General features: G+C 43.6%; 1 pseudogene; it reads left to right on the forward strand.

Moving 5' to 3' along the window:
• The first annotated feature begins 14,662 nt into the window (after window positions 1–14,662).
• LOC145394430 (alpha-L-fucosidase-like) lies at window positions 14,663–59,282 on the forward strand (annotated as a pseudogene).
• The last annotated feature ends 12,807 nt before the right edge of the window (window positions 59,283–72,089 follow it).

Genomic DNA, 72,089 nt, shown 5'->3' on the forward strand with positions numbered 1-72,089 from the left:
CATAATGCTGTTTTCCTCAAATCCTACACAAACTTTATTACTGTAAATGATAGGTTATATTAGATATGAATAGAAATATTAAACAATAGCAGTGGACATTACTAATTTACAATAATGCATACCGGTATTTTTGTATTATAGTGTCTGTTATACTGTAGTGTCTCATGTCAAAAGAATGAAGATTGGGTACCTTTGAATTCGTAGCCCAGACGCTTGGTGCAGAAGCCTGAGATCACAAGATATATATGAAGCACTATGATACCATTAAACACTTACAAATTACATGATTCGGTAAAGCTAAGAAATTATCTGATTTAATTCTTCATCTTTCCGTAGACTAACTATAGGGGCACCTCTCCGACGAGGGCAACGTAATTCCCAGATCACTCTTCATAACGGGTTAGGTTTTCTCATCACTGATTAGGGTTTCGCAAAATGTGTTCTGCGGATCCAGAATCTGTAATGCGATCCGGATCGGTCCTCAAAGTTCATCTATTGTTCCCTGGGACATGGGCATCTACGCACCACATTTGTTCCAAATCTCTCTTTTAACTTTTGAGTAATCCTGCTAACAGACAGACAAACAAACAAACAGGGGTGCAAACATACTCTCCTTGTTGGGAGAACTAAAGTCTTGTAAACACGTAGTAAATCACCAACGTGAGAATAATTCATAATCCAGTAATGCCTTGAAGTCAGGGTGAAGCATCAGATTGCTGGGAACCATTTACCAGCTGTACGTGACAGCCTGACAGGCGGCATGAGTGAAGGGCAGAGAATAACGTTAAATATGTATGACTAGGATACATAATTATCACATCCAATATAATGTTATTATCCAACATAAACTGTTTGAGTCTTGTTTTATAACAGAAATTATCATGCAAACCTTTAATAATCAACGAACGACGATTGTTGTGGCTGGAGCGACATGATGTTACAAAACAACAAGGAGCTTCACTGATAGCAGACAAATAATCGATTGCGACCATACATCTCAGAACATTTTTTTTTTAGTATTTAGTTAGAAGTGGAAACACTAAAAGGTGATAGACATTATATAGTGTAGTCTACACACACACACACACACAAAAGTGGTAGGCATTATATAGTGTAGTCAACACACACACACACACACACACACACACACACACACACACACACACACACACACACACACACACACACACACCTCGAGAAAGAGGTTGAATCTGTCTATATTACAAGCAGTTCATTTAGCTCCCGGACTACGGGGGTTTCACATGGGGAATCAAATCCCTTGGCATTAACCAGAGTAAAGTTGTTCCGCGACATTGATAGATTGTGTCCTGTAAAATCCTGTGGCGTTAATTCATTACTGTATGCTTATAATTATTAGTAACTGAGGTGATTATATCGCTAAGAAGAAGCTTGAAACAATAGTCACGAACCTCAGTATTATTATGCTTACTGATGCTTTCCTTCTACTGTCACACAATTTCATCAGTTTATTGTAAATCCTTGTATATAAAAAAGAGAAAATAAAGAAAAAGGCTGATAACATTCTTCATTACCATTCAGATGTGTTTACGTTGTTGCTGGGTGAAATAATCAGTATAAAGGAAATTTGGATTGGAACTGGTTGCAGAGAATATATATAATGTATTTTTTGAGGAAGTGGTCCCCTAAATTTATTATCATATTATTATTATTATTATTATTATTATTATTATGATGATGATGATGATGCGATTCTCTTACACTAATAGATTTGGATCCCTGTTCAACCTAACATTAAGTAGATTTAAGTCACTAATAACAAAACACATGTATATCAGGGGTGTTGTAACCACTGCCCTCCCCCACCCCCTGAGACTCCCACTGCCATACTCCACGTGTCCTGCAGCACTGATTACATGCATGCAGTGTGAGGGGAGTGTGACTGCACCTTGGCCCTCCCTGTAGTGTGAATAGAGCCTAATACCGCCGTGCAAGTGTGTGTGTGTGTGTGTGTGTGTGTGTGTGTGTGTGTGTGTGTGTGTGTGTGTGTGTGTGTGTGTGTGTGTGTGTGTGTGTGTGTATCCGCATCTTTAGGTGTTTTTGCCAGTGTTTTGAAGAGAGGAGATTGATAACCCATGGCAGGGCAAGTTATTTCACAAACTCTCTAGATATATCCTCCTCCTCCTCCTCATGCTCATCACCTTCATCATATCAGCAAAAGCATCGTGGTGGGAGCGTATCAGAAACAGGATAAGGATATAACGATGCCATGAAACCACTGACAAACTGCCCTTTAACTGGACCATCCACCTGTCCACCCCTAACCACCTACTTTCCCCCTTGGACCTCTCTAACCCCATGGACCTAATTTCCTCATGGACCTAATTTTTCTGGTGGAGATATTTCCCCTGTTGATGTTGTTTCCTATGGACCTATTTCTCCATGGAATTATTATTTTTTTCCATCGGGCCATATTCCCACCTGGACCTCTATATTCAGCAGACAGATTTTGACCATACATCTACGAGTATTTCTACCATATGGATCTATTCTTACCATGGAGTTATTCGCCCTATATTTGTCCTTCAACCCTCCAACCCCGTCCACTCTGCCTGCCCACCCATCCACCTCACCTCACTCTCTGCACACCCAACTATCCCCAACAACCTGCCTTACCCCCCCACCCATCCCCCCATCCCACCTGCCCACCCTAACACCTTATCTTAACCGATTTGTTTTGTTTATTATACCTTACTGTCCTGTTCTGTGCGACTTAAATCCTTCCAACTTCGCCATACACGTACTCTGCATAAATAAAGTACACAGGGATATTAACCAGCTATATCCAAGAATAAATCGCTAAGGAAAGGGTGTTAGGGAGCTTTCATAACAGCCGAGAATACGAGCCCTGGCCACTGAGGACGATGCTAAGCTGTGTTAAGGGTCAGCATGAGAGACTTGGCTGTGAAGGCGGGTTGAACAGCATGCGTTAGTGAAAGGAATCTCACAGGACAACAGCTGGGCCAATTTCCTTCCCTCCTTCCTTCCTTTCTTCTTTCCTTCCTTTCTACCTTTCCTTCCTTCCTTCCTTCCTACCTTTCCTTTTCCTTCCTTCCTTTCTTTCCTTCTTTCTTCCTCTGTCAATTTTCTGTCTTATTTTCTTTCTTTATCTGTCAATTTTCTTTCTTTCTCTGTGTCAATTACTTTCTCTCTCTCTCTTCCAATTTCCTTTTTTTTTTTTTTTTTAATACTTTCTCTGTGTCAGTTCTCAATCTTTCTCTGTGCCAATCCGTTCTTTCTTTCTCCTTTCTTCTTTCTCTGCATCTCAGCCAATTTTCTTTCTTCCTTTTTCTGTGCCAGTTTTTCTTTCTTCTGCATTTTCTTTCTTTCTTTCTACTTTCTTTTTCGTTTTTTGGGTGGCAGGGAAAGAACGCTCACCTCCCCCTCCCATCCAACAACACTCTGTCCACTGTGGCTTGGCACAGAATGGCCATCCCTCCATCCTGGATGCTTTGAAATTAACAATGAAATATTGTGCGAGTCACGAGGAAGTGCTATGCAAGGGATATGGAGCCACAGTATAGTCTTATGAGCTATGGAAAATCAGCCGCAGAAGGACGAAAATCTCCTTGGTTACTATTTTTATTTAGATTTTTTTTTTAAACCATACAGTACAAGCCTCAACTCTCTAGGGAATATTGTCGCTGAAGGCTTCATGGCACGACGCAGGTCACACGGTCTACGTATAGTTATTAGCAAATGTTAGCTGACACTTCTCCTTTGACGCTGACAGTGAGAGTTGTTATAAGAACTATTTCCACAAGAGAGTATGAACAAAAAGGGTACTCTTTGTCGCTGGTGGAGTGAGAAACATGGAAGATAGGACACAATGCCGGTAGAGGACTGTCGAGCTTTTGCACATGACTGTAGGTGCATAATTCCTGGGGTGTAGGTGGGGGTTTGAATGTTAAGTGAAGTTACGTGCCTTCAAGATGCTGTTGGAAATTTATGAGAAGTATGCTAATAGTCAAAGAATTAAGTTGTAATGTTTGCTAGACACTGTAAATTTCTGAAATGTGAGTGTGTGTGTATGTGTTGAAGTGAGACAGTGGTGTATGTGATTCTCTCTCTCTCTCTCTCTCTGTTTTGCATTTGTATGGACATCAATTAATATTTCACGCAGCTCAGTGGCAGAGAAGACAATACTGCAGCTCTACATCTTTTTCATAGCACTTCATCGTGACAGGCATCATATTCAAGTGTTCAGGTATTGTCACAGCTCAGCGTTTAGGATGGAGAGAGGGCAAGTTTAGGCCAAGTTAGAGTAAAGAAAAAGGAATAGTAAATGATATATGACTCCGGACAACTGTTGCGAGGAAGAACCGACCTTTTTTTTTTTTTTTTGGTTATGAGTATGTGCGTGTGTGTGTCTGCTCAGTGGATGGGAGCAGAGGCACGTGAGAGGACCGGCCGGCATGCAACAGCTCCAGTTCTGCTCAGGATGACACGCTCCTCACTGCTCATCTCTTGCCTCCTCGGTTAGTGTGTTACCCGTAGAGTCAGAGCAGGAGTTCCTTAGGTGTCTCCAGGATTAATAAAGCTCTCTAGCCTTGCTGCTTTTTGGGCAAGTGTAAATCCAAGCGGGAGGGGACGGAAAATCAATACGCCTAGGACCCCTCGACCCTCCGTTTTCTTCTTTAATGTTGAGAGGTACATCGCTAACTCAGACTATTTCCTTTTCTGTTTCCTCGGTCTGTCTAACACGTGTTTCATGTGTCGTTGTCATTATATCGCCGTGTTATTGGTCAGTGTATTGGTCATCGGTCTGACTGATATTTAACGAGGCTTCTTAGTCACACAGTCTATTGGTAAATGTAAATAAAAGTGGGAGATGACGAGAATAAATTAGATAAGGTGGCTCTGACTTTTCCATAGACGCCTTTTCGTGCCGCCTTTTTGGCCGGTCATCATTGGTCAAGATATTTCTCATCAGTCACGTCCCAGGAAACCGCAGGCTCCGACCGCTTGTGACCGCTCAAAAGGTGACACGTAAATATAAGATTACATTTCATAGTCGGCTTGTTACTGTCAACTCGACCGCACTTACCTATGTTCAGTTCTTAGTCTAATTCCTTCAGTATCTTACCGGTGTGTGTGTCATTATGTCGTTACGCTGTTTGTTATTGTTAGTTCCTTAGTTTATATAATGCTTCACGAGATAAATGGAAATGAAAATGAGGAATTGCGTTAAGTTTCGGTGCCTAGGAACTGCTGTCATTTACACTGCGTTAGTTCATTGATTTACAGTGTTCTTCAGTTTCCCCGTGTTTAGCGAGGCCTCATACGTTCATAGGTAAGTGTTAAGTGGAATATCAGGAAAGCTTACGGTGGTGGATCTCTCATACAAATCTGTCTGTCCACCTAGATCCCTCCATCTCTGCACTGAAAAATCTGATGTTATTTACTTTATAAAGTGTACCGCCTTCTCTCTCTGCTTACATTTACTGTCTGCTTATGTATCCACTTATATATCTGTATTTATCGGGCTGTCTATCAGTATTAGTATTTGTTTATCCGTCTGTATTTCTTTCTTGGCCGAAGCCGCATCCTGTGAGGAGCGGCATCGACAGAGAACCCAAGGTAATTCGTCTTTACTTTTTAACAAATTTTCTTCCATCACACCAGCCTTCCTCATAGACTCTCCCGCCTAATCTCTTCAGTTTGTTCCCTGCTTTGCTTTCCTCCCTTGACCTTACAACTCAGTAGGGTAATATTTTCTCGTGTATTATACTTGGGCAAAATTATGACCCCCTTTCTTTCATTCTTTCTACCTCCATGCGAGTTTATTCAGAAATCTTTACAAATTATCCAATAGCTCTTTCAGTATCACGACATTATTTTACTTCTGCTGCGGCCCGACGCGTTATTTTAGTTACGGTTTAAAAATATTCATGATCCCTATCAATGGAATGACTGTATCTCCTCAATTTCTTTTCGTCTCGCTTCCATTTTTCCATTCAAGTGTCATTCCTTAATTTCTTCACCAGTTCACTTCAACCTTGGCACCATTGTTCCTTTGGACAAATACCTTCCAAGCCTTTCTCCTTTTCTTGGATTCAGTTCCTTTTAAATGGCTTTATAAAGTCGAAGGCCAGACCATACAAACACACACATTTTGGGATCCTATGTTCTTGTATGTTTTTTAATCATTACGGGAATTTGCACAGGAGTTTGTCAGTGATTATAATTGTGTGAAGACCGGCTTGCATTCCCTTGTCGATGTTAATAATCCTTAATACTTTTTACCACTTGAATAACCTGCCTACCGACCTTTCATCCACCCATCCCTCCTTCTTTCCCTCCCTCCATCCATCCATCCACCCAACCATGCAACCAGTCAGCCAGCCAACCATTTACCTATCCCATCTATCTATCAATTTACCAGCACATTAATTTACCCTTCTGGTTATTTGCTCATCCACTCATTCATCCATCCATCTATCCAGCCAATAATAAATCATCCGTCCTCATAACCATCCATCTAACTTATTACCCAACACTCCAGTCAACCAGCCTATCAACCTGCCTGGCTGCCTACCTACCTATATCTACCTATCTGTCATACTCTGTCCATCAACTTATTTACCTACCAACCTACTTACTTACCTATCTACCTACTGTACTATCCATCCAGCCATCAAACGACCTACCTACCTACCTACTTACCAACCTACCTTGTGAATATCCATAAATACTGTGCTTTCTCCATCCCTAAGTTCACACGCACACTATCTTCCATTTATTCTGACTTGGCCAAAAATCTCCATCTTTCCATCTTGAATACTGAGATGTAACAAGAAATTAACGACTTGGTATGCTACTAGTCACGAAGAAGTGATACTAAAAGGATGTAGACCCAGAGTATTGTCTTATCCTGCAGCTGAACAATGAAAGAAGCTGCAGAGATAAAAATAATCAGGCTGAGTTAGCGTCAAAAGGATTATACAGAAGAATCGAGGCAGTATAAAGATAACTAAAGATTGAAGGAGGCTATATGCACCTTAACTGACTATTCTATACGAGGAATGGCTATATTGTGAGCATAAGAAGAGGATAACAGAGAAGAAATACGAGATCAACAAGAAGAGGTGGAGGAAATTTTGAAAACGAAGAAGGAAAAGGGGATGAAGAGGCTGGGAAAGTGGGAAAGTAGCGGAAGGAGAAGAAAGGTAACAAGATGAAGAAGCAGAAGAAAGAGGAGAAGGATTAAGAAGATTCTGCCATATTTTCCCCGACAAACCCATCATCCGAAACTGGCAGGGGAGATGAACGAGACGATTTAGGAAATAATTCTGTCTGGGAAATTTTATAGGAATGGCCGAAAAGGAGGTGAAAAAAAACACGCAGAAAATAACACTGACAGGAAATCTATACAGGAACTGGAGAAGGAAGATGAGAAATACTGACAAGGAAAGTCTGAAGGAATGAACGAAAGGAAAACACACGCCTCTCACCTGAAACCCCCCCCCAAAAAAAAAAATAATAGTTTGTTTATTTAGTGACTGGGATGAACGTAGAGAATGAAAGTGCTTGTGTACTGAGTGTGTGTGCGTGTGGGGCGGATGTGGGGAGGGGAGGGGGGGTATCAGTGTCAAGCTATCAGATACAGGGCAAGCAGCATACAACTACCACACTAGCAACTAGGTGGTACTCATTGGTGACCATCATCCACTCACTTGATATAGTGTTGTGTACTTCTTCCTCTACCGTTTTTATTGTGTGTGTGTGTGTGTGTGTGTGTGTGTGTGTGTGTGTGTGTGTGTGTGTGTGTGTGTGTGTGTGTGTGTGTATAAGCGTGTTCCCTCCTTTCTCCCTACTTCTCCCATCCTTCCTGTCACCTTTCCTTGCTATTCTTTTCACTTCACGTGGTTCTCCAGTGAGCGACAAAGTGATTTCCTGTACGGTACCTCATGAAACTATTACAACGCTGGGTGGTAACCATATAACCACATAACGGGATGGTGTGGAAACTACTATGTTGCCCCTGACAACTGTGTGGAGAAATATAAATGCTGCGTCCGGCCAGGAACCAAACCTTCAAATACTTCCCCGCACCTCGCTGTTGTGAGGCGCTGTCTACCGCAAAGTAACATCGATTCACTGCACGGAACGGCCATGCAGGGGTGGTTTCTTGCCTGCGGTAGATAGGTCTGCTCGGCCAGACAGACAGACGTCATTCAACAGCACCAAACACACTACCTCCAATCCACCACCGCCACCAGCGCCACCACCACCACAACCACAACCACAACCAACCTAACCCACCGCAATATCATGTAACCTTGATCAAAATGGCGACGCACACTACAGTCTACATCCACTACCACACACTGCTTTATCACACCGGTACCACTGCATCACCACCTTCCTTGACTACACTTACCACCACCACTACTACCACAGCAACACCACACTACTGCCATTACTACCACAACACCAAAGTCACACCACACTACCACCACTACCACACCACACAACATACCACACAAACACCAGTACCACACACCACTACCACACAACGCTAGCACACCACACCACCACCACCACTGCAACATCACACCACACCACACTACCAAAGCTCCCAACCACCACTGCCACAACACACCACACAACCAAACCAGCACATCCCCAAACCACGCTACTATTACTACAACACACAACCACACCACAGTACTCAACTATCGCACCCCACACTACATCAGCATCACTACAACACCACACAACCACCAAACCTCACTATCATCGTCCCACTCTACCACAACTACCACACAACCATCTAACACTACCATTATAGAACACAGCACTACCACCACTACCACTCTACCAACACTACCACACCCCACTACCAACACTACCACACCACACTACCAACACTACCACACCATGCTATCAGTAATACCACACCACACTACCAACACTACCACACCATGCTATCAGTAATACCACACCACACTACCAACACTACCAACACCATGCTATCAGTAATACCACACCACACTACCAACACTACCACACCATGCTATCAGTAATACCACACCACACTACCAACACTACCAACACCATGCTATCAGTAATACCACACCACACTACCAACACTACCAACACCATGCTATCAGTAATACCACACCACACTACCAACACTACCAACACCATGCTATCAGTAATACCACACCACACTACCAACACTACCACACCATGCTATCAGTAATACCACACCACACTACCAACACTACCAACACCATGCTATCAGTAATACCACACCACACTACCAACACTACCACACCATGCTATCAGTAATACCACACCACACTACCAACACTACCACACCATGCTATCAGTAATACCACACCACACTACCAACACTACCACACCATGCTATCAGTAATACCACACCACACTACCAACACTACCAACACCATGCTATCAGTAATACCACACCACACTACCAACACTACCACACCATGCTATCAGTAATACCACACCACACTACCAACACTACCACACCATGCTATCAGTAATACCACACCACACTACCACACCATACTATTAGTAATACCACACCACATTGCCAACATAACCAACCCACACCACCAACACTACCACGCCATGCTACCAGCACTACCACACCATACTACCAACACTACCACACCACACTACCAACACTACCACACCATACTATTAGTAATACCACACCACATTGCCAACATAACCAACCCACATCACCAATACTACCACACCATGCTACCAGCACTACCACGCCATACTACCAAGACTACCACTGCACACTGCCAACACCATCACACCACACTACCAACACTACCACACCATATTTTTTTTTATGCAACGAATAAGGAACCTAAGGTCAGAAGCCCACAAGATCGTTCTTTCCAAGAAAAAAATAAAAGCCAAACAACAGAGGCCAATTTCATGATCCGTTCATTTCGAGATGCTTGGACACACTGTCTTCAAAAGACTGGAGATCATAGGCAGTAGGAACGACAGAGGAAGACAATGCCAGAGTCGACCTGTCGCATACATGAAGGACTGGTAGTAGCGGTTAATTCTTGCATTAGAGAGTTGGACAGAAAAGGGACGAGAGTTTACCGTTAGAAGGATGCTACGCACCCTCCATTGTGGTGGAGGGATTCAAGCAGGCAGTTCAGAGGAGCAGTGACCACTGAAGTAGCGATAGAAAACAGATAAAGGTGCAACAGTGCAGCGAAGAGACAGAGGTTGATGGGGGCCAGTAACAGGAGAGTTTATGAGACGAGAAGCCTTTGACTCAACCTTGTTGAGGAGAACTGTATGTACGGAGCCTCCCCACATGAGAGCTGTACTCTACACAGGGGTGAAAAAAAAAAAAACACTGCAGAGTCAACAACTGTGTAAGAGCAAAGAAGACATGGAGTCGGCTTAACATACCTAATTTCCTGCAGGCAGAGTTTACAAGAGATATAATACGATCTTTCCAAGACAAATCCTGAGAGAATAAAACCAAGCAAGTTCAGTGATAACGCAAGACTGAGTTGGAAGTTGTTAAAAATTAAAGGATACTCCTACGGGAGATTGTGATGGGTCAAAAGATGTAAGAATCGAGTTTCCGATGCATTAAAAACAACCAGATTACTTTTACCCCTATCAAAGATATGACCCGAATCAGACATTAGGTGTGTCCCTTTTTTGTTGATGTAACTGCTGAGATGGACGCTGCGGGAAGCAAATGGAAAGTGAAGGATGGAGTCATCAGTGTTTGAGTGGATAGGGTTAGATTTGCAGCTTAGAAGGTAATTGATAAATAGAAGGAAGAGAGTTGGTGATAGGACAGAACCCTTAGGAACACCACTACTGATAGCTCTAGGAGGAGATCAGTAACCGTCTACAACAGTAGCAATAGAACGACCCGAGAGGAAACTAGAAACCAAGGCACAGATGGGATAGAAACTGCAAGAGGGCAGTTTGGAAATTAATGATTAATGCCTCATTCAATCGAAAGCCTCCGAGATGTCAAGTGCAGTGGCAAAGCTTTCCCCAGAGTCCCGAAAGGAGGATGACCAGAGATCTGAAAGATAAGTGAGAAGTCGGCAGTGAAACGTTCCTGGTGGAACCCAAATATCTTGGCTATCGGAAAGAAGGCCATGAAAGGAAAGGTGTTTATTTCTTTTTATTAAGAAAAATTTTTAACCTTTAGAAATACAAGATGTTAAAGCAATTGGGCGATAGTTAGAGAGATGGAAATAGTCACCCTTCTTTGGGACAGGATGAATGAGAGCAAACTTCCAACAAGAAGGAAAAGTACAAGTTGAGAGACACAGGCGAAAGAGTTTACCTAGGCAGGGTGTAAACACAGAAACACAGTTCTTGAGGACAACAGGAGGGACTCCATCAGGCCCATATGCCTTGTTAGTATTGAGGCCAGTGATGGCGGAAAGTACATTGACTGAAGAAATTTTAATGCCAGTCATGAAAAGTCAGAGGCGGGGCAGTGATGGAGGAACAACGGAGGAGAAAGTCTGAGCAAAGAGTTCTGTTTTTCTTCAGTAGAAGAAACAACTACAGGGTCATATAGAGCGGAAAAGAGAAGGGAAGGGTGATGAAGCAAAGTTGTTGGAGACGTTTTTGGCAAGGTACCAGAAGGAGTGGGAAAAATTTAAGTAAGAGAGTTCAGAGCATTTAGTACGAATGAAATTCTTAGCAGAGAGAAGAACTGACTTAGCACGGTTCCGAGCAGAGACATAAAGGAGATGAGAGTCAGGGGTGAGATGGCTCTGGTACTTTTTGTTGGCCCTCTCCTTGTTGTGGAGAGCATTAGAACATGCATGTTTAAACCTTTTTTTTTTTTTTCATTAGTCACAGGATAAGAGGAAGGAATGTATGCATCTATGCCTGAGTGAATAACCTCCGTAATGCGCGAGGCACACTTAGATGGCTTCCGGGCATGGAAGCAATAATCATTCCAGGATAAATAAAAGAAGTACTGCCTGAGGGCCTCCCAATCCGCAGCTTCAAAGTGCCACAACCGCAGCTTCTTGGGAGGGTCCATAGGCCTTACTGTAGTGATACGACAGGTTAAGGTGATCAGGTTGGGATCGGAGGACAATCTTCAGCTTTTATAATTCAAAAACCCCCCAAAAGATCAAAAGGATTATCCTGTCTTGTTGGACAGTAGCTAATATAGTCTCTGCCTCATAAGGCCATTTGTTATCGTTAGTGTTTAAACATCGACTCACATCGCCCACTCCTACTTCATCTAAAGTTTTCAAACGCCTTTTGTCAACATGATTTCTTGAGTTCCTAGAGCGCAATTACTCTCATAAAACAAAAATCCTCAACTCTCAGCTCATTTGATGACCAAGTGTAGTCAGAGAGAAAACTCAGCTAATAACCAAGGAGTCTCTTCCTTACCTCACAACTAAGCCTCATCAAATTTAACGTAACCACGGCGTAGGCCCTTATTCTCCTAACACGTTTTTGTAAGTGATTAATTTTGCTTATTACACCTTACTGTCCTTTGTGTTATATAAATCCTTCCAATATCGCCATACTCTAGAAGAAACTTAGAAAAGGATATTAACCAGCCATATCCAAAAATAAATATGTAAGGGAGAGGCGTTTCGAAGCTTCCATAACCGAGGAGAATACGGATCCAGTATTTAACTTGTGAAAACGGACCAGTTCCCTTAAATGAAAACAAACCGACTATACAACAAGCTGATATACTGCCATCCACTCAGTCTGCCTTAATGGCGTCAATACCACTGTGTGTTTCTTGTGCCCTCTCATGGCCTCCAGACTGCACCGGCTCTAGGATGGGAGGCCAAGGCAAAGTAGTTCATCTGGGCTTTTCTGTAGCCTTTGATTCTGTAAATCATGATGGATTACTACACATCCCCTCTGCTGTAGGTGTAAGAAATCCGGTATACTCAATTATGTCATTTTGTGAGAGGTCGAAAATATCGTGTTTTTGTAGATGATTGTTAGAGCAGGTCCTTCAACGTTCACTCAGACATACCCCAAGGCAGTGCTTTGGGACCACCACTATCTATCATTTATTCAATGGATTTGTTCCGGGTTACTTGTATGCCGCTGATGTAGCTTTGGTTTCTAACGTTCTTCCTCCTACTTTCAAAAGTGGACGGCTATAACTCTGAGCTACAATTTCAACATTTTGCGACACCGTGAAATCCGGACACATTAAACCATACTGCATAAATGCTATTCAAGAGATTAGGCTATGCATGAGTGATACATGTAGCACCGGCCTTCACCTAAAACCTTATATTCGTGAAAGTAATGAGTGAGTTAGCTTGTAACACATTACTGACTAAAATTTCCAAAGAAAGGACTGTGCAGGGTTAATAAATAGAGTCACCCCCTTAGCCTACCAGCTCACAGCAGTGAAGCTTATACTGCGAGTCAATGAGAACGCACCACCTAATTCAGTTGCAATAAACTCGTGTGCCGCTGACTGTTTCCAACACTGATCTGATTTGCTATGATCATGTACTCATACAGTACCCATCTGAACAAAAAGATTCGTTTTTTTTTTTTTTTTTTGTGTGTGTGTCCGACTCTGGGCATAGGCTTCACAGCCTGCTCCCAAGACCCAGCAGTCCTCCTACATACCATACACTTCTACATGTCACCACTTCGGCGCTAACACCCACCGTCCATATTGAATACATGCTAGGGCTGTCTCATACAGGACTGGTGTATTGGTATTAGCGGGGGTATTTTTACGACATGTCGGCGGATCTTCTGGTAGATCAGTAAAGTCTACTTTTATTAAATTCAAATCCTTAAACTGTACCCTGCCCCGCCGGGGATTTGAACCTGGGTCCGGTAGGACTGCAAGCCACCTCTCTACCGACTAAGCTACCGCCTCGCCCTTTGTTCACGAAGCAGCGTCTCAGAGACAAGATTAATCTACTCAACCCATTCCACTCGCTGCCTACTGGTGGAAATGGAACACGTGGTTGTTTTACGTCTAGGACGAAGGTTAGGGTGTGTGTACAGTAAGTGGAAAACTGTCTGCCAGTTTTTGAAAAACTGCCCCCATGCCACGTTCGTCATGCCTTGAACGTCATCATGCCTTAGGGATGCAGGAGGGTGGCATGATGCAACGTGAGGCAGCCCGTAGAATGGAGTGTCATCATTCAGTGATTGTCAGGCTCATCCAGAGGCATCATGAAACAAACTCAGTTGACGACCGACAGCTTCCTGGAAAAGTACATGTCACAACAGGAGATCAAGATGACCCCATCCAGATGCTGCATCTCCGGGACAGATTCCGGTCGGCAGCACAAACGGCATGTGAGACTTCTGGTCGACATAATCGTCGGAAGAGCAAGTCCACCGTATAGCAGCGACTGCAGTCGTTTGGCCTAATCACACTTAGACACGTAAGGGTTTGGATCTCTCACTCGCCCGTCGTCGGGACTGACTACAGTGGATTAGCCAACATGAATGCTGGACCAGAAGACAGTGGAAAGCTGTTCTCTTCACTGATGAATGTCGCTTCTGTTTGGATCACTCTGACGGACGTCTGCGTGTTTGGAGACGATGTAATGAACGTTATGCAAACTGTTGTGTGAGACAAGGTAATCGCTGGGATGGACCCGGCATCATGGCATGGGCAGGCACTGCAGCCGAGTACAAAACACCTCTAGTGATCATTGAAGGCAACTGGACGGCTCGAAGATACGTTGATAATATTCTCAGGCCCCATGCGATCCCGTTTCTACGCTACCATCCAGGTGTAACAACGTTGCAACAAGATAACGCTCGTCTACATGCTGCGAGTTTCTACAGGCTGAGAATGTCAGCACATTGCCATGGCCTGCCTTCTCACCCGAACCACCTGAACATGTGTGGAATTATCTTAAGAGGCGCCTTTCGTCGTGAGACTCCAAACCACAAAACAGACGACATCTGATCCAGGCAATGCAAGAAGAGTGGGAGAGGCTTCCACAGTACACACTACTTGATCTAGTGTCCAGTATGAGGCACAGGATTACATCTTGCATGGCTGCAAATGGTGGTTACTCCCCGTACTGACTGACACATGTGTGGAATTGTCTGTCCAGGGGTCAAGTCACAAATTCACTGATGACTGTTTATGTAATGAATTTCTTGCTCTCATTCTGTGGTAAACTTGTAGGAGATATTGATGGACTCATAATGTGAACTACATTAAGATATGTCGAACTTTACATACAATAAACCACAGGTAAACTAATGATGCATTTTCACTGACTCAGAGTAGAGCTCCAAAGCTTCTCTTAAAATGGCACATAACCCAGAATGATAAGGACTAATGTATAAAGTGAGTACACATTATAGCCTTTTATTTCATCCTCAGTGTGTGTTGTGAGAGCCGAGTATCAACCGAACTGGGGGTCACTGGATTCCCGCCCTCTGCCCAGCTGGTATGACGAGGCAAAAGTCGGCATCTTCCTCCACTGGAGCGTGTTCTCCGTCCCGTCCTTCGGCTCAGCGTGGTTCTGGAAGTTCTGGCGAGGTGACGAGTTTATGGTTTTGTGTACAGTAAAGAGTGAGGGAAATGAGAGTTTTGGAACCTTATTCAAACACACACACACACACACACACACACACACACACACACATACAGAGAGAGAGAGAGAGAGAGAGAGAGAGAGAATACTTAAACCTCTACAGACACTCCTTCTTCACGTTAGTCAGCATCGGTTATTACATTAAAAGTAATACGAAGTTTACCCATTGGTCATCCTAAAAGTCAAGCCTCTAAACTTAAGCTGTCAGAAATAAGTCAATCCTTTTGGTGTACGTTAATTTTTCACAATGTCCAAAAACACCTTAGTCATACCTCCACGGACGTACGATCTAAAATCCAGTCCTAAGAAGTCAGCTTGTTATTTTATCCTACCATTCCACAGATGACAAGAACCAGGCGTACGTGAATTTCATGAAGAACAACTATCGGCCTGATTTCATGTACCAAGACTTCGCCCGGGATTTCACTGCTGAGTTTTATGATCCTGAGGAGTGGGCCCGGATTCTGGATGCGTCTGGTGCGCGTTATGTTGTGCTGACCAGTAAACACCACGAAGGGTTTACTCTCTGGCCTTCTGAAGGATCATGGGGCTGGAACGCTATGGATGTTGGGCCGAAGAGGGACCTTGTGGGTGAGTATACGGCCTTTTCTCCTTTTCCGCATTCTTACTTCCTCCCTTCTCTCTTTCGTCCCTCCCCCTCACGGGCTCCCTTCTTCCTCCTTTCCAGATGGATTAGAATGATGGATTTGTCAGGATCATGAAAGGGTTAAGTGACGATAACTATTGCTTCAGGCTAATATGGCTGAATCTCAGTTGGATATAACCTCCTTCATTGTAAATCCTTCATAGGCTCACCACACCATACCTTATTGTAAAGTGATGGTCTCCTACGATCAACAGAATCGTCTGGCATTATCAAGAAAAGAATAAAATTGATAATATCCCTTCATACAAACAGTGATCCCCAACCCTGAATGCATTTGGGGCGTGTTGTGTGGTGCTCACCAGTTAACACCATGAAGACGATATCTTCTGGCCCCCAAGACCATATAATTCTCAACCTACGGGGCAGGCCCACCTTCGGGTGTGTGTGAGCAGTTTCCAAGGGGGGTGCGAGGACTTAGAGGAAAATCAGAGATATGAACAAGTGTGTGTGTGCGCTTGTGTGTGTGTGTGCGTGTGTGTGTGTGTGTGTGTGTGTGTGTGTGTGTGTGTGTGTGTGTGTGTGTGTGTGTAACGAAGAACCAATGATTAATTTTCAATATTCGTATTCTCGCTCTTCCCCATCTTTCAAAGCACATTTTTCTTTGTACCCGTGAAATAGGATTTTCTTTTCTTTTCTGCCTGTCGCCTGGTCAATTTCCCGTATTTTTCTTCTCCTTTTGTTACCTGGTCGTTTCGAGGGAAAGCTAAAGGCCAAAAATAGCTTTATACTGGATAATGGACCGCACGCCAGTTAAAATACAAACTCCTCTCAAATTCCCCTTCCTGATATCTCCTATAAAGAGGGGTAGTGAACTGCAGGAACGGGGCTAGTTCAGTGTGTATTCACCTGGGCTAACGTTCACCTGAATCTGGGGGAACAATGATAACTCAGGAATAACATTTTAGACTCAAATGATGGCAGGGAGAGAAGGGAAGGGGGCGTGGATATGAGGATCAGGGCTAAGAGAGGGTCTATCTCTCTATAGCCCGACGCCCTAATCCAGCAAAGGGTGGCCGCAGACAAAACGCCTCCAAGTCGCTCTGTCTAAGGGAGGGTGCGGACAAAAATAAGCTGAGAATCACTGTTCTAGACCCTACAGGACTCCTTTAGGGAACCGTGTGGATGTCGGGCCGATAAGGGACGTTGTGGGTGAGTGCTCTCTCTCTCTCTCTCTCTCTCTCTCTCTCTCTCCATAACTCATCCACGACAGACACATCACACATTAATCTATCCTTGTAGGACAGATGAGGCATTTACTTTCGTCTGATTCAGGTGACTTGGATTTTACCACTCATCCCCAGACTCACCACATCTAAATAATAGTAACAACTTTATAATGGTCCTCTATTTCAGGTGATCTTGCCATTGCTCTCCATTTCCAAGCTCCACACATCTGCGTCAGGCTGTAACACTCATGACCTGAATCAAATCACTTAATGTCAAGAGTATAATGAAAAAGATGACCTAGGGAGCAAACACTGACTATGATCTCTTGCTTCAGGTGATATTGGCGGCTGCTAACTATTGCCAGACTCACTCTATCTAAAACAGTGAACACCAGTGATCTTCAACATCTGCTATCTTTCGCTAGACTCTCTTATGTAAACAAGTAAGACATATGTAAAAGAGTAAAAACACTTCCTTATGAGGTTCTGTTTCAGGTGATCTCGCGGTTACTGTCCTTTGCTAGATTGCGTATATCGAAGAGTAAGCACTGTATTATGGTGTTCTGTTTTGTGTGTTTTGGCTTTCCCTATCCATTCCCAATCTCTATCCCATTCCCTGTCCCATTCCCAGACACTCTCCTTTATTTACTCTTATGGTTCCTTATTGTCTTCTGTTGAAGGTGATCTTACTGCTGCTCTTCAATACCAAGCTCCACGCATGTAAAAGAGCAAGAACACTTCCTTATTGTCTTCTGTTTCAGGTGAAGTGTAAAAACACTTCCTTATTGTCTTCTGTTTCAAGTGAAGAGTAAAAACTCTTCCTTATTTTCTTCTGTTTCAGGTGAAGAGTAAAAACACTTCCTTTATTGTCTTCTGTTTCAGGTGATCTCGCTGCTGCTGTCAGGTCCCAGGCTCCACACATCCACTTCGGGCTGTACCACTCCCTGTACGAATGGTTCAACCCCTTCTTCCTCCAGGATAAAGACAACAACTTCCACACAAACGATTTCGTGACCAGGAAAACCATGCCGGAGTTGTATGAGCTGGTAGGTTAGGTATACTCACTTTGAATCTTCTCATGGTGGAGACAATTCTTGTATACCAGACGAGTTGATTCAGCTGGGAGTTTGATACTGTTATTACTGTCACCCTTAACCCTCCCCCTAGGAAGCGCAGAGAGCGGCTCTGATAGAATAGGGAAGACCCGAAAGGGGCAGTGGCGGGGCCTCCTACGTCGCCCTTTAGAGGGCGGGGAGCATAGGTTGCCCGTCACTGTAGGGACTTGGCCGTGTTTTTTTTTTTTTTTTTTTTTTTTTTTTTTTTGGAGTGATTGTGTGTGTGTGTGTGTGTGTTAGTGTGTGTGTAGTCTGTTTCTTGGGGAGTTTGCTTGCCTCAGTGCTATGGAGGCACCTCTTAGTACCCGATCTTCGGGTCCCTCACGCATCCCACGACCTCAGCCCCAGCGCTCAGGTTTATCTAGGCCTTCCAGTGCTAAGGGGAGTAAGAGGGAGAGACGCTCCTCCACGTCCAGCTCACAGTCCTCTGCTCCCATAGATCCCTGTCCCTCCCTAGCTACTGCCTTGGCTCCTGCCTCGGGCCCATTGCCTCGTCCTGCCACCTGTGCTTCCCCTTCTACAACTCGACCAGCTAAATCAGCTCGCCACCATGAGCAGATGACCGTGGATGCTGCCCTTCCTGCTGCCTCATTTGCTCCTTCTGATGCTGATCCTGCCCGTACTGATGACGACGGTTTCTCGCTGGTCAGTAGTAAAAGATCTAGACGGCGAGAGCAGGGAAACTACGCCACTCCGGCACCACGCTCTGGGGCTCCTCGCAAGCCTCCTCTTACCGCTCGACCTTCAGTAATGGTGGCGGTGCCCCCTCCACCTCGCTCATCATTCCCGGCCTTTCGTGTTACTCGCCAGGACGGGCACGAAACAAGCTACGATGCAGTCGCAGCTTTGGAACACCGCCTGCCGGAACTGAGGACCACCAACATTATCGGCAAAGACGGGAGCTCCGTCCTAGTCCCGAAAGACGAGGTCTCTTACAACCTTCTCAAGGCAGCAGCCCAGGACGTGGCCAACCCCATCAAGCTCGTGGAGCTCACTCCAGGGCTGAGATCGACCAAGGCTATTGTCATGGGGTATCCCATGAGAATGCCGGTCGATCTCCTTTGCGTCACCCACAGGTGGAAGAAGCCACGCGTTGTCAGAGGCAGCGTACCAGGGAGGAGACTCGCCAGGTCCTCATCACTTTACGAGGTCCTCTACTACCCTCTCTCGATCTTGGGAACTGGGGGACTTACTATCTGCGCCCATATACCCCGGAGCCTCTCCGTTGCTATCGGTGTCAGAGGTATGGACACCACAGAGCCACATGCAACAGGCCTGTCGTTTGCGGGATCTGCAGCGGCCCACACGATACGGAGCGCTGCCTGGCAAGATTCAAGGCCAAGGAGGCAATCACCTCCTGCTGCCCCAACTGCTCTGGCCCACACCATGCGTGGCACCCCAACTGCCCCATCAGAGCTGCACATGTCTTGCAGGGCCGGGAACGCCAGGTAGCCTGGGTTCAGCAGCAGCAAGCCACCAGCTCCACGCCTGCACCTCCAGGGACCTTTGTCTGGGGCCAACAGCGTCAAATAATAGCTGTGCCTTCTCCTCCTCCTCTCGATGCCAGCGCCTTTCCCCCTCTGCAGTCTGCTCCCCTCGTCAGACTGTGGCAGTGGAGGTTCACCACCCACCTCCTACCACACTCCCACCACCGTTCGATGCATCTCTCCCCGTACCACCTCATGCTCCGAGCTCTCCCCAGATTCTCTTCACCATACAGGACCTGCAATTAATTGGGAAAGAGATTGCTCTAAGCTTTGCTCAGTTACTGGAATCGATGCTCGGCAAGAAAGTCGATACTGCTCCCCTCGTGGCTACTATCGACAAAATCGTCGAGGATGTGGTGGAGGCAAAGCGTCAGCTTCGTCCCTCTCCACCTACACGTCAGATGTCGTCTCCGACCTGTCGGCAACACCCCAGCCACCTCATGTCCCTACACGCCGTCGTCGACATCGCGGCCCATCCACCCGCTCGCCTGGACCAACTGCAGCCTCAGCAGTGCCCAAGGCCAGATGCCGCCTCTCGCAGCCCAATTACCACCTCACCAGGGCCACCACAAACCTCAGCAAGGGTAGGGGCAGAATGCCGACCTCGCGGCCCAGCCTCCAACTCTCTGGCACCGACTCCAGCCTCAGCAGTGGTAGAGGCAGATCACCTGCCCGGCAACCTGCCCATCAATCCATCAGGGCCTGTTCCAGCCTCAGTAGCAGTAGAGGCAGAGGGAGAAACTCTCGGACTTCTGCGAGAGACTGCTTACCCTCCACGGTCCCAGACAACGCTGATTGCCTCCGAGTCCTGCAGTGGAACTGCATAGGAGCTTGGAGTAAGCTCCCTCACCTCCAGGAGGTGGCTTTCCGGGAGAATATTCATGTCTTCCTTCTGCAAGAGACACTCCTACCCCACGGCTTCCCTTTTCGGCTCCGAGGATACAATGGCTTCTTCCTCCCTAGGGTCCCTGGTAATTCGCAGGGGTGTGCCATCCTGGTTCGGGATCACATCCCTTGCAAAGAATGTAGCCCTCCTATTCACTGCGGTGAGGGTGTTGAGGTTCAAGGAGTCATCTTGCAGCTCGCCACGACCTCCTTAACCGTCTATAACATTTATAAGAGCCATGCTGGGACTCTAGACATTGGCGAGCTCCTCCATCAGGCTGCAGCTGAGTCCACCTCATTGGGGGGGACTTCAATGCCCACCATCCTGTCCTATACTCACCCCACCCGGCGAATGAGGCTGGGCGACATGTTGCCATTGCCCTCGAGGAAACTGCGGGGGTCTCCTTACTCAATGACTTGTCCAAGTCTACCCATGTCCGTGGTGGGAGGCTTGACCTCTCCCTAGTCTCTGCACCTCTTGCCGATGTGTCTACGTGGTCCTTGCACCCAATCCTCACCAGTGATCATTTCGCTGTGGTGATGGAATTGCCTGCGGCTCCTCTTCCACCCCCACCACCACCTCCGCCTCGCTGGGACTTATGACGTGCACATTGGCCTGAGTATGCACAGACAGTTGACATTGCCTTGGACAAGGCTGTTCCCCCGCATTCCCTAGAGGACCACGCGGAGCAGGTTGCCCGTGCCTTACGTCATGCTGCTGCTGCCTGTATTCCCCTCACCAAGCGCCCCACGGTCTTTCTTAAGGACTTCTGGTTTTATGACGAGCGGGTTCAGGAGCTGAACCATCGGCTAAACTCCGCTCGTAAGGCCCACCGTCGGCGACCTTCCCTCTCCAACTAGGAGATATCTGGCTGCAGTGGTACGACATGTTTCGCAGGAAAAGCGCCGCATCCGGGACGAGGCTTGGATGAGGTGGTGTAGGTCGCTTGATTCACGTTCCACACTTGGGGAGATGTGGGCGAGAATCAAGTTGGTCTCTTCTCCCCGACCAGCTAGGCCACCATCACATCCTGACCCTGCAGGTGAGGCAGATCGCCTTGCTGCCCATTTCGCTGCTCGTACTGCCACAACGAACCTCCCACAGTCTGTCAGTGACCTACAAGCTCGCCTTGCAGGACCCCGCAGGGACGCTGTTAATGCTGCTTGCTCTTGTCCTGATGCTGCAGACCACCCCTTTACTGTGGAAGAGCTAGAGCGAGTGTTGTGCAGCAGAAAGGATACGGCTCCGGGCCCTGATGGCCTTGTATACTCCCTCCTGGCTCGCACAAGCCAGGGAGGGAAGGCGCATGTCCTGGACCTGTTCAATCGCTCATGGCTTGAAAAGCGTCTCCCTGGATTGTGGAAGACAGCCATTATTCACCCCATCCCCAAACCACGAGACCCGACTACCATGAGGCCGATCTCCCTCCTCAGTTGCATTGCCAAGACCGCTGAGAGGCTTGTCCTCTCTCGACTTGTCTGGAGGTTGGGGCCGCTCCATCCCCGGCTATTTGCTTACCTCCCTGGCAGGAGCGCTCAACATTGCCTAGCCTCCTTTCTTGGTGAGCTGAGGAGTGGTCGTGGCATGGCTGTCTTCCTCGATCTTGAGAAGGCATTCGAACTTGCCAACCCAGACGCAGTACTTGTGGCGCTCGCAGCGAAGGGCTTGGGTGGTTGCCTCCTCTCCTGGGTGAGGGACTTCTTCCACGGCCGTGCTGCTTGTGTTCGATTTCAGGGCAGAGTATCCCCTTCCTACTCGCATGTCAATGGCACACCCCAGGGCAGTGTGCTGAGTCCTCTTTTATTTAATGTCTTAGTTGAGGACCTGCTTACAGTCGACTATGGCCAAGGGGTTACTCTGTTCTGCTATGCAGATGACTTGGCACTGGTTTTCTCTAGACGGGACTGCTACACTCAGGCACCAACTGCACTTTCCCGTCTACATGCCAAATGCTGTGAGCTTGGCCTTAAAATCAATTTCCAAAAAACTAAATGTCTGCCTTTTGGTCTCCGCCACCCTGACCGTCCCCTTCTTCTTGGGGGTAATAGCCTTGATGTTGTTCGCTGTCACCAGTACCTGGGTGTATGGTTCGACAGCCGTCTGACATTTGCCACTCATATCCGTTATATACGGGAGCGAGCAGCTACCCGCATTACTGCCCTAAAAGCCCTTTCTCACCACAACCTGGGTGCCTCGTACAGCGTCCTACGGACTTTTTATTCACAAGCTATCCGTTCCATTGTGGATTACGGGGCTCTATGTCTTATCAGAGTGTCTGAGTCACTCCGTCTCTCTTTGGAAGTCCTGCAGAACACTGCTCTGCGTATATTGCTCGGTGCACCTCCTTGGACACGCTTGGTCAACCTTCGGGCTGAGAGCAGTTTTCCCTCTCTGCAGCACCGCATTTGGGCACGAACAACAGCTGTCGTTGCTCAGCTCTGTCGGCATCGGCCCCACCTTCCGGTGTCTGTACTCCTCCAGCGTACTCCTTTCGGCCCCCGAATCCGCACCCTGGACGTGATTGGATTCTGCTTGCTGCGGACATAGTTCGCAAGCTTGACGCCGCTGATGCCATTGGTGGTGGTCCTGACTTGCCCAATCCTGCATATGCCCCTGCTCCTCCTTGGCTCCCACCTGTGATCAAATATGTCGAGCCTAATATAGCAGTTCCCAGGTCCTCTTTTCCTGCTGTTCTTCGCCAGGATGCTCTCAGTCGTGTGGCAGCTTTCTTCACTCCAGATACTGCAGTCTACTATACTGACGGGTCTGTTGGTGATGACGGGTCTGCGGGTGCTGCTTTTGTTTGTGATGAGGGGGTTGAGTCCTGGCGTGTCACCTCCGGTGTTTCAGCCTACCAGACTGAGCTCGTTGCCATTCTCTGCGCCCTTCGCCATGCTGATCAACACCTCCATCGGCGTATTATTATCCATACGGACTCGCTTTCCTCTATACGTGGCCTCCAAAAGCACTGCTACTCTGACAATAAATATCTCCTTACGTCCATCATAGCTGTTGCAACTTCCATCACAGGTCGGGGGGGTGAGGTTCACCTTCACTGGCTTCCTGGGCATGTCGGTATTGCAGGCAATGAGCGTGCTGATGCTGCTGCTCGCCATGCTGGCACGTTACCTGTTACCACATTTCAGCTGCGTCCTAGTTCATCCCTTCTCTTGCGACACGTGGCTGATGCCGTCTGCCGACTTTCGCAGGAGGATCATCAGTTTCAGGTGTGGGAGGGCTCCCGTTCTGCTACGTGGTATGCCAGAGCTACAGAGTACTCACCTGTGTCTGTTCCCCATGGCACACCTAACCACCTACTGGTTCCACTTCGCCGCTTACGCCTGGGGTTCCCGTGCTACAGCCAGGTGACTAACAGCAACCCAGAGCCATGCCCTCACTGCTTTGAGGTCAGTGAGCAGCCCCTGCTCCATTATGTTCTGGACTGTCCTGCAACATCTCGACTTCGGTGTAATATTGGGACGCAGCTTCATGTTGGGGCTGACGACTTTCAACTGGCAGCAGAGCTTATTGCAAGGACACCCACGTCTGCTCTTTTGGGGGTTGTGGCCATGTACCCACCCCCACGCTAGTATATAATCCTAGTTTTATTAACAGAATTTCACTGACGGGCTTTTGTTTTGCCCGTGTCCTCCCTTTTTAGGAGGCGAATCTAAACCAACCAACCAACCCTCCCCTTGTCGGCACAGCTCTAGTGGTTTATTCTACTTACGGCAAGGCAATGTTATTTACTCGAGAATGAGTCGTAGGAACTTGAGTGCTGCTGGGAAGAAATATGACTATACTCTTTTCACCTTAACTTGGCCCAGAGTTTCGTCCATTTGAAGCTTATTCCGTGTAGCTCAGAGGCAAAATAAGACAGTACTACCGCTCCAAATTCTTTCCATCGCACTTCTTCATGACTAGCATAAGTTTCTAGCATTAATCTATTGCCAAAACTCAGAATTCATGATGGGGTGATAGTTTTAGGCCAAGTAAGATTAAAATGAGCATATGTAGGCCTTAATGCAATCTAGGCTTTGAGTATGAAGGTTTCAGGATTACTGGACAGAGGTGTTTTAGAGAACAGATTTAAATTTGGAACTTTGAATCAGAGGCGGGATTTTCAAACATACTCTCAATTTGCTGTCGTAACATGGATTTAGTTTTACAGGAAGAACTAGAGACATGGGAGGTTCTGGATCTAGTTTACGGTGTCCTTCCTGCAGAAAGAATTTATAACCTGCCGCTGTTTTCGTCTCGTCGTTAAGATTTATTTGTGAAGTTCGTTAGAACAAGATATCAAAACCCGAGTTACCACAGGGAATTGATTGTAAGTGCGTTCGTGCATCTCGGTCCTGGTATAGCGTGAGAGAGAGAGAGAGAGAGAGAGAGAGAGAGAGAGAGAGAGAGAGAGAGAGATGTGGACAAAGGAAGACCGCTCAGATAAAGTAGAAGAGTGCATTGACGGTATGTTCGTAGTGAAAAAAAGGATGTAGATGGGATAGTGAATATATATATATATATATATATATATATATATATATATATATATATATATATATATATATATATACCTAGGCTGCTTCCCCCAAGGAAAGGGAGGTAGCCGAGACAGGACGACACACTCCCCATTTACTCATCCATTCAAACACATTCATTCGCATCTTAGCCCCAAAGGGGAGAACTGACAGATCCTCACCGCACCACACTGCACAAGGGTCAACTGTGCAATGCAATCAGCGACATCCGCAGCAGGGCCCGACAGCAGAGCTGGTTTACCCCTGCCACATCATAACAGACTCATCCCCTTACCCGCACCTGACCTGAAATAGCTGATCAGACCAAATGCGGGAGAATATCCCCTCAGGGCTGCGTCATCACTTATTCATTCACAATTTCTCTCCACCCATTTCTGTCACGCACAGCCACTCTTCCTTGCTCAACAGACATCCCTCTCACATCCAGCGCTCTCTTCACACTGTCCATCCATCCTATTCGTGGTCTTCCTCTCAGCCTTACACCTCTCACATCAGATCTAGTTATCTTTTTCACCAATCGCTCATTATCCATTCTCTCCATATGCCCAAACCATCGCAACATCCTCTGCTCAACTCTACCAGCCATCTCCCGAACAACTCCAGTTCTCCTTCGCACTTCATCATTCCGCACTCGATCCATACGCGTCACTCCACACATACTCCTCAGACACCTCTTCTCCATTACATTCAAACTTTTCCTCTCTGCTACACTCATATTCCATGTTTCAGCCTCATACAATACAGTCGGTACCACAACACCCTCATACAGCCTTCTCTTTACATTCATTCTAAGCGAACGACATCTAAACACTTTTTCCATTTCTCCCAGCACCTTTCCTACTTCAATTATTCTAAACTTCACTTCTGCATCTATTCTTCCATCCACAGCAACATGTGACCCGAGATATGTAAAACACTCTACCTCCTCAAGCAACTCGCCATTCAAAACTATATTCATCTCCCTACCATCTACCAACCTCGTACACTTCATCACATTACTCTTATTCTCATTTACTTTCAATTTCCTCCTTTCACACACCCTTCCAAACTCCTCTACCAACTGTCTCAATCTCTCCTCTGAATCAGGCACCAGTGCAGTATCATCTGCAAACAGCAGCTGCTTCAGATTCCACTCTCCACCATCAACATTCACCAGACTCAGACCTCAACCTAAAACTCTTGCATTCACCTCCCTTACAACACCATCCATGTAAATATTAAACAACCAAGGCGACATCACACATCCCTGTCGCAGCCCCACTCTCACAGGAAACCAATCACTCATAGCATTTCTCACTCTTACACACGCTTTACTATTTACATAAAAACTTTTCACCCCTTTTAATAACCTACCATCAAGTCCATACAATCTTAAAACAGTCCACAAAGCCTCCCTATCAATTCTATCATACGCTTTCTCTAAATCCATAAATGCCCAAAACACATCCTTGCCTTTCGCTAAATACTTTTCACACACTTGTCTCACCGCAAACAACTGATCCACGCATCCCCTCCCTCTCCTAAAGCCACACTGCTCATCACCAATCACTCCCTCTGTACCCTCTCTAACTCTCATAATTAACACTCTACCATACACCTTACCTACAACACTCAACAGACTTATACCCCTAAAGCTAGTACATTCATATTTATCACCCTTGCCTTTATACAACGGGACCACACAAGCACTTGCCCAGTCAATTGGCACCATACCTTTCTCAAAGCACACATTCAACAATCTTACTAACCAGTCAACAATAGTCACTCCACCACCCTTCAGGCATTCCACAGCACACCCATCCATACCTGCAGCTTTCCCTGTTTTCATCTCCTTTATATATATATATATATATATATATATATATATATATATATATATATATATATATATATATATATATATATATATATATATATATATATATATATATATATATAACTAATGAATTTGAAGGCGAGAGGAGGCACGGTAGGGTAAGAAGATGGTGAATGGCTATGCTAAATGTGTGTGTAGGAAAGCGAGACGTGAAAACTGATGTGTCTATAGAAGGAACAAAGGAATGACCCGCCTGACGGAGCATACAGTCAAGATTTTGTGCCAACTCTTTACTCAATTTTATAGCCGATAGGAACTGAGTAGCTGAATAAAATGTGTTAGGAGCTCATGACAAGGGTTCTGCATCCCTCCTTTTTTTTTTTTTTTTTTTCCGTAATTTCATAGTGGACAGAGGGAGTATCTAGCTCACCACGTGATGCACACCTCAAAGTACAAAAAGATTATGCCAGATAGTTTTGAGAGGTGGAGCCAAGATTCTGGGGATTTGGATAATGTGAACTGCTTTTTGATCCAGTTTACTGGGCATGTTGATAGTTCTCCTACTTTCTTTCTCTTTCATTGTCTCTGGATAGTTTTTAATCTAATATTTTATACCTGTCTATCCACAGTATCTACGTATCTATCTATCTGTTTATCTATTGCCAGATCCCTTAATCCCATAAGGGGTGGCCACCGACAAATCTCTTCCACCTCGCCCAGTATGGCAGCCCACCCTCCAACTTACACCCTCCCTATCTCATATATCTCTTCACACCATCCATCCATCTCATCCTTGGTCTCCCTTTCCTCCTCTCCCCTCCACCTTACTAGCAGACACTCTTCTAGTCAGTCTCTCATTCTCAATCCTCTCCACGAAATACAAAAGCATTTACGTGGACTATAAAGTCAGAATGAAAATTATGATATCAACAATGAAGTCTTATTATACTCCTTATTATACTCTTGTTCTCTATAGACTATTTTTTTGGCTCAGGGTGGGGGGGAGGGTTCCGAACTAGGAGGGTTAGATGCAGCCTTCATTAACCCCTTCACTACTGGGATGCACTCTGTATAAAATCGTCTTAAAGCAGCAACAGTAAAATTGACGGTGAAGAAGTATGTCAGATCTTTTTTTATTATAACTCATTTGCTAAACAGACACAAACACTCCCTTCTGTAACTCAAAATTTCCATAGATGTCAGCCTCTCTGTTGAAAGTCAAATTCTGTCCGTGTCTGTCTGTCTGTCTGTCTGTCTCTCTTGCGAATCGAAGGGGGTACAGCTGAGGTCGATGCATCACATACCGTCATATCTCCCGGCCAACAACACGAACTGGTCTCTTACGGTTCCTCTCCACTAATCAGCCAGTCACAGCCTAGCTAACTGCAGCCTAAATTTAATCCATAATAAGGAAGCTCATTTAATTTTGGTTCCCATTACTTACACTACTGCTGAATTTTATAGTTGTTTATAAGATTCTTTTTTTAACGATGATTTGATATTATTCCAAAATATGCCTTTTAAAGGATTTTTTTTTTTTTTCGATAAACTATACATGTTGGTTCAAAAATGCAAAAATAATCATTTACTGCCATACGAACATAATTATAGTATCTCTCCAATCCATCCCTCCATCTCCATCCCTCCGTAACAACAACAACAACAACAACAATGATAGTAATAATTATCCATCCATCCACCATCCAATCCTATGTAGCCCCATGAGGAGCGTAGGAGCCCGGGGCTAGGCAAGTTGGTTCAGACATTTAAGGGCGCGTCCACACGTAATTCACCGGGTCGGTCAGGATCACTTGATGGCCGTGATCGTCAGCTTTTACCCTCCCGGAAGGGAGCTGAGAGCTCATATAGTCCGATCTAAGGGCAAGGCTGTGACCTTCACACACGCACACACCCGTCCCCTTGCTCAAGGGGGACAGTAACCACCCACTTCGTCAGTGAAACTTTTCGCAACCTGAGCGAGGCTTGAACTCCCGTCCACCAGTTGGCAAGCGAGAGCGTTACCACTGCACCAGCGAGCGGTGGTTTAGTGGGTAATTAAGATGCTCCAATCGGATTGAGCCGGTGCAGGTTTATATCTAACGTGTGTTAGAACAAGTGCTAGCAACATGTAAGCAACACAATAACGGGCAAGTTGCAAACTTGCTGAGAACAGCAGCGTCCAGACCATGTTGGCAACATCATGATGAAGTCTCAGCTGCCTGGTATGGACACACTTATGCCATCACCTCTGCTGCCAGCAGGTTTGCTGCTGCACTGTAACATGTTTACTTACATCTGTCCAAACACTGTTGCATTCATGTATCCAAACACGTTGCCAGCCGTGTTGTCAACACATGTTTGAGTACAAGCGTGGACGCGCACTAATATAAGAGTGACCAGCCTCACTCATCTCTGAGTGGCATTACATGAGCAATAAACCCTAACCACCCCTTGGATATAAACCTGCACCGGCTCAATCCGATTGGAGCATCTTAATTACCCACTAAACCACCAGGCGCCATAATTTCGTTATATGCTTACCACCCAGCGTAGTAAATGGTTTCCTGGTGTACAGGAAACCATTTTATTTGTCGCTCAGTATAGAGTCACCCATAGGCAGAAGGAAGAGGAAAGAGTGAAGGTAACTAACAATAATAATAATAATAATAATAATAATAATAATAATAATAATAACAAGTAGTAGTAGTAGTAGTGTAGTAGGAGTAGTAGTAGTAGCAATAGTAGTCTAGTAATGGTAGCAGTAGTAGTAGTAGTAGTAATAATAATAATAATAATAATAATAATAATAATAAAAGTTGAAGTAGTAGTAGTAGTAGTAGTAGTAGTAGTAGTTGTAGTTGTAGTAGTAGTTGTAGTAGTAGTAGTAGTAGTAGTAGTAGTAAAAATTTATTATTATTATTATTATTATTATTATTAACAAAACCGAACACCAATCAGGGAATCCAATACCTGCTTCCAAGAGATTGGGTGTGCTAAGCCGACTCCGTTCCTTCTTTACCCCTGCACAATTGCTGACTCTATACAGGGGTTTTATCCGCCCCTGTGTGGAGTACAACTCTCATGTGTGGGGAGGCTCCCCTCATACAGCTCTTCTCAATAGGGTGGAGTCAAAGGCTTTTCGTCTCATTAACTCTCCTCCTCTTACTGACTCCCTTCAACCTCTGTCTCTTCGCTGCACTGTTGCATCTTTATCTCTTTCATATCGCTACTTTAATGGTCACTGCTCCTCTGAACTGTCTGCATGCATTCCTCCACCTCTACGACGGGCGCGTAGCACCCGTCTAGCAGCAAACTCTCATCCGTTTTCTGTCCAACTCTCTAATGCAAGAGTTAACCGTTACTCCCAGTCCTTCATTTATGCAACAGGTCAGCTCTGGAACTGTCTCCCTCTGTCTGTATTTCCTGCTGCCTATGATCTCCAGTCTTTCAAACGCAGTATGTTCAGGCATCTCGAAATGAATGGATCTTGAATTTGGCTCCATCTTGTATTTTGTTTTTCTCTTGGAGGGAACTGTTATTGCGGGCTCATGGCCTTTGGTTCCTTCATCCTCGCATAAAAAGGAAAAAAAAGTCAGTCCAGCTGCCGAGCATCTGACACAGTCCTTGACCTGTTGTTCTGAAATCGACTAACCTGTCTTCCTGTCTAACTGTCCGTCCATTCGCCAAGTCTGGTTTCAGTCGACTCAGCTAAGTTAATAGAAATGAACAAGTGCTCGTGGGCCCTTCGGACCCCTCGCACTTGTTCCTGCGGAGGGCTCTCGCGCTGCTATAATATATTTTACTGTAGGTATAGCTATGGACAAAAAATTCTACGGAGATTCTATGCCGGGCTTCGGGAGCGGCGTTTTTTGGACAAAATGTGATCGCTCATTAAATACAGTAAAAGTTTTTCAATCGTGATGGGACCAATTTTTTTCACATCAGCGAATTTTTTGCGATTTTTATGCCAATTTTGGTGCAATTTGAATGTGTAGTTTTGGCTGCCCAAAACACACACACACACACACACACACACACACACACACACACACACACACACACACACACACACACACACACACACACACACGGCTAGTGCTATAGAATATTAGATATCTAGCAGTTCCCTGTGACGCTGCCCTCCGAGTGAGTTTCTCAGTGCAGAATCTCTCCATCCTTGCCTTACCCCAAACCCTTCCACCAGGTTTGATCAAAGTAAGATTGAAAACCATGTCATGTGACCCCGACCTTTGAACTATTCCTCTCAATACCCACTGACTGACCCTTAGCCCTTCCTCTAAGTTTGGTCCTAATAAAAAAATTGGCTTGGTTATTAGTGCCTACTCCTGAACACTGCCACTAAGTTTGGTCTAATTCATTTTTTTTTTTTGACTCCGCCCATAAGCTTGGCCTTGAACCAAAATAAATAAATAAATAAATAAAATCCCATTGGCCGACCCCCAGCAATCAAGACTTTTGTACAACCTACTATTTTGTTCACACAGGTACACTTGGTTCACACACGACGTTGCTCCTTGACCATGACTTGACCGACTCATCTCAATACTGAGTCGCTGTATTTATTGCCTTACCTTCAGCTTTTCCATCAAGTTTGTTTTTTAAACTGAATCGGAACTGTTTAGGTTGACCTTGCTATGCCATCTTTATCTTCATTGTTTTTAAAAAAGCTATGCGTTTTTCTTTTGGCTGACCCACAACATTTCCACTAAGGTTGGTTAAAAGTGGATGAAAACACACACACACACACACACACACACACACACACACACACACACACACACACACACACACACACACGTGCGCGCGTGCGCGCGTGCACACGTTACGTAAATAATATCCTGTGTTTCCAGTACTGTACTTGTGGGTGTAGTAATATAATGTGTGCCACAGGTAAACACTTACCGTCCCGAGGTGGTGTGGTCTGACGGGGATGGCAAGGCACAAGATTGGTACTGGAACTCCACCGTGTTCCTGGCGTGGCTGTTCAACGAGTCCCCCCGTCAAGGACACAGTGGTGGTCAATGACAGGTGGGGCCTTGGCATAAACTGTCATCATGGGTCCTTCTACACCTGTAAGGATCGCTATAATCCAGGTGAGAATGATATCTGGGTGAATAAAAGGTAGTCATAGGCCCTTCTGCATCTGTACAACCACTGTAATACTGATGAGAATGATAGGTGCTGGTCAGTAGTACGTGTGATCAATAATAGGCAACCAAAGCATATAGTGAAGGAGCAAATGATAGGTGATGGTCAGTGGTAGTTGGGAGCTGGCATAACACGCCGGTACACCTGTATGGACCTTTATAATCTGGGTGAGAAACTGATGAGAGTCCGTTATAGAGGTTAGTGAAAGGTGGGGGTACTATAATCCAGGTGAGAATGACATGTTGGACAATGGCAGGGTGGGTGTAGTGTCACTGGTCACACCTGTTAAGATCGCTGTACTCCAAGTGAGAATGGAAGGTTATACGTGTTGACCAATTCTAAATCATTGGGCACCATTCACCTGCTCAAACGATTATATTATTGTTTTTAATGGGTGGTTCTGGTCGGGTTCTTACTGTTCTTAAAAAATGGACTTGTATGCTGACTCTCTGCCAAGGTAATGTCTTTCGACTTATCTGTCAAATGGTTTTATTTCCCTCAGGCTAGAAGCTTACTTACATTCAATCAGTCCTCAACAAGGGTGACCAGTCCCGATCCCCTATCTCCCAAATGAATTAGTCTCTTGAGTTTTAACACATTTCCTCTCATATCTTTTTTTTTTTTTTTTTTTTTTTATGACAATCAGTATTAGTTCCTCCCGAGACGCTTCAGTGGAGATCTTACATTCCTTTCAGATTCCTGATCACCAAATTTTCAGAATGTCAGTTAGACCTTTACTATTGCTCCCGTCATTTCGAAGGCCCTCAAGAGTGGCTGTCACAACTGTTTAATTGTCAGACTACCCCCCGACGCTTTATGTTCGTCTGTCTGTGCTTACGAGTTATGTTTCATTTCTAGTCATTTCATAGCTGTTCTAGATGGTCACTCTTCTTCTAAATCTATTGCTTGTGTTCCTCAGGGTTCTGTTCTATTACTAGTTCACTTCCTCGTGTTCAGCAATGACTACATAACTGTACGTCTGGTGGCTAGCCCTGCCCACTCATAGGCTGACGAATCCATCCTTCGCTTGTGTATTTGCTTCAATCCACATCATGTTTACTGCGGGACCAGACCTTGTCTTAAGAGGGAGAGTGATAGCCAGAATTCATACTGCCTTATGGTGGCCAGGTACAGTCGCCCCAAAAAGTATCGGCCTCTTAACCGCACGCATCATTCTGAAACATGGACGTGGCATTGTGGTATCTGGGGCAAGTTGCAATTGTAAGTGTAGCTATTTTTCTTGGTAAGTATTAAGACTTTAGAACTCATAAAACTTCACATATTGGGTGTTGTACTTTTTGAGGTACTGTACTAGGTTAATAGAATATGTGTCTGCAACATTCACTCATTTCCAGATCCATCGAACCAAGGGGATGCGATACTTTTTTGACTAACTGTACATACCAGGAAGGAAAGTCTGTACTGTAGTAAGGACAACACCAGTGCAAGCGGAAGTGTTGTATTGGTTGCATCTTATGTGTTAGGGTTTATCTATGTATCTGTTTCCAGACACTTTAATCCTGTAAGGGGTGGCCACACACAAGTTACCTCCACGTTTCCTTGTCCTCTGCAGTTTCGATGCTCTCCCTCCAACTCATCCCTCCCCCACTCTCATGTATTTCTCCTCTGCATCCTTTCATCTCATCATTGGTCTCCCCCTCACCCTCTCCTCCTTCACGTCACTTAAACACACTTATCTAGTCAGCAAACCATTCTCTATCCTCTCCAAATCCCAAACCATCTCAGCGTATTTCTCTAAACACTTTCCGTCACATCCACATCACCAGCAAAAAGCTCCTTTACTTCCTCATTTGTTTATCTGTCTCTCCATTTAACTCCACATGCTCCTCTCAGATAATTCATTTCCACTGTTCTCATTCTTGACTTGTGTCCTTCCAACAGGGGCCAAACTTCACTTCCGTACGTTTGAGTGAGGATCATAATACTGTCATGCAGCGAATTTTTTACTTCCATGCTCGCTTCTTTATTCCTTATCACTGCTTTCAGTAAACCAGCAACCTTTGTATCCTTCTGTACCCATCCAAACACTTCATCACCTAAACTTCCATCCTTACTCATCACACTACCAATCCTTAAGTACTTGACTGTACTCCCATTCTCCACTGCCTCATCATCCAGCCTCACTGTGTATGCCATGACTCATTTCTCTCAAAGACCTTCATTTTACTCTTATCTACATTCACTTTTAGACATCGTTTTCTACATACACCTCCACACTCATTCACCAAACCCTGCAGCTCACATGCATCTTCACTTAACAATACAATATCATTAGCCAACAACAGTACAGGAAGTTTCCACACCCTACCTTCACTCATTAGAGACATATCAAATCCACTGCCCTACCTAGTATCTCTTTATAACTCCATCCATATACAAACTGAACAAGCACAGAGACATTACACACTCCTACTTCATTCCAACGCTCACATCAAAGAAATGACTTAGTTCACTATCCACACGCACTGCAGCCATAGCGCCCTCATGCATATTCTTCACAGCATTCAATAACTTTCCATTTACTCCATTTATTTTTAATGCCTTCTACCTTCCCAGTCTATCCACTCTGTCATGTCCTTTTTCCAGATACATGAAGGCAGCATAAAACTTCCTTCCCTTCTACAGATACTTTTGCACCAAACATCTTAGAACGAATATCTGATCCACGTAGCCTCTTCCCTTGCTAGAACCCCGTTATTCTCGTCTAACAAATTCCTCTGTTATTACCCTAACACTCTTAATAAGCATCCTACCATATATTTTTCCCATTACACAGAGAAGATGAAATACTCCTCTGCCACACACTTGCCTTCCCCATCTTCCTGTGTACAAGGAAAAAATTATACCTGTCTTCCAATCCTCCAGGACCTTACCATCCTCCCAGTCCCATCTACACATCTTCCATATCCATTTTGTCCCCATCTCTTCCCCATATTACATTTCACTACACTCTCCATCAATTCCTGGGGCTTTCTCCACTTTGACTTTCTTCCTTGCTTCTGATACGTCTGTTCTACTGATCTCATCCTCCCTATTCGTCCTCTTTCCCCAGTCATTCCCCAAGCACTTATTCTAGCGTAACCGACAGCTTTAGTCTATGAGATGACACTACCAACTCCCGCAGTAGATCTCACGTAAACTATTGTACTTAACGCTTAACGATGATAGGCATCAGAAATAAAACTCAGTTGTGGGAATCAGTTTCTACCATGGGCAGATATGAACCAAGATTTTGAGTACCGCTGATCAGGGGTGGGAAGAAAATAACCACTGAGCCACTGTTTCTAATGATGTGTGTGTGTGTGTGTGTGTGTGTGTGTGTGTGTGTGTGTGTGTGTGTGTGTGTGTGTGTGTGTGTGTGTGTGTGTGTGTGTGTGTGTGTGTGTGTGTTGCAGGAGTGTTGCAGCCTCATAAGTGGGAGAACTGCATGACGTTGGACAAAAAGGCATGGGTGTTTCGACGCAACGCCCCGGCCACCGACTACCTCACCATCCACGAACTCCTGGCACAGCTGGCCTCTACCATCAGTTGTGGAGGTAGGCATTGTAAGACTTATATTACACATACTCCTCTGTTATGTTACTCTACACTGAAGGACAAGACAAAAGATATTCTCTCTTCCAGGAAACCTTCAGTCGCGCTGGGTGGTGACCTTATAACAAATCCCTGTGGCAGAGAGCAGATAATATTGTCCCTTTATTCCCTGTGAGTTTAACTGGCGAAGAGGGACAGGCTGATACAAATTAGGGAGATCTGGAACGTTTGGAATCAGGGTCTTGTCTCCCAAGTGCGCCGAACGAAAAGAAATGACTATAAAGCTGTGTGGAATATGAGAGATGTAAATAATAAAAGAGAATGGGTATAATCAATGTCTTTAAGAACGTAAACAATGGTGTGATGAAGCCATCTGTGACGAAGATAAATGAGAAGGTTTAAAAAATGAAGTTTAAAATGTGTATCGTTTGAGCTGAACACGCATGGGCAGAGTAAAAGGAAAGTTGCTTAGTTGATGAACAATGAAAGCAGAGGAATGGATGTCATGTTAGAGATTAAGATGGTAAAAATGGCACTAGTCATTGTAAACGCACCTTACGATGATAGGCATGAGGAAGAGATGGATGGTTCAGGGATTAACTAGATGGAACGATAAGGCAGATACCCAGGAGTTATAGAGGGGTTTTGGCGGGAGATGTGGATGGGTAATTAACAAAGGCCTTGAATATGATGTAAATGGGTCGTTTTAAATGACAAGACAGAACTACAATGGAAAATACTGTACGTGGTTTATGTGGTGCTTTAGTAATTCATTTTTCACACACACACACACACACACACACACACACACACACACACACACACACACACACACACACACACACACACGAGATAGATGGAAATTGGGACAGACTATTGAGAGTTGCTTGATTGATGGGGGTCTTGTAGAGGGAAAGATGCATGGGTGTGTTGCAGATACCAGGGCGGTGAGAGGCTGATGCAAAGGCTGAAATGACCCTATGAATGTGGTATGCAAAGTTAAATATGAGGGGAATGTAACGCTGTATATAAAGCGAGAGAGTAGAATCCACACTGAAGGACTGAAGGCGGAGAAACTGAACAACAAGAGAATGGAAGAAGAATGTGAATTGAAGGTAGTAGTGGATTTGGAAAGCTTGTGGAGTGCTTGTGGTGAGTGTATAGTTATGATTGCTAAAGACGTGTGTGGTGTGGCTACGAGAACAGCTAGTAAGAAGGGTATTGCCTGGTAGGATATGGAGGGTGAGGATGAATTGGAAGGGGACAAAATGAAAGATCCTAGGGCAGGTGCAGGATAGGGGTTCTAATGAAAGGAAGAAGGGAATATATTGAGAGTAAGAAACATGTGGAGTGAGGGAGTGCTGTGCAAAGTGTTAGATGTAAATTGCCTTGACCGTGTGAAGAGAAGGGAAAATGAGAGAGTGACTAGAGGAGTGTTTGTGAGCGAAGTGGAGCGGGAGAGGAGAAGGACGCCGAGGATGAGGTGGAGGGATGGGTGGAGGGGTATATGATTGGTGTGAATCGGAATGAGAGCAGACTGACGACGGGAGACAGAGTGACATGAAGGCAATTTGTGGCTACCCTCTACGGGATTAAGATGTTTGGCGAGAGAGAGAGAGAGAGAGAGAGAGAGAGAGAGAGAGAGAGAGAGAGAGAGAGAGAGAGAGAGAGAGATTGAAGGAACAAAGATACTGATAAAGACAAAAATAAAGGAGCTACATAATGGTCGAGGAAGACAAGCAAATGTTAATTACACTGAAAATAGGCGACCACATTCGAAATAGGTGAGGTAATGAACGAGTGGAAAAAACAGAAAATGTGGCTGAAAGAGAATCACAGACTGCTAACAAATGAAACTGTGAGAAGAACATATACGAAGACAAATGAATGGGAACAGCAAAAGCAGAGCAGCAGTACACATGATTGACTTGGGGGTTCGTGGAGAAGGAATGTAGTGTCTGGGAACGTGCCACTAACAGGAATGAATGATACTGTGGTGGGAAGAAAGATGTTGAGCTGTGTGCAGAGATGATTAAATGTAGTGGAGAGAGTCACAGTGGGATTGAGTGGTTGTTGGAACTATGTCAGAAAGCTTGCAGGAGTGGGGCTGTGTTGTGCTGTACGTGTGGAGTGGAAGATGGAGGTCACTGCCTTTGTGCGAGGAAAAAGGTGATCGAAATGAGTGCAAAAATTAACGTGGTATAATTCTACTGAGCGTTGTGGGAAAGGTACATGGAAGGACGAAATTATAGGCAAGGTAAGGAAGGTAATGTGAGTGATAGAGGTGCGGATTTAAGAGTCGTAGAGGATGACTGGGGACGAATTATGAAAGCTTTTATGAGTGCAATGTATGGATGGAAAACACCTGAATGATGCACTTTTTACGACGGTAGTGAAGCACGTTTAAGAATAGGTGGATATCTAAGTGAATGGTTCATTATCAGTGTTGGAGTGAGACAGGGGTGTGTGACGTTCCCATGACTGTTCTGTATGTACTGTAGTGATGAGATTATGAGAGGCTAAAATTCGAGTTTGAACAGAGGGATGGGTATGGTGAGTATGGTGAAGGGTGGAGTGTCTCAAACCTGATGTGTGCAGATGATGCAGTATTGTTTACTAGACTCCTTTTACTCTAACTTGGCCTAAAATTGTCTTCCCTCCATCTTGAATGCTGGCTCATACTAACGGATTAACACTAGAATTTAGAGCTAGTCAGGAAGAAGCGCTAGGGAAAGGATGTAGACCTGTAGCAGTTTGTTTATATGTCACTGAGTATACATAAAGGAATCTACAGAAAGACGAAAATCTGGACCAATATAAGGTGAATAGGGTATACCAGTGAGTAGGAGTTTTACAGACTGGTGCAGAGTTTTGTGGTTGTCTGTGAGTGTCGTGTTTTGAGAGTGATTGATAAGAGCAAATTGATGGTTGAAAAAGTGACGCTCAGTGTGACGTGTTGGCGAATTAAGAAAAAAAAAATGAATTGGATGAGGCAAATGTGGAAAGAAAAGGGAAAGTAGAGTGGCTTGGGGGAGGAGGGCGTCTGGTGTGATACAGATCTTGATGCTAAACAGAGGTCTGAGTGTGGCGGCTGCAAGAGGACTGCCTGGAGATGTAGTAGAGTCCACATTAACTTACGGCTGTGAGACTTTGACCTGGCATGGAAGCAAACAGACTGAAATACGAGAAATGGAAATGGGATCAATGGTGATTGTGTGTGGAGTGCGTCATGTGGAGAGCAGAAGAGACAGAGTGATTGGTTAAAGATGAGGTGTGAGGAAGTCTGTTGATAATAAGGCTGAATAAAGTATGCTTAGATAATATTATGGTCATGTGGAGAGAAATGATGTAGAGAGGATGGTGAAAAAGATATGTGTGAGTAAGTCTGAAAGTAGAAAAGGGGAGTGGCAGGCCAAGAAGAAAAAGGAGGCTGGATATGGAAACTGACTGAGAAAGAGAGAGAAAGTTGATGAGGTTAAGGAGCTGAAGGAGGATTGAGTTGGATGGATGAATTGCGAACAGGGAAACATTTGGAAAAGGTTTGGCGCCATATGTAAAGTTGGTAGTCGACGGAGTGGCTCTTTGGCAGTAGTGGTGTAGTTACTTGTAGGGATGGGGAATATTTTGGTTTGTAGTGTAAAAGCGGTTTGAGAATAACATGGCGAGAGAGAGAGAGAGAGAGAGAGAGAGAGAGAGAGAGAGTGAGAGAGTCCTACAGTACAAATTCAATCATCAACACATGTACACACAGCCAACATTGTAATAGGTACAAGAGAACATACCCATTATTCACCTTTATATTACTGGTGAGGGGAATGGTTGAATACAGTGCAATTTATGGATGATATATGAGTGAGTTGTTTGGATGCTCACTTGTGCTTCGAGTAGTTCTAATTAGGCAGCCAGGTTAAATGTTGTCTTTGAACTGAGAGTGAAACGTAGTGTTGCTTTATACCATAAGTTTAATAGTCAAATATATAACACTGCATGTTTTTATTCCCAGGTTAAGGCTTCATCCGTGACATTAGTGTATGCGGGAACGTACAATACACTGTTCACTTCAGTTCATGGACCTCTTGAACTTTGCTTATCTATCTCATGAACTGCTTAGCTCATGGTCGGAACACTTAGGTTGGATTCTGCTACTTAAAGGACTATACCTGATGATTAAAATGTTGGCTGGGCTGCATTATACCACTTTTGTGAATGATCACATCAGCCAGGCAACATGAACTCAATAACAGTCAACATGGGCTTGGCTAGTACGTGTAATCAAGCCTATATATTTGTAAAAAGTATGAGTCATATAGTACAGTGAACGCTATAAATTCCTGAACCAAAATCAACCCTTGCCTGTCATGGGGCCAAAAGCTAGTGGTTGGTAGGCTAGGTTACTGAATGCATCCTAAAATCTATCCCGTCCATAGCGTTATTGTCTCGTGATCTGCAAACTGTTTTAGCTGTTGTGTCTTGTCCATTATATCCTCCATGGTTGTCATCTCTGTTATATAATCTTTCCTCAGTTTGACAGTTTATTTATTGTCGTTGTCGCCACCAGGTACCATACTAAGAGTCTGATTTGTCAATATTTGTGAGGACGTACGCATTCCTAAGTGAATTCGTGCTCTCCTCACACTTACTATCCAGTCCTTCCATGCTTTCACGTAGGTTCCATTAAACTTATTTACTTTACATGCATGGACTATTACGTAGGCGAGTGTTACCTGTACAGCCAAAGAAACATTATCTTCCCAGTTCCCTCTGAAGAAAACGTACAACTGGCGAAATACACTGCAAACCGTATCTCCACTAGTGCGTGTTTCAGATGGTTTGATTTTCCCGCTGTGTATTCGTCAAGCTTTGGGGAATATTGTTGTGTCTCCCTTTACAGTACACCCTCCCAAATTTACGGGTTTGTGGCCTTTGGTTCCTTCTTCCATGCATAAAGGAAAAAAAAAAAACTGACTAAGGGCGCGTCCACACTCTCTCGAAACATGTGACCGATAGGATGAACCGAAGCACCGGGTTTCGGCCGCTTCATTAAGGGAGTATGAACCTTGAACGGAACCCCTGCCTAATTTCCACACGTCGATCACATGTTTAGAGTCGTATTCTAAGTCACACTGGGGGCTTCGTATCACCTTTTCCTAAGCGATTTACTTTGCATATTACACCAGTCTCCTCGGTGCTGTTTACATTGTTTTTATGTCGACAAACTTCCCATCATTCGCAAACAAGACGATGCTGAGGGATAAGGTGCAGAAAAATTCTCTGAGTAAAAGGTCCAGAACTAATCACTGAGTTAAAGGTGCTACGGGGCCTGCAATGCCACGTAGAAGACAGCCCTGACATATGGATTTTTTTTTTTACTTTGACCCCCCCCCCAAAAAAAAAAAAAAAAAAAAATCCTGGATCCGCCACTGTCCGGCAGGTAATATGAAGCTTATGTATTAAGAAATATTATATATACAAAACACACAGATGACTGGGCCTGTGAGGTAGAGGATTCCAGGGGCTTGAATGGTGAGTGGATGAGTGAGTGGGCCATTTCACTGGGCATGCTGTTGGTAGTTCTCTCTCTGTGACCCGTTTTCTGTTGTAGTGCTCTCTGTGCTTCACTTCATCCTTAGGTGGATAGATGTTCAGAATGTTGATGATCACTATGGTAATTACTGCGAAGATCATTATTATTATTATTATTATTATTATTATTATTATTATTATTATTACTGCCTCGTCGTCGTCTTCGTCGTCGCTGTTGTCGTTATTGTCTTGTTGTTGTTGTTGTTGTTGTTAATGTTTATGATGATGATGATTACTATTGTTATTACTGTTGTTGTTGTTGTTGTTGTCGTCGTCGTTGTTGTACTATTTCTATCATCACTGTATTACTCTCTCGTGGATTCAAATAATTCGCATGAAGCACTGCCGTCCACGACCTAAATAATCCATCACTATATCATCCTTAGTCATCATAGTCTCGAAAGGAGTAATATGGACCTGACTATTGCTTGTTCATCTTTATACAGATATTTATTGCAGGTAATATTCTGATCAACGCTGGTCCCACACACGACGGCCGTATTCCCGCCATCATGGAGGAGCGGCTGAGACAACTTGGGTGGTGGCTGGGGGTGAACGGCCAGGCGGTGTATGAGTCGAAGCCGTGGACGCACCAGAATGATTCCCTCACGCCAGGGGTATGGTACACCCGCGAACCAAAGTTTCTGTACCCCCCTCGATGGAAGGAAGTGGAAGTCAGGGTTAGAGAGAGGGCAGGTGAACGGACAACCGTCAGTGGTACTTTGGAACTGAGCTACGAGGCGAATAGTGAGAAACCTAATGACACTGAATTCGAAACATTTCCATGCTATTCACCTGCAAAACATTATGCGTTCGTAACATACATACTGTAACATATAACATAGACTACTGTGTTATCATGGTGTCCTGTGATACTGACCCATCTGTTTCGGATCCTCATCACACAAATAAAGCACCGAGCCAGTTGTATATAAGTTGCAACTTGTCATCATAACTGCAGTCATAATTTTTGTGAATGTTATCCCTGGATTGCCTATAGCTATAATATAGAATGATTGTGAATTTAATGTTGATTTTCACAGTAGTTGTGAGGATGGTTATATATGTGGCAATTATTTTATGTGGACGACTAAACCACATTGTGATGGACAGCGGAGAGCATTCGCCAATAATTTACTATAACCAGATGAAATTAGATGTAAACAACACAAAATATTATGAGACAACGAAGACACAGCTGTGGTATCCTGCTCCACCTTGTTATCAAGGCCTTAACTGTGGCTTCACCTCATACGTGCATTATTTTCCTTCAGTCTCTGCCTCTTTTATTACTCTTACTTCCCGGTATCCTCTTACTGCGAGTCGTCATATTCCTTGGAGGGTTTCTTGTCGTCCGGTCCTTTTTTTTTTTTTTTTTTATGCGAGGAAGAAGGAACCAAAGGCCATGAGCCCGCAGTAACAGTTCCCTCCAAGAGAAAAACAAAATACAATAGAGAGCCAAATTCAAGATCCGATCATTTTGAGATGCCTGGACACACTGCGTTTGAAAGACTGGAGATCATAGGCAGCAGGAAATACAGATAGAGGGAGACAGTTCCAGAGCTGACCTGTTGTATAAATGAAAGACTGGGAGTAACGGTTAACTCTTGCATTAGAGAGTTGGACAGAAAAGGGATGAGAGTTTGCCACTAGACGGGTGCTACGCGCCCGTCGTAGAGGTGGAGGGATGCAAGCAGACAGTTCAGAGGAGCAGTGACCATTAAAGTAGCGATAGAAAAGAGATAAAGATGCAACAGTGCGGCGAAGAGACAGAGGTTGAAGGGAGTCAGTAAGAGGAGGAGAGTTAATGAGACGAAAAGCCTTTGACTCCACCCTATTGAGAAGAGCTGTATGTGGGGAGCCTCCCCACACATGAGAGTTGTACTCCACACAGGGGCGGATAAAACCCCTGTATAGAGTCAACAATTGTGCAGGGGTAAAGAAAGAGCGGAGTCGGCTTAGCACACCCAATCTCTTGGAAGCAGATTTTACAAGAGATGTAATATGATCTCTCCAAGATAAGTCCCGAGTAAATGAAACCCCAAGCATGTTCAAGGATGATGCAGGATTAAGATGAATATTATTAAACATTAGTGGGTATACCTGTGGAAGATTTTGTCGGGTTGATAGGTGTAAGAACTGAGTCTTAGATGCATTAAAGACAACCATATTATTTTTACCCCAGTCAGAGATACGAGCCAAGTCAGACATTAGGTGTGCCATAGCCTCAACCCTTGTTTGTTGAAGTAACTGTTGAGATGGGCGTTGTGGGAACCGAATGGAAAGGTGAAGGGTGGAGTCATCAGCGTATGAGTGGATAGGGTTAGATGTACAGCTTAGAAGATCATTGATGAATAAAAGGAAGAGAGTTGGTGATAGGACAGAGCCCTGAGGAACACCACTGTTGATAGATCTAGGAGAAGAATGATGGCCGTCTACAACAGCGGCTATAGAACGACCCGAAAGGAAGCTAGCGATGAAGGCACAGATAGAAGGATAGAAACCGTAGGAGGGCAGTTTGGAAATTAAAGATTTATGCCAGACTCGATCGAAAGCCTTTGAGATGTCAAGTGCAATGGCAAAGCTTTCGCCAAAGTCCCGAAAGGAGGATGACCAGGAGTCTGAAAGGTAGGTGAGAAGATCGCCAGTGGAGCGTCCCTGACGGAACCCATACTGACGATCGGAAAGAAGGTTGTGATAGGAAAGATGCCTTAAAATTTTTCAATTAAGAATTGACTCGAAAACTTTTGAAATACAGGACGTTAAAGCAATTGGACGATAGTTGGAGGGTTGGGAGTGGTCACCCTTCTTTGGGACTCGCTGAATGAGAGCAAACTTCCAGCAAGAAGGAAAGGTACAAGTTGACAGACAAAGGCGAAAGAGTTTGCCTAGGCAGGGTGTAAGCACAGAAGCACAGTTCTTGAGAACAACAGGAGGGACCCCATCAGGCCCATATGCCTTGTTAGTACTGAGGCCAGTGATGGCAGAAAATACATCAACTGAAGAAATTTTAATGTCAGCCATGAGGAAGTCAGAGGGGGGAAGAGATGGAGGAACAGCACCGGAATCGTCTAAGGTGGAATTGGAGGAGAAAGTCTGTGCGAAGAGATCTGCTTTATCAGTAGAAGAAATAGCTACAGAACCATTAGAGTAGAAAAGAGGAGGGAAGGATGATGAGGTAAAGTTGTTAGAAAGATTTCTGGCAAGGTGCCAGAAGGAGCTGGAAGAATTCGAGTTGGAGAGTTGAGAGCATTTAGTATGGATGAAATTATTTTTAGTAGAGCGAAGAACAGACTTAGCACGATTCCAGGCAGAAACGAAAAGATGATGTGATTCAGGGGTGGGTTGGCTCCGGTACCTTTTGTAGGCCTTCTCCTTGTTGCGGACAGCATTAGAACAAGCGTGATTAAACCAAGGCTTTCTTGCGTTAGTCAAAGGATATGAGAAAGGAATGTATGCTTCCATGCCCGAGAGAATAACCTCCGTAATGCGCAAGGCACACTCAGATGGCTCACGGCCATGGAAGCAATAATCATTCCAGGGAAAATCAAAGAAGTACTGCCTGAGGGCCTCCCACTTCGCAGCTCCAAAATGCCACAGACGACGTTTCCCTGGAGGGTCCACAGGCCGTACCGGAGTGATAGGACAGGTTAAGGTAATAAGGTTGTGATCGGAGGAGCCCAACGGAGAGAAAAGATTAACAGAGTAAGCAGAAGGATTAGTTGTGAGGAAGAGGTCAAGTATGTTGGAGCTCTCTCCAAGGCGGTCAGGGATACGGGTAGGGTGCTGTACAAGCTGCTCCAGGTCATTAAGGATAGAAAAGATGTAGGCTTGTTCACCAGGTGGATCCGTGAAAGGAGAGGAGAGCCAAAGGTGGTGGTGAACATTGAAATCTCCAAGAATGGAGATTTCAGAGAAAGGAGAAATGGACAGAATGTGTTCCATCGTAGAAGTAAGATAGTCGAAGAATTTTTGATAGTCAGTAGAATTAGGGGATAAGTAAACAGCACAGATATATTTAGTCAGAGAATGACAGGAAAGCCGAAGCCAGAGTGTGGAGAATTCAGAAGAATCAAGTTCAGGAACACGAGAGCAAGATAAGTCGTTGCGTATGTATACACAACAGCCACCTTTGGCTTTGAAATGAGTATAGAGAAAGTAGGAGGATACAGAAAAGGGTTTGCTGTCGGTTGCCTCAGACAGCTGAGTCTCCGTCAGAAAAAGAAGGTGAGGTTTAGAGGAGGAGAGGTGGTGCTCAACAGAGCGAAAGTTAGATGAAAGGCCGCGAATGTTGCAGAAATGAAGAAGAAGAGAGTCAGACAGTGGTTCCAGGCACCTCGAGTCATCACCGGGAGAGGGGCAGATGGCGGGGGCATTTATGGTCCCTCCCCCTGGGGACTCTGAGGCTTGATTAATCGACGCCATTTTTGTTGAATTTTGAATAGGAAGTGTAGTGTGTACTGTGCATGTAGTTTGGTATTACATTATTCCTCGCATCATCACTCCCAAACAAACAACGTTAGCACAAGATTGCTGAATCTGTTAATACCATTATTGCCACTGCCACTACTATTCCCCCTTTCCCCATTGTGTCTACTGCAATTCCCCTCACAGTACTACTACTGCTGCTCCTATTACTACTTCACTATAAATCTGTATAATAATAAATATGATTGTCCTTATGTCTGTGTATCTGTTAATCATAATTATTGTCCCTGTCCCACCGTCGACAACTCGTCACTGACCCGGCACCGCTACTCCAGTTCCCACCCACCATGGATTCTACTCCTCCCCCACTCCGACACCACATTACCCTTCACCTCATCCTTGGGCCAGAAGGCCTGTTGTCCACCCTTTACCGGTGAATATACGTGGCATGCATTAATAATAAAAAAAGAAGGCACTTGAGAGCTAAGCGGTAATCGCCCTCTAAAATATTCTATTTGCCAAGTCCAAACTTTAGGCCATATTTTGATACCATGAAGGTTTTATGTTGATAGCTCAAGCCATTCATGAGATTTAATGGTGCTAAAGGCAGGCAATAAAAACTAGTTGACCTTTAGCTGTTAGTTTGGTGACCATGACTCTGACCCCGAGTTGCCATTTTCGAACTCCTCCAAGATTTTGGCTATATCTTGATACACTGAAGGCTTCATGTTGATAGCTCAAGCCGTTCATGAGATATAATAGGAACACACACACACACACACACACACACACAGATGCAGTTAAAAACATGATCGCTCCGCCTTCTAAAGGTAGGCGATAATAATATAATAATAACAACATCGTAGATGTGTACTGTAGTGTTCCTAACATTACACTTAATAACTGCAGACCCAAACGTGCTTATATTACGGAGCACTGATATATTAACCAGAGACCGTTCTTATCATTATCACTGCACCTTCCCTACAGCGCTTCACCATGGTAATACAACCCACTGTAGTCCTCTGTGAGATCGCTACACATGTTCGGGAAAAATAACAATGCACAACATGCCTACAAACCACTAAAATAAGCATATGATGTTTCACTGACATCCATCAAATAGCCTAGGAGAAGTTAGTGGACAAACAAACAAACGACTGGACACAGACAGACAGAAGCAGAATGTCTCGCATCGGTATGTAACGACCTGACAAAACTCGTGATCCTGCATTGCAGGTGTCATCACAGTAGTAATAATAATAATAATAATAATTAATCACATGTTATTAGGCACGACACTGAGAAGGACACACACTGGAATAGCATGTGTCGACGCAATGCAGAATCTGTTTGCCATAACAGAAGGTTGGGTTGCGGTCAAACATTAATTTAGTATTACTATAACCCTACCATTATAGCATATTATGGCACTGTTTGGATTTATATGTCACAGCTGTTTTCACTTGTTTTATCAGGGAGATTACGGTGTTTGTCCTCCTCTGTATCATGGATATTAACATGTGATTACCACTACTACTACTACTACTACTACTACTACTACTACTGCTACCACTACTACTACGATTATTATTATTATTATTATTTTAACTATGATGACACCTACAAAGCAGGATCGTAATAGTTTTGTCAGGTTGTCATATACCGATGCGAGACATTCGGCCTCAGTCTGTGTCCAGCCGTGTGTTTGTTTGTCCGCAACTTCTAGGCAATTTAATGGATGTCAGTGAAACGTCACAGGTGTATTTTAATGGGTTGTAGGCATGTTGTGCGCTGTTATTTTTCCCAAACATGTGTAGTGATCCCACAAAGGACTTCAGTGGGTTGTATTACTATGGTGAAGTGCTACAGGTAAGGTCCAGTGGCAATGATAGGAACGGTCTGTGGTCGGTTCTGTGGTTAATATATCAGAGCTCCGTAATATAGGCACGTTTGGGTCTGCCACTTTTATAATTATGTAATGTTCGGAATACTGTAGATGTATGTTGTTGCTGTCAATTTTATAATTATTCTTATTAATGCATGCCACGTATATTCACCGGTAAAAGGTGAACAACAGGCCTGGTGGCCCAAGAAGGAGGTGAGGGGTAAAATGGTTCGGAGTGGGGGAGGAATAGAGCTCATGGCGGGTGGGAGAGAGGGGGGTGGGGTGCAACTGGGGTAGCGGTGCGGGGTAAGTGACGAGTTGTCGACGGTGGGACAGGGACAATAATTATGATTAACAGATACACAGACATAAGGACAATCATATTTATTATTATACAGATTTATAGTGGAGTAGTAATAGGAGCAGCAGTAGTAGTACTGTGAGGGGAATTGCAGTAGACACAATGGGGAAAGGGGGAATAGTAGTGGCAGTGGCAATAATGGTATAAACAGATTCAGCAGTCTTGTGCTAACGTTGTTTGTCTGGGAGTGATGATGCGAGGAATAATGTAATACAGTACGGGTTATAGGACCGGACGACAAGAAACCCTCCAAGGAATATGACGACTCGCAGTAAGAGGATACCGGGAAGTAAGAGTAATAAAAGAGGCAGAGACTGAAGGAAAATAATGCACGTATGAGGTGAAGCCCCAGTTAAGGCCTTGATAACAAGGTGGAGCAGGATACCACAGCTGTGTCTTCGTTGTCTCATAATATTTTGTGTTGTTTACATCTAATTTCATCTGGTTATAGTAAATTATTGGCGAATGCTCTCCGCTGTCCATCACAATGTGGTTTAGTCGTCCACATAAAATAATTGCCACATATATAACCATCCGCACAACTACTGTGAAAATTAACATTAAATTCACAATCATTCTATATTATAGCTATAGACAATCCAGGGATAACATTCACAAAAATTATGACTACAGTTATGATGACAAGTTACAACTTATATACAACAGGCTCGGTGCTTTATTTGTGTGATGAGGATCCGAAACAGATGGGTCAGTATCACAGGACACCATGATAACACAGTAGTCTATGTTATATGTTACAGTATGTATGTTACGAACGCATAATGTTTTGCAGGTGAATAGCATGGAAATGTTTCGAATTCAGTGTCATTAGGTTTCTCACTATTCGCCTCGTAGCTCAGTTCCAAAGTGCCACTGACGGTTGTCCGTTCACCTGCCCTCTCTCTAACCCTGACTTCCACTTCCTTCCATCGAGGGGGGTACCGAAACTTTGGTTCGCGGGTGTACGTGCACCACATGTTTGGACTCTATCGGCAATATATGTGTACTACGCGTGTGTCTGCCATAATGTATATAGGTAAGGAGCTTCCAGATGACCAGATCGTAAAGCGAGAATGCAGTGTCCTGGTGCTCTTGACACATCCTCCTCTAAAGGTTCACTCAAAGACAAGGTAAAAATTATGTCACATAATGAGTGATTTTTATTTTATGCGAGAAAGAAGGAATCAAAGGGAAAAAGTTCGCTCAGTTTTTCTTTCCAAGAGAAAAACAAAAGAAATGAAAGCCAAATAACAAATCCAATCACTTCCAGACTTCTTGACAAACTCAGGATCATAGGCAGAGGGAAATCCAGTCCGAGGAAGACAGTTCGAGAGTTGACCTGTAGCATATATGAATGACTAAGAGTAACAGTTAACTCATGCATTATAGTGTCGGACAGAGAAAGGCTGGGAATGTGCTGCCAGACAGGTGCCTACGCGTTGGCCGTGATGGAGGCATACAGGCAGAAGTTCAGACAAAACAACGACCAGCGACATAGGGATACATACCAATGCAACACATCGAAATGAGAGAGAAGTTGAAGAGAGTCGATGAGAGGAGGAGAGTTAATGAGGCGAAAAGCCTTTGGCTCCACTGTGTTTAGAAAAGCTATATGTGAGGAACCCCCCCAAATATGGGAGTCGTTCTCCACACAGGAGGGAATAAAGCCCCAACACGATATTACCAGCGGCGCAGGGGTAAACAAAACACACAGTCGGCTTAGCACATCCAATTTTGGAAGTGGATTTTGCGGGGCGGGTAATATGATCTTTCCGTCATAGGTCCTTAGAGAAAGAAACTTCAAGGATATTGAGAGATGATGATGGTCTGCGTTTGTTGCTAAATATTATGGAATATTCTTGGGGAAGGTTATGACGAGTAAAAAATTGTAGGAACTGAGTTTCTCATGCACTAAAAAAAGAGTAAGCATTGGTCCTGAGGATCACATAATGGGTTGCAATGGAGTACCGGTAGAAAATGATAATGGGAAGAGACTAAAGGATATGTGTCAGGAGAGGAGGTTGTGCATTTGTAACTCGTATTTCAAACACAAAGATGCACATAAATAAACATGGCATAGAAGGAACGGGGATCGTGTTGAAAGAAGCCTGATTGATTACGTGCTCGTAGAGAGGTCGATGCTGGGAATGGTGGCTGATACGAGAGCCGTGAGAGGACGATGTGAAGGTCTGTCATCATATGACTGTGGTATGCAAGATGAAGCCGAGAGGAGTGAGGTGGACCAGGAGAGAGAGGAGCAGTCAGGGAGAAAGAATGAAAGTTGAGAAGCTGAGGATCAAAGAAATGGCAGATGATTACAGGACCAAAGTAGAGGAGGAGTTAGAATCAGTGAACTGGAATGAAATGGATCTGGACAGCCTGTGGAATGCATATAGGGATTGTTTAGTCAGGAATGCTAAAGTGGTGTGTGGTGTGGCAAGAGTAACAACAAAGAAGAAAGGTATGGCATGGTGGGATGAGGAGGTTAAGAGAGCGGTGGAAGAAAAGAGGAAGAAGTGGCTAAAGTGGTTTGAAATAAGAACTGAAAATATTGAGAGCAAGAAGCATGTAAAGAGACTAGTGAAGAGGAAAAAGAAGGAGGTAAATGATGATCTAGGAAGAAAAATGAATGCGAACTACTCTGAGAACAGGAAGTTATTCTGGAAAGAGGTGCGGAAATGTAGAAGTGAAAGTGGAAAGAAATGTGACGATGTGAAGGACGTACGTGGTAGATTACTAACCCATGGGGATGAAGTCAGGACCAGAAGGAAAGAATATTTTGAAAGCCTGATGAATGGGAATAGAGAGAGCCGAGCGGCTGTAAACATGATTGGTTTTGGGGGTGTGCAGAGAAGGAATGCAGTGCCAGGAGACGTGACACTCACACAGGTGAAGAGTGCTGTGAAGCGGCTGAAAAATGGGAAAGCAGCTGGGGTTGTGGAGGTGTATGCAGAGATGATTAAGTGTAGTGGAGAGAGTGGAATGAAGTGCTTGTTGGAGATATGTAAGAAGGCATGGATGAGTGAAACTGTGCCTGCAGAATGGAAAAAGGCTGTGATTATACCCCTGTACAAAAATAAAGGTGGCCGAAGTGAATGCAAAAATTATCGTGGCATAAGTTTATTAAGTGTGGTAGGGGAGGTATATGGTAGAATTATTATGGAGAAAGTAGGAAAGATATCAGAAGTCCTAATGAGTGACGAACAGGGTGGCTTTAGGAGTGGCAGAGGATGTGTGGATCAAATATGTGCAGTGAGACAGATAGCAGAGTAGGCTTGTGAGAAGGGCCATAAGGTGTTTATGGCATTCATGGATCTGGAAAAAGCATACGACAAAGTGGACAGGGAAGGATTGTGGAAAGTTTTGCACATGTATGGTGTAGATGGTAAGCTGCTAGGTGCTGTCAAGAATTTTTATTATGGTAGTGAAGCATGTTTCAGGGTTAATGGGCATCTAAGTGAATGGTTCACGATCGGTGTGGGCGTGCGACAAGGTTGTGTGATGTCCCCATGGTTGTTCAATATACATATGGATGGGATGATAAGAGAAGTAAAAACGCTAGTAATGGAGAGAGGGATGGCGTTGGTAATGAATGGTGATGGATAGAATATCTCAAATTTGTTGTATGCTGATGATGCAGAACTACTTGCAAGTACCGGACAAGAACTTGGCAGGCTAGTGCAGAGTTATGCTGATGTGTGTGAGTGTCGTGCCTTGAGAGTAAATGTAGAACAGAGTAAAGTGATGGTTATTGAGAGAGAGAATAACTCCCAGTGTGACGTTACAATGAATGGAGAAAGACTGGAATTGGTGAGAGAGTTCAAATACGTGGGTACAGTGATAGAAAAGAGAGGAAAATATGCAAAAGAAGTGGAAAGTAGAGTGACCCAAGGAAGAAAAGTAGCTGGTGCAATGAAGGTCTTGATAAGAAACATAGGCTTGAGTGTTGCAACTGAACGAGGCTTACATGAAAAAGTGTTAGTGCCAACTTTAACATATGGATGTGAGACTACGGTGTGGAATGAAAATGAAAAGTCAAGAGTAAAAGCAGTGGAGATGGGACTGCTAAGGAATGTATGAGGAGTACAGAGGGTGGACAGGAGTGAGGAAGTCGGTGGACACCAGAATCGAAGGGAGTGTACTGAGATGGTATGGTCATGTGGAGAGAATGGATAACAATAGAGTAGTGAAAAAGGTATATCTGAGCGCATCTGAAGGAGGAAGGAGGCGAGGTAGGCCATGGAGAAGGTGGAGGGATATGGTGGATGAGTGTGTGAGGAAGAGAGGTTCGGAAGTCAATGAGGCTAGGGAACTGACAAGAGGTCGAGCTGGCTGGATGAATGTTGTGAGGAGAAGTGCATGATCAGGCATTTGGCACCCCTTTTTAACGTAGCAGTGTCCGAATTTACTCAGTCGGATACGTTTATGAGAAGCCACAGAACGCGGTGAATGTTTTTGGCGTATCCGATAGAGCCAGGATTTCGGGGGCTTGAATGATGAGTGCATGGAAGCGTGGCCCATTGGACTGGGTAAATCTGGGCTCTCTGGAAGTTGCTACTCCTCACCTGCTGCTGCTGCTGATGATGATGATAAAAACAATATTATTTTTTACCCGAATCAGAAATGATGGCCAGATCATAAATTATATGTGCCATAGCCCCATCCTGTGAATGCTTAAGTAACTACTGTGATGGATGCTGAGAGTAGCGGGCGGATATGTGAAGGGTGGAGTCGTCAGCATACGAGTGAATAGGGTTAGGTGTGCAGTTCAGATCATAGACGAATAGAAGGAAGAAGGTTGGTGACAGGACAGAACCCTGAGGACACTGCTGACAGATTTGGAAAAGAAACCTTAGCTGTGTACAACAGCAGCTACAGAACGACCAAAAAGGAAGCTTGAGATTAAGGCGCAGATGGAAGAACAGAAACAGCAAGGGAACAATATGAAAATAAAAAAAACTGTGCCAGATGCGGTCGAAAGCTTTTGACGTTACAAGTACAGTGCCAACAGTTTCGCCAGTCCTGAAAGAAGGATAACTAAGAATCAGCTGAACAAATAGCTAAGAGAGAGTTCGCCAGTGAAGCGTCCCTGGCGAAACTCGTACTGGCGGTCAGAAAGAAGGTTATGGAAGGAAAATTGCGTCAAAATCTGCCTGTTTAGGATAGATTCAGAGACTTTAGAAACACAAGATATTAAAGCAACTAGACGAAAGTATGTATGGGCGAGACGGTGCAATGGCCTTCTGCTCCTGACATATCTTTCATTACAAGTTTACGCTGAAACAAATATGAAAATTTATGGAGTAATGTGCTTCCTCTCCTAGAATGTGTAATGAGTGAGGGTTTGCAATGTCCATCTGCTCCTAAAATATATATGGGTGATAGTGTGTCATGTCCAGCTTCTCATGACATACTGTATATTTTGCAGGTTTATTTTGCACATTAAACTCATATACCCTTTGTGTGCTGTGGATGCAAACTATGTCGATATCAGAAATATTATAAATACCCTACAGGCGAATATGTAGCTGTAAGAAATGTTGAGAAATCTCGTATGTCAGCTACAGTATTTTTTATCACCTGGCGGAACTGGACTATGCCTATAACGTGAATAGTCGCTGCTGCTGGAAATTCAATGGGCCTTAGGTACGTATGAGTCTCCTTCGTTACTTGTCAAATCAAGACACCAATCTGACGACACCTGACCTTCGAGTTATGGCCTTTTTATCCTTTGTCATTAAGTTATAGATCATAATTTTTTTACTTTAACTAGATTCAGATTTTCGTTCTTTTACAGTCTCTTTCCGGTAGCTCAGTGGCAGAAAAAGACAGTACTACGGCTTGACATCCTTTATATGGCCCTTCTTCGTGACTAGCAGCATATTCTAGTGTTAATCCCTTGTTACAACTTAGCATTCAAGGTGGACAGATGGCAATTTTAGGCCACGTTAGAGTAGAAAGGGTATAGTCGAATCAACCCACCAATCTGACTACATCTGACACGTGACGGTCATTCAATATAGTTATAACCCACGCTATAACAAACGTCCCTTAAAGAACTAATAGATCTGTTGCTGTTTGCTTTCCTTTGTGCTCCTTTGTACCGTCGACTCTTAACGTACCTTCCATTGCAGGTACACTCAGAAGGAAGGCACCGTGCACGCTATACTCGTAGTGCTGACGTGGCCTCCAGGTGATGTGCTGGTGTTGGGATCTGTTCGGCCATCTGCAGTACCCATATTGTTCACGCACATCTCAATGCTGGGATATCAGGGTGCTCTACAGGTATTTGTACTCTCTCTCTCTCTCTCTCTCTCTCTCTCTCTCTCTCTCTCTCTCTCTCTCTCTCTCTCAAAGTCGCTACGTAAGAGGTGTAACGCAATCTTCAGCCACTTGGAATACGACTCTGTGTCCGATTAGGGCTCAGTGTGCAGCCCCAACTCACTGCTTTTATGCGGCCTTACCAGAAATCCCTAAAATGAGCAAAATTACCCACTTTCCTTGTGCAGCTTCACCTAAAATGCTTAAAATGAGCTGAGTTACTTGATTTCCTTACATGACCTTACCAAAAAATGCCTAAAATAAGCACAGTTACCCACTTCCCTTATGCGGCCTCACTAAAAATTCTTAAAAATGAGCCGTTCCTTCACTGCCGGGTGACGTCAAGGGATGTGTGGAAGTACTTTTAGGGACACGAATATCAACCCACCTCCTGTCGAAAAACAACGAGGTGAAGAGCAATTACTTTTGAACCTTAATGACTGTACCTTCGAAAACCCAATAAGCCACAGGTAATATGGTATAGGAGTCATAATTGTTTGACCAAAAAGAGGATCGATATTATAGCCCACAGTACCCCATGGGCCCATATGCTGGGTAACGCCGAGAGGTGCACGGCATTATTACATAATGAAACCAGACACCATTGTTTATTTTTTACTGAGGTTCTTTATATACCACTCAGTACAAGTCCCAACACTCTGGGGAACACTGTCGCTGAAGGTCAAGCAGGGAGGGGTGTGTGAGAGCAAAGTGTTGCATTACACATATATGGCATAAAAGATATAGAAGTAATTAAGAGTATAAGCACAGTATTGAACACAGAGATACAATGACACATACATGGTACAAAGTTGTAGTAACTAGCATTACAAGTTTAGGAATGAGCAATGGGATACAATAACACACACATATGTACAGTCGTGGCCATAAATAATCACCTATACTCCTGTACCCCATGCCTCAGACTGGCTCCTTTATGGAAGGCAATTCACACTGGAGTAAGAGGGGCTGAGAGGGAGAGGCAGGAGAGAGAAGGGCAGGTGGGTGGGGGGACGAATGATGGTGCTTGGGTGGAGTGAGGGAGGGGAGGGAGGGTAGGCAGGGGAGGGAGAATGAAATGCGAAGTTTTGGCCACATAATTGTCTATTTTCTTTCATTCAGGGCATCATATAAAGGAGTTACTATTCGGTACATAAAGCTGCATTACACCTTGTATAGCGACGTCAGATAACAGGCTTTAGATAGGTGGTGATATCAAGGACTGGTCCATGAGAGAAGTATACTGACGTGACATCAACATTTGTGCGGAGCCAGATATTTGTGTTTATCCGTGTATTTTGACTTCAGACGCAGAATGGAATATGGATGGCTTTGACTTCCGTAATGTTTGTGTAAGAAACGTCCTCTACCCTTACATGTAATTAATTTTTGGAACTAAATATTATATGCAACCTTTGACATGGCTGTGTCCACAGTAAATATGATCACCCTCGCGGTATACACTCCCTCTATACAGTCACCCTTATGTAAATTCAATAATTATTTAATGACATCTCTATATGAAAAGGCTATTTAAAATAGATGTGCGTAAAAGGTAAATAAATTTGATGTCTGTGCTCATGGGTGGATATAGTACCGGTATCTCTCATTACCTGTTAGAGGGAAAATGAAACAAAATCCTTCCCAAACTCCCAAAGTATATCTCTGTCAATGTTTACCGACACTGGTCAAGCCAAAGCAACCAGGAAAGCCTTAGTAAGTAGTCCAGTGGCCTCATGCCTTAAAAACCTCATGCAGGCTTCGCGGCACAGGGAAAACAATGTCGTTGACGGTTTGCTTGTTTCGTCTGAACAGCTCCCACTCGTCTTTGGTGTGCTGGAGGAGGCGGGCCCGTGTCCTCTCGTTCTCTGGCTTCCACGCATAAGGTGACCAGTTTTATTGGAGCTAAAAGCGGGACATTGTCACGTGTGTGTGTGTGTATATATATATATATATATATAAATAGAGAGAGAGAGAGAGAGAGAGAGAGAGAGAGAGAGATACACTGACTTAAATGCGAGTGACAGCGACGACTGCTACGCAACACCTCACCCTGAGGCTGCTGATTAAACACCAATGTCTCAAACGAACTCCAATGACCAATATACAGTACGGTACGGTGAATGGGCCGACCAAAGTTACCAGTTAGTATTACAGATTTTATATTAACAATTCGGTATTTCATTTGGTTTGGATTAGGCATAATTTTACTAATTCATCATAATTTCATAAAAGAAGGTTATATTATATCTAATGTAATAGTAATTTTCTAACAGCGGGATATTTTAGATAATTTGCACAAAAAAGCAGGACGTTTTACTCACAATTAAAAAGCGGGACAGATGCAAAAAAAAAAAAAAGAAAAAAAAAAAGCGAGACTGTCCCGCCTTAAGGCGGGCCTATGGTCGCCTTATCCACGTGTTGACAATCTGGGCCAACTCAGTCTCGATGGCTCTGCACTAATAATTGATCTGTCACGTCAGTATACTTCTCTCACGAACCAGTCCTTGATATCACCACCTATCTAAAGCCTGTTATCTGACGTCGCTATACAAGGTGTAATGCAGCTTTATGTACCGAATAGTAACTCCTTTATATGATGCCCTGAATGAAAGAAAATAGACAATTATGTGGCCACAACTTCGCATTTCATTCTCCCTCCCCTGCCTACCCTCCCTCCCCTCCCTCACTCCACCCAAGCACCATCATTCGTCCCCCCACCCACCTGCCCTTCTCTCTCCGGCCTCTCCCTCTCAGCCCCTCTTACTCCAGTGTGAATTGCCGCGCATAAAGGAGCCAGTCTGAGGCATGGGGTACAGGAGTATAGGTGATTATTTATGGCCACGACTGTACATAAGTATGCAGAGAGAGGCACATATGCACACATACATATACGTATATATCTCTACATACATGTATATATTCAGGCACTGTATGTACTGTATGTACAGGATAGGGACGCATGTATAAAGATATGGGTATGTGTACAGATGTGCATATATATACATACGCTACATGCACATATATATGCTATCCATATATACATATACAGGGAGACATGTATACATGTACACTCTAAATGGATACATATACATTGTCACATACACAGGTAGATAGATAGAGAAATAATACTCTTTATAAAGTTGCACCTGATGTGTAGGTGTGTGGACAACACACACACACACACACACACACACACACACACACACACACACACACACACACACACACACACACACACACACAGTTCAGACGTCAATCAGGTTTGGTAAGACTTGATTTAAAGGATGACAATGCAATTGTATTACTTATAAAAAGAAAGTTCAGTGTTGTATTTTTTTAAAAGAGTATTTTGACATTAATAAAAGATTTTAGTTAATTTTGAAGTTTATTTCACATCGTCATATCATTTCTTACTGTGGATTACTTAAAGGTATAGGTCATATTTGCACGTTCTATATTTCCACAAAATTGCACTATTAGAGGCTGCCTTACTTCACCCCCCCCCACCCACTCGCTGACCTGGGGAGCAAACTCTGGCTGCAGTGTTCTCGCCCACTTGTTTCCTTCCCTCGTTCGAATGATTGACCATTTGCGAGTTTGGGGATGAGAGGAAGTTTAAAATATTGACATTGATATTTTTCGTAGTATCATAATAATTCGTGTTTAGAAATGGATAAATATCGTGTGAAAATAGCTTTGACGTAATGTTAAGTACTTGCTGAACAATACTATGTTTGGATTTTGCAATTAATAAGGAAAATAATTAGTATTTTCCCTTACTTTTGGTGAAGATTTGATCGAAGACGACCGAATGTCAGTCACCATATATTTTTATCGTCCGCTTTTAGCAAGGCAAGGCGATATAGCTTTTGTGTGTGTGTGTGTGTGTGTGTGTGTAATTCACCGGGTCGGTCAGCATCACGTGATGGTTGTGATCATCAGCATTTTACCCTCCCGGAAGAGAGCTGAGAGCACATATAGTCCGATCTAAGGGCAAAGCCTTGACCTTCACACACGCACACACCCATCCTCTTGCTCAAGGAGGACAATGACCATCTGTTTCGTCAGTGAAATTTTTCGCCCAAGGTGCGAACCCCCGTCTTAGCAGATGCTAAGCGAGAGCGTTACCACTGAGCCGGAGAGCGATGTTTTTAAAGAAGTAGGGTCGAATCGAAGACACCTTTGTTAGAATCTCAGGTGTGTGTGTGTGTGTGTGTGTGTGTGTGTGTGTGTGTGTGTGTGTGTGTGTGTGTGTGTGTGTGTGTGTGTGTGTGTGTGTGTGTGTGTGTGTGTGTGTGTGTATGAGAAAAACAAGAGTAAGACATCAGACATCCTCGTAGTGAACGCTTATAACACTTCATGTTGTCTAATCACTTGGGTGCAGGAGAGGGATGCCTTCACGTGGTGGCGGGCCCGGTCATACAGACGTCCCCCAGTGCCCTCATTATCCCCTGAGAGGAGGACGGTGGACCGGAGAAGACTAGCTTTGGCCTGAAACTACTACTACTACTACTACTGCTATTATATCTATCTATCCGTCACTCTTCTATCTGCAGTTCAAAGCGGTGAAAAGAGGGCTTCAAGTGGTGTTTCCCCGAATGTCAGAAGTGGACGGACAGTGGGCATGGGTGCTGTCGATGCGAGGGGTCTATCCAGCCACCAATCACATCGATCCTGTCGCGGAGTAACCAAGTGGACCAACACTACCTGGACCAGAAAAACTGTCTTGGATTTTACTATTATCCTTGAAATTAATCCCATGCTTGTTAGAAGAATTTAGCTCCCTGTATACGATTCCATTTGGTCTGTGAGAAGCCCATCCATGACAGGGGTTACTCAAGGCAATAGCCAACTTCTCCACTAAGTCTTTCCTGAAGCAATGGTGAGAAATGTGTTTAAGGGGAAAAGATACGTCCAGGGAGGAAAATGGGTTAATGGAATGAAACGAGGTCAATGGGAGAACATAGGTGGGTGGAGGAGATGATCCCTAGGGGGGTGTAGCTGGAATTGGGCTTATGTGCTAGTACCCTCAAAATAATCTCCCTCTTTAACCAATCCCATCCACTGGAATGACACCCTAAAATTCTAGAACTTAATATTGGATACACACATGGCCTTGCCTCAACATCAAGCAGCACTAATGAAAGCAGTCCCGTAAACTCATTTCCCTGAAAATCTTACAGGCACTTTTCATGGACATCACTCTACTTCAGACTAAACAAGGCCCAAGCACGCCCTGCTTCACACAGACTCATAACACTATTTTACGTGCCATCCAAATTATCTGAACGCATACATCTTAAAACAAGTCACACTTCATCATTTTCTCCCATTCTTCCTCAAAACATGGTTTTAAAGCACTAAACTTCACAGACACTATATATACTAATCAACCTAACACAACATACCTGACAGCATTAACTCTGCCAGACCCGCACGATGTGTACACTGCTAACAACAGACATTAAAAAAGTCTTTGATGCCACCTCCCAACAGAAACCGCCTACAACACAAACATGGAGAACAATACCAAATGTTGTCTTGTCAAAACGCTTCAGGACAAGTCATCACGTACACGAAACTTCCCTAACGGAGTTCCACAGGGGGTCCAATCTTTCACCTACACCCTTCAGCCTATACATGGCTGATATTCATACACCCCAGCCTGCGGCACAACTACCCTAAAACATTTCAGGCACGGGTTGAGGGCAACAGGCTGATAATCGCTCCAACCATATTCATCACCACACACTCATCACCAGCAGCAATCACGAGCACAGATACACGCCTGGCACCACACTTAACAATGTACAGATGCGGATACACCTCTGCCTGCTAGCGTCAGGGAAGGAATGTCCCTGAGGGAGAGGAACGAGTTTGCCATTTATATTGCTCGAGACTGCCCTGATCTCCAAATATTTATCATTAAATATACACAGTACACGATTATATGCGTACACGTAAAAATAATTCATGTGTGTGCTAAAATTTCATGTTCAGATTTATTATGAAAACTGCTGGTGAATAATGGATAGCCTACCGTATGTATCAAAACAAACCGAAAACAAATCAGTTTACCCTCACACATTCAGGAGAATACTCTCTTAATAGTGCTAGGATTCGAATAGCTTTTATAATAATTTCTTTCAAAGCCATCAGTACACCACCAGAAGCATCCTAGTCCTGGGGGAAGGCAGCCCCCTCCCCCCCCAGACTCTCCGCCTCGTTGGCCTGTGTCTGCCTGACGTTGGGATGTGGCATTTTTTAGGTCTCTGTATCCATTCTCAGCATCAGTTGTAGGTAAATTATAACTAAATTATATGGTAACACCATTATTACGTAATGATTATTCTTGATATGACCGATTATGCATGGAATTTACTGTGTAATGTATGACATTTTGCTTTTTTAGATAACAAAACAGAGGAAGGAAAAACAAATGAATAAAAAACTCATCCCTACACCAGATTACTGGTTGTCCTCCATTCATAAAAAATCTGTAACAGTTGGACTTGAACAGCCGTAGGTTGAGGTTTGGAGGGAAACAACTCTGGGGAAGCGAGTTCCAAAGAGTTGCAATTCGGGGAAGAAAAGAATTCTGATAGGCAGAAGTTCTGCAATGTGGCTGTGTGACATTCCAGTCATTGAGCGCTACCAGATACCAGTGTAGCGCGGGGGAAGGAGTGGAGAGGTGGCACAATGGATGCAACTTCGTCTGAACATTTGCCATAAAAGTATCTGTGAAATAATGCAAGGGAGGCAACATTCCTTCTTACCTGTAGGGGAGGTAGTTTATTTGTAATGGCAGGGTTGTTAATAATTCCAACAGAGCTTTGTTCTGAATTTTGTCCAGTTGTTTTAGTGCAACCTCTCCACATCCATTCCACAAAGGTGAGCAATATTCCACTTGAGAGCGCACATGATTTAAAAGTTATAGCTATCTGCCCGTCAGTGAAGAGGTTACTGATTCTGTACAATAATCCAAGTTTCTTTGAGGCGGTTTTAGCAAGTGATCTAACATGACAGGTCCAGCTGAGGGCATTGTTAAGCGAAACACCGAGAATTTCAATTCTTTTAGAGACAGGAATATTAGTAGCATTGAAGGTAATATAGGAATCATGCAATATCTCTGACCATTAGTAAAATATCTATATTTGGCTTTACCAGCATTAAATGAGACAATGTTTGCTTATGATAAAACGTGTTTAAGTAACCAGTGTTAGTAATATGACGTCGTAAATAAATAACATACAGTAGTTCAAGCAGTCTCTGAAGCACTGCTTATTTTTGTTACAAACTATTCCAATTATCTTGAACAATAGGTAATAACTATTTTGTACTATGGCTGCTGTGTGTAAGATGAAATACCGTAATCACTGTTGCACATCATGGTTCTGATGTGTTGGTTAAACACAGCTGTGACCCACGGTTATTATGCTGTGTAAATAAGGCATTGCTGTCATAGTTTTTATGTTGGATAAAATAAGCATACTAATATATATAAATATTATCCTGTGAGTATCTCCAAAAACTAATGGAAAACCGTGTATTATATATTTTTTGAACGGTATGTTATCTATAAATATACAGTACAGTTACTGGTATGCATGTAAACACTGGCGAGATTACGTTTTGCTGTATTGTGTAATATATATAACACTTTTGATTAAGACGTTATGAATTAGGCTGGTGGTATGGTTCAGAATACAGCACAATACATTCAAACAGTATGACCAACAAAACCGTCATAAAGTAGTTTGCCTTGTCTTCCAGTTTATATCTGTAGTCAGTATTCTGCGGCCAGGTACAACCAATAACCGTAGCAGGAATAATAATGATAATAACTAGCTGAATGGACATCTTCGGAGCTAGTTATGGTGCTACTAACGAATGTGGTCCATAATGCTATTAGCTCTAAGAGTGGGTGTGGTTTACTGATCACCTATTGCCAGCCAAGAGCATCTGACACATCCCTCCATGCCCTAGTTGTATTGAATGTCTGAGCAAGGCACCTGCACTCGTCAGTGGGGCAATACAAGGGTGGCGGAGCACCCCTCTGCAATTATGGCGTCTGTAATAGACAATAGGTCCGACAGCGAAGGCCTGCCTAGTTATAAAGCATTATCACCTTCACATAATTAGCAAGTAAAATATCAAGTATGCAGAGTTCATTTGTGCATGTATATTGCGACTGTTGGTAGCCATTCGCTTAGGAGAACACGACTTCTCGGAGTCAAAAGAGAACCAGACGACCCACTTAGAAACTGCCTTATCCTCTCTGAGCAAACGAATGCAGTCCTTATTGTTCAAAGTTTAAACCTGTTATTCTATGTGATGACAACCCACAACGTTTTTAAAATGCACCAAGACTGATTCTATGTATGAAAACTGTATATCGCATCATTGTGAACTTTATTTACCTAGGTGATTTAAGCAGTCAGAGATAGCAGATGAAAAGCCTCTGGAAACAAAGCGTCCTCATATCAAGTTTACCGTTGCATCACAAGATCAGGGTCACCGTCATGTGTACCAGTAACGAGTTGTCTGCGTATACTGTGTTTAGTATTTGAGAAAGGTAGCAACACGTAGCTGAACAAGTTTACAGTTTGCTCTTCTTATGTATAAATTACTTGTTTGCTCTAAGTACGCAGGCTAAACACTGTCGTTTGGTAACTTTAATGACTGTTCTTAATCAGCTCCATATCCGTAGACACACTGTAATCGGATATACAACTCTTCTTATCAACACATTAGTGCTTCCTGGTGAGAATGAGAACACAACAATACATCATTACTTCCTGGTGAGATTGGGAACACGGCAAAGAACAAGAGATCATCATTACTTCCTGGTGAGGCTGGAAACACTTTAATAACTCATGATGTATAGAGGTTGTACTAATGTCTTTACCGAAACCATTTATCTTGTACTGAGGACGGAGCCAGGACATTCCCAGCCGTTATTGTGATGGAGGAACTGATTATGAAACACGACACAAATCATGACACTGTGGACAGGAATGGGAGGGCGACGAATGACGAGTACCACAGGGAGTCCGGCTTGAGTTACCCCTGACTGTTGACTCCAAAATGGCAATAGACAAGACAGAAAGAGAAACGCAGCCTCTTTAGAAACCTTACTTCCTCCGAGTTTTCTACATCCGCAGGGCAGTCATTCTGGTAGTTTGCTTCAAAATCACCAAGCTCGACTCTACTGCTGATTCACTGGCTGCATTTTAGGTATTATTAGCTGTATTTACCCGTATCAACTACTGTCGAAAGTATGTATATATATGTCAGACTCTCAAGCAATATTTATATCTCTAATTCAACAGCCTATCTACAGAAATTCCCTCAAACTATATTCATGCCATCACAGCACAGGTTCCCATTAACCTATATTATACAAGTGTCTCGGCATTATCAAACAACGAACAAAAGGACATTGTTATAAAGCACAAAAACAAGAGGGCATCTGGGAGGGGAGGAAATTCAGAGTTCAACGTCCACGATAACATTCCACCAGCTACAGGCGTTGTGTGAGTACAGTGTGGAATGTAGTTGCTTGAGTCTCCCCCTCTTGTTTTTGTAATTAATTCATCTCCTGTTTTGGCCTTTTCCATCCCTACATCTTAATAATAATGGAATAAATTTTCGGGTTTTCAAGTGTCATTTTTATCTCTTCAGTACGACGATCTTATTCTTCCTGACTGTAGATGATTGTTACTCAGTCCAGGAGAGGGGTCAGAAATGTATCTCACCCTAGCCATCAAATTTCTCACCCTAGCCCAAAAAATCTCTCATGCAAAATATACTTGCGTGAAAGGAGCAAGAATGATATATGAATGAGGTAATTATAATGAAATGGTTTAATCACAACACTGTTATTATCTTTATTCTTAATTACAACCAGACGAAGTTACAGGAGATAGTTTTGGGGGGTTAGATAATTCTTCACTCTCTCTCTCTCTCTCTCTCTCTCTCTCTCTCTCTCTCTCTCTCTCTCTCTCTCTCTCTCTCTCTCTCTCTCTCTCTCTCTCTCTCTCTCTCTCTCTCTCTCTCCTTAACCCATATAAAATCGCATGGAGATGGCACAAACAAACAGCAAAGAGCCACCAGAATGAAGCAGTTAAAAGTGTGGCTAGTGCTGCCAAGAGGAATCAGTCAGTCAGTCCCTCATTATCCCCTTCCAGATGCATCCTGAGTAAACAAATCCCCCTCAGCGCACTCATTCCCTTCAGTAGGATATTTTGTACCTTGTTCTTGTTACGTCTAGAGGAGGTTACTGAGCTTAAGCAGAGATATTTAGATGGAGAGAGGTTAGATATCTCCTCAATATACGCCCTCACTACTATATATCCTAAATAAATAGTTTGGGAAGTTTGGAAATTGCTAGAATATATTAAAGATAGAAGGGAAACAGCCAGCCAGCCCCTTATCATCACCTTCCAGCTATATCTCAACGCTAGTCACCAGCACGCCACAAGTCGCGTAGCAAATGCATATGCAGCACATCGTGGTTAGGGACAGTACAAAATTATCTACAGTAAATACGTAAAAATAAACCCTAGTACAATTGTTTCTATCCTCAACGGGAAGAGTTTGAAGAAAAATAATCTCATAACCTTCTCGTCACCACTATGAATTTCATCGGGGACGCTTTAGTGGGAATCCTTTCATATCAATTGCTTGTCATCCTCTTCTTGGGATTTCAAGTAAAGTTACTGCTCTGTTCAATGAAAGGCCTTCGACTGGGTCTGGCACAATCTTAAATTTTAAGTCTGCTCTCCTACAGCTTCTTTTCCTTTTCCTACGACTTTCTCTCAAGTTTGCTCTCAGGTTGTTCCGCAGGTTTTGTTGTGGAAGCAACTGTTCCTTCAAGGTATCAGCAGTGGCGATCTTCCCTGTTCTGTCCTGACACCAGATGTCTTTCTCGTGTTCATCAAGGACGCTCCACCAGTTACAGTCAGCGCTTTCAGTCTCATCTCAGTGAATGTCAACCCTGAGTTGGTCGACTCACGTTTCAAGCCAGCAGTGGTGAGGGAGAAAGAGCAGTTAGGGGAACTTTAGGACGATGCAGACGGTGGGAGGCAGGGAGGCTGGCGGTTTGGTGCTTAAGGATAGTAAATACTCGTACACCAGTTGGATAGGACAAACGAAGTACTGGCCCACACCAAATACTTAGTACACCCAGGAAAACTTAAGAGAATGTATATGTGGTAAAACATATTCACAATTTATTTTACCACTTAACAATTGAATTTGTTAATCCAGCACAACATAAACTTTGCTTACACACACACACACACACACACACACACACACACACACACACACACACACACACACACACACACACACACACACACACATACACACACACACACACACACACACACACACACACACACACACACACACACACATCTTAGCGCGCGCACACACACACACACACACTCTCTGAAATATATATACAGAGAGAGAGAGAGAGAGAGAGAGAGAGAGAGAGAGAAACAAAAAAAAACCTGATATACAGACAATTGCTGGTGTTGATTCATGGTCCTTGCTGGGCTACGATACTACAGGAAAGTGACACTTGCCTGCAGTGATATTTTAGCTGATAGAATGAAACTTTACATCAAGTGCCTTTCAGTGTAATTATCGTCATTTTAATCAAGGTACCTTTTTTGACAGTGTTTGCACTGGATGAAATAAGTAACAGTGCCCTTGTCTACCACATGACCTGCATCGCGACGTGGAAGAGTCAATAGGAGTAAAGAAAAGGGAGTGTTGAGCAAGAGAATGGCACCTGCAAAGAGGTAGGCAGTGAGACTGAAGCCAATATTGGATCTTCCAACGTGGATGTTGTTGAAGCAGTGGTCTGAGTGCACTGATGGTCAAATAATTACATCCTCGACGAATCAATGGGTGTGGGAGGGCTTAAAGAAATGGATGTGGGAAAAATAATTCGTGGGGTGATATGGGGTAGTGGTGGTGGGTGAGACTGTCATGAAGGTATAGTCTACTCTGTGAATAATGGTGCTCTGTGACGAATGGTTTTAGGGTAGTGAAGGATTATGCAAAAGTTATTTCCACCAGCAACGACAACAAGACTGATATAATCTCGTGTTGCTTATTGTACATGATGGATTAAGATGCAGATAATAGTGTAACATATTTCACCACATAAGGCAAAATAGAGTTTGAAAAAAAAAAAAGTCAGTTCAATAAAATTCCCTTCTTTGAGTTGAAATTTAGTGTAGGCTACAGCAGCGTCGAACAATCAAGAGGTGACTGACTAACGCTTCTGGTAACATACAGATCAGCCTCCCGTTACTCGTACAGGAAATGAACACGTGATCATTAGGTACCGTCCTATTCCAGTGCTCTACAGTTAATCCACAAAGCACATGGGCCTATTTAAATATAAATTGATTTCTCTTTTATTGCAACAATTTCCCTACAAAAGATTCTACAGAACTGAATCACGAGAACATAAGTCCTTCAGAAAAAGTATTTGCTACGTGGCTATGGGAATTATACGACATCGCCAAGTTCCAAGTGGCATTTAGAGCAGTGGAGGATTATCACAGTATACACTGGGATGGGCAGGAAAAGCCTTGATAATGGTGTCCTGTACCCATACACCAAGTCATGTTTTTCTCATCATTCCCTCTGTTCAACGCCTTACACACATGAGGACACGCACGCACACATGCACAAACAGATGCACATACATAAACACACAGGCATACAAACTGTGGCATCACTATGTAAAAATTTGTATGCTGGTAATTGTTCCACGGAACTGAACAACAGTCTAGATGACAATGCACACTAGTACTATTTAATATCAGTTCAGTTTCATTCATAAACGATGCATCTTTAACATCCCGTTGTGTGATTTCTTTGGACTAGAAATCCAGATCAACTTCACCAAGTCTGGCAATATCAGCCAGTTTCTACATCATACTCCTCGCCCAAGGTAACATTTAGAATTTAGAATTTAGACCGACCTCAGCACTGGTACTATCATACTCTACGTCCTCCCATCATTCCTCCTCATCCATACCCGACACCTTCTGTCCGTTTGCCTCGCCTACATCCTTCCACTGTGACGTGTAAATAATAAGACATACCGGTAGTTAATTCCCGACGACAGGGGAAGGAGTAGAGTTGGGTTGTGTTAATGATAACCATTTGATTTTCTTGAAATATATAGGAAATTTAATGGTTTTACTTCAGTTAGTAATTACCTCTGCCAACGAATTTGCAGGAGGCTATATATTCACCTATGTTTGTCTGTCTGTCTGTTTGTCCAGACGATAAGTCCAAACGTTCTCAAAGAATATCAATGAAATTTGGTGAAAGGGTGGGCCATTGGCCAAGAAAGAACTGATTACATTTTGGGGCGGATCCGAATCCGGATCTGTCTCCAGAAATTCTCAGTGAATTTCAATAAAACTTTTGGGAAGAGTGGGCCATGGGTCAAGGAATAATTGGTTAATATTTCGGGCAGATCCGGATCCTACGTATTCCACACAATATCTCCACAGATCCTCATCAGGATCCATATTTTTTAAATGGCAATGGCATTGGCGGAGGTATGCGCTCTCTGAGTGCTTTCTAGTTTTTTCTTTGGTTACTCCATTGTGATATGTAGGCCCCTAGATATACCATCAGGAATTCAGATTATTCTTAAAGACTCCGTATTACTACTAGATACTTTACTGGGAGAGAGTTGTGTTACACTCTTAAGTCTTGTTCTCCGTCTCTCCTAAAATCATTTGGGGAAAGGTAAGAGTTTCCTTTGTGTGTTACCCAATGCCATGACTACACTGAATAAGGAATTGTCAGTTGTGTACACGTAAAACAGTCTTCTCAATAGACTTGGCAAGAGGCAGCGGCCATTGCCAATTCATGACATTCTGGCAGCGTCCGAGTCATGACGACTATGCGACAAACATCCACTTGCATACAGTTGTCTCCCGCCGGGTAAATAAGATGTCCCTGGACATGTTGTGAAGTCTTTTACGTGTCATGTTTGGCAGGTCTGGCTTCACCCTTTTGTCTCTGTAAGACACCAGTGAAAGTCAAGATTTAGCAGTTACGAATGCGTCTGCCAGTTATATTTCTAACCGGGTGTACCGTACTGTACCATTTACATAACAGTTAAGAATGTTTCTATTCACTGCAGTCCATATCTTTAAACTGAACAGTAAATTCAATGTATACGATATATTTGTGTAACCTTATCAACGTATTTTAACTTATTGCCAGTCCTTATGTATTTCTTCACCAAATTTTTCGTCGGGATTATTCTGTAGTAATCCTAATAAACATTCATGCGCTTCTGGTGCAATTTTACTGCCACTGAATATCATGGATTATGGATGTTAAGGACAAGTATTTTAATTATGGTACTGAAAAACACATACAGCAATCTTCACATATCGCGACTGATTTAGCTATTAGTGACAGCAGTGTATTGGTGCATGAAGGACCGGTACTGGCACACCTAACAACACCTGATAACACCCTAACACCCTCTTTTCCAGTAGTCAGAGGCCACAGCTGCTTGCTGCACCACCACTTTTCAGTCTAATCGAACACACACACACACACACACACACACACACACACACACACATACTCTCATATAATAATAAATGAATTAGCACACACAGCATCGTCGGAGGTGGACGTCTGTACCGGCGCTCCATACCAGCTCAACACGGCCAGAGGCATTACCTAAATAAGTATCTTTGAATGAGTCAAGCTCTGTACCAGGTTAGACTAAATGATTTTTCATTATTAAAAGGAAAAGAAATAATAAGTTTAAATAAGACTGGTTCAAACAACAAAGAACCACGATGCGTTGAGTCAGCTGGGTTTGTTTATACTACAGCAACACGGGGAAAGCGTGCATACTTGTAAGTACACACTCTGTTCATTTAGTATTACAAAATGGATACATACTTCAGTAAAACAAATTTGGAAAAGAAAAGGGATAAAAGTAAAAAGCAAAATGATGATTTCTACCAAGAACTGGTTGAAGTGGAGACTCACAATAGACTGGTTGAACGTGTACACAAACTAGAAATGGCTTTCAAAAATGAAATTGATGAAATAAAGAAGCAGATGCACTTGCAAAAGGAAGAAATAGAAAAACTGGGAAGGGAGGCCAATAAGAAAGACACAACCATCAGTGAACTAACAGTGGAATTGAATACCCTTAGGAAGAAAGTGAGTGAAATGGGAAGTACAGTAGTTAATCACGAGTGTTATGGAAGAGTTAAAAAATGACACAGAGACAATTAGACAAGCAAGCAGTCTTATGGACCAGAGCAGTGATATTGAGGAGAAGATAACACAGGTGAATGAAGCTGTGCAAAGCTACAAAAATGATGTAGAAATCACGTATGCTGAAATGGTGAAAGTAAAGAAAGACTTAGAAACAAGGGTGGAGGAAAAAAACATTAAAAAGGAAGTGAAAAGAATAATCCAAAACAATCAAAGTTAGTCAGAGATTCAGTAGAAATAAATAAATCAATAGTAATCACTGGTATAGAAGAGGAAGAAATTAAAAACAAAATCACTAGAGACAAAAAGGAGATGGCAAATGTAATGAGCTTACTGAAAGAAGTATCAGAGGAAATCTGTAGTAAAGACATAGAAGAACACAAAAGGTTAGGGAAATACGAGAAAAGCAAGACAAGACCTCTAAAGGTGACTTTCCAGAGTGTAAACACTGTGGAAGAGATACTAAAAAATGCAAAGAATCTTATGGAAAAAGAGGAGTTCAAAAATGTATGGATAAAAAGATATCTGACACAAGAGGAACTGGAATTACTGAAAGAGAAAAGGGAGGAAGCAAAAACAAAAAATGAGGGAAGATCAGAAGAGGACAAGAAGAAATTTTTTTTTACAAAGTAATAGGATTGCAGGTACGAAAGTGATACACAAACAGGATGGAAGAAAAAGGAGGAAGGTAGTAGAACCATGTTATGACAAGTATATAAACAAGATGATAAAGTTGATGTACTCAAATGTGGATGGAATGGTATCTAAATTACTAGAGATGAATGATTATGTCAGAGAAAATGAACCACAAATAATATGCCTAACTGAGACAAAATTAACACCAAGGATATCCAATGACATACTAAACTTAGAGGAATACAATATATGGAGAAGAGACAGAAATTTAAAAAAAGGAGGAGGAATTATAATATTAACTAAGAAAATCTAAAAGTCAAGGAAATAAACCTAGATATACCATCACAAGTAGAACTGATTGCAGTAGAGATCGACACATCTGAAGGTAAAGTAATTGTAGCCAATTTGTATATGCCACCCAGATCAAACACATGGGAAAGAGACGAATATGAGGACCTGGCAGAGAGTACAATTCAGAGTATAAGATCCTTGCTACATAAAATGGAAGAGAAATCGGAAAGAATTATACTAACTGGGGATTTCAATACAAATATAAATTGGAATACTCTAGATATAAATAGCCAAGAAAGCTGTTGGGACCAAAAGCTCCTGGATCTCGTACAAGAGTTTTTCTTAACGCAACATGTGAGGGAAACCACTAGAAAAAGAGGACTTGATGTACCTTCAGTGCTAGATCTAATATTTACTAGGCAAGAAAATGACATTGACAGTTTAATATATCACCCTCCACTCGGCAAAAGCGATCATGCAGTACTAAATTATAACTTCAGGATAGCATATGACATAGTAAACAGCAATGACAGTTACAAAAAGAGCCTAAACTATAAAAAGGGAAATTATCAAGACCTAAAGAAGTATTTCTTAGAAGTTGATTGGGAAAATGAGTTTAGAGGACAAGATTTAAATGCTGTATATAAAAAATTTTGTGAATTTTATGAAATAGGAGTCCAGAAGTACATCCCACAGCACAAAGAAGCAGATAAGAAAATACAGAAATGGTTCAATACAGAATGTAAAAAATCAAAAGAAAGAAGAGATTTGTTGTGGAATAGATACAGAAGACACAATAGTGAAAGGGCGTATAATAATTACAAACAGGCAAGAAACGACTATACAAGAATAAGGAGGGAAGCCCGAAAACAGTTTGAGGAGGATATAATAAATAAAAGTAGTGATCAACCAAAGCTGTTTTACAGCTATATCAGAAGCAAAACCAAAGTAAAAGATATAATACAATCCATCACGGACGAGGGAATCACTTATACACAAGAGAAAGATATTTGTGAAGCACTAAATAAGAATTTCCAATTAGTTTTTACAGAAGAAAAAAATTTTGAGAGGAAATATGTAGAACACGCATGTCCACACATACTACCAGATATACAAATAGCAGAAAAAGTAATACAAGAGGAGTTAAGTAGATTAGACAGAGGAAAAGCAAGTGGTCCTGATGAAATTTCATGTTGGGTGTTACGAGAATGTGCAAAGGAGTTAAGTAAACCATTATTTTCAATTTTCAAGAAATCCTTGAGTCAAGG

The sequence above is a fragment of the Coenobita brevimanus genome, chromosome 27 (genome assembly GCF_032717465.1).
Source record: "Coenobita brevimanus isolate Jiangsu-jjx chromosome 27, ASM3271746v2, whole genome shotgun sequence".
In the NCBI taxonomy this organism is placed as follows: Eukaryota; Metazoa; Arthropoda; class Malacostraca; order Decapoda; family Coenobitidae; genus Coenobita; species Coenobita brevimanus.